The sequence below is a fragment of the Centrocercus urophasianus genome, unplaced genomic scaffold, assembly GCF_019232065.1.
Source record: "Centrocercus urophasianus isolate 14NV4802_14NV808 unplaced genomic scaffold, USGS_Curo_1.0 seq_16, whole genome shotgun sequence".
Classification (NCBI taxonomy): domain Eukaryota; kingdom Metazoa; phylum Chordata; class Aves; order Galliformes; family Phasianidae; genus Centrocercus; species Centrocercus urophasianus.
Window position 1 is genome coordinate 20,316,681 of NW_024884711.1, and position 72,089 is coordinate 20,388,769.

Sequence of the window (72,089 nt, forward strand, 5' to 3'; positions counted from 1 at the left end):
CTCTGAGTCTAGAGCTCATCACGCTGTAAATCACAGGCATATATACCTGCAGAGTAGGTGACATAATCCCAGCAGCTATTAAAACCTAGATACTGTGTAGATATTTATTTATGCTTGGTGCATTCATCTATGCATGTGTGTCTTTTTCTCATTTCAGAGCTGAGAAAATTAGAAGTGGCGAGGAATATACACTGCGAGCTACATTTTTCTCATTAATGTGCAAAAGAGGTGATGAAGATTAGGGACTTATCACGCTGCTACCATCCCCCAACAGCAGCAGAATTATGAAATATGCCCCCTGCTGCTGGTCCTAGAAGGGCCCAGGAATGTCAGCCAGGGATGATAAATAGCTCAGGTAATGACAGTTTTTTCTTCTCTACTTTGGTCTTTGTAAAGTAAACACTCTGTTTATTTGTTCGGTAAGCAGGATTAAGTCTTAGTGTGAAACATTTGATGCACAAACATCTGAGTCAGCTGCATTTTTTATTCTGGATGATCAAATATCATCAGCAAAATATTAACTGCACAGTATGAAATAAGCACTGGTAAAATTTAAAGGGTTTAAAATGCACTTAACCCTGTTTCCATCTGCATCTGTGTGTATTTTGATGGGGGATCCGGTGAAATGTCCTTTGTGTAGCTATCAAAATCCACAGTGCAAACTTCATTAAATAATGAAATGAACAATATGAAAAAAAACAAGCCTTTTTCCCTCTATGATTAGTAATTTTAATAGGAGAATTGACTGAGTATAGTGTCTAACTGTCAAGATCTGAAGAAAACAAAATGGAAAACATATTTTTCAGGCATCATTGGCTTGCCTGCACATGCGCTTCAAATACATTTCTAAATACAATTGAGAGATATGGATCATTAAAACACCCTACAAGGATTGAGATAACTGTTTTTTAGGTCAGAGTTCTTAAGCGGAGATAATACTGAAAAGAATTGAGCAGTTGGTAAGTTGCAATGTAACATGCAGATTGGGAAAGAAATGGCATTGTGCAAGATAGTTTAGTCTGCAAATGGATTATCTATTTAAGACGTACGAGCGCACACCATGGATTTGAAGAGAACTTGTTCTGGGGCTTTTGAGTATCTAATGCGGAATGCAGTTTCCCCATAGTTTAAGCTCTAAAAGCATTCCTGAAACATCATCGCTCAGGTGTGAAGCTTCAAGTACATTCACCATTTTAGTATTTCATCAGTTTATTTAAAATAAATAAGAAGCGTAAGATATTTTACTGGCTGGAGTGGGTTGGCAAATCACATAACTTTTAATGATGTAATGCAAAGTTGTAAATCATTTTCAGTGAGGGCCTCATAGTTCAGCACAACTTTTATGTAATATACTAAATTGCTGGCATAGCTTTAAAATTTGTAATACTTGGAGATCATGAAAATTAGAACAGAATCCATATGTATCCAGGAGAGGTAGCTGAAAATATGGATTCGGGCTTAACGTTTTTATAGGTATGATGTAGTCTTTAAACCAAAAATTGTGTCTGATAAGTGTTAAACCAATGCACATGTAAACGTTAAAAAGAGTGAACTGGAAGTACACCACAGAAATGCAGTGCTAAAGTTATGTGGTGCACTTTGTGGCAGTGGAATTTCTCAAAAAAGCACCCCTGATTTTCTGGTGAGTCACCAAGAAGACACCGATACACCATCGATTTATGAGTGGTAAATGCAGTTATCAGTGTCTTTAACTAGGCAGGGATTAGGCATTTCTGACAAATCAACCAACCAATTATTCATTCTCTGGGTGAGGATTTTCAGTTAAGGCAACCAAGCATCTCTGAAATGATGCATAATCCCCTGGCTTTATTGCTGCTTGTATCTGTAGGTTTCCATTGCAGCACAGGTATCAAGAGAAATAATTATATTGCCTCCATGGGACTTAAGCAGGGAAAAATTAGGAAAAAGGAAGACTGAAAATAAACATACATCTGTTGTGAATCTGGATTGACTCTAAGGTTAAATAATGATGCCTGCCTTCACCAAATTGCCATGGAAAAATACGAACTGATCATAATTACAGTACAATAAAATCTCGTCCTCTTGCTTTGGTAGGCTCTTGAGTACAATAAAATCTTTGGCTAAAATAAACTGAATTCATATTTGTTAGCTTTGTCTTTGACAGTAAGGAGAACGATCTCAAATGGCATAAATTGCCACCTTTTTGCTGACTTCAGCAAAGTTAGGGCAGTTTACCCCCATCGAAACAGTGGTCCCCAAGTAGGACCGTCTGATTTCCTTGTCCTATGCACACTGCAAATATTCGAACTGCACACCAGAAAGAAATGTTTGAGAATTTTACTTACATTCTGGCATTGCTTGAGAAGATGGTGCTTTTAGCCTTCAACGTAAAATACCCAACGAGGCTACAGAAGTCCTAAAGCAAAGGAATTGCGTGCTGGTTCATTCAGGTCAATTTTATATGATCTCTTATGCCATAAATCGTAAGTTAAAAAAGGAAACAACAACCGCAACCAAAAAACACAAAGCGAATGCAAATATTAGCCCTTATATGAAAATATAAATGATGTTCCAAACTGCGTTGGCTCCAGATGTTTTTATGAGTTAAACGGTTTACTGTTTTCATATTTAAAACATTCTATTTTTTCACTTGATGTTATAAGCTTTGGGCAAATTTGCTGGCATTGATTTAAATAATGCTTTTGTACCATATGTAGGTCAAATACACATTCTAAAAAGATACAGTATGAACAAGAATCCAACCATTTACATTGAGAGGTAATAGCTGCTTTACACTTTCTTCAGTAATTATTGCACTGAGAAGCTTTGCACTGGAGCTTTCTTTGAAAAAATCACAAATGTTTACAAAGTATGGCATCACGTAACCATAGTTATCCGATAGCTCCGTTCAGAAACTTTCTGGATTGCTCCAGTAAATGTCTGTTTATTTGCCTCATCATGAGTTGCCTGTGTTTGCATTCTCCTTACATCGTTTAAAATGAAAGCACAACGCTTCATTGAGGTTTGCATTTCCAGTTCTTCTGTGCTTCAAAGCGCTGATGGAAGAAGTGCTAAGAACACTTGGTGTGGGACTTGTGTATGTATTGGGGGTCACCAGCGCCAAAGGAAATGCAGCCTCACATATTCACGTCTGGTTATGAAGCTGATGGCAAAGACGTTGCCGTGCCATTATGGCTTTGTTACTGCATTCCTTTTATATTTTTTCTTTTTCTCTTTTATTTCTTCACCTTTTCAAGCCTCTCCTACCTCTCTCTAAAAAGCACGATTTGGCTCCATCTCTTACCTTCTCTTGGAAACCCAATCTTTCTCCCTTCCCCTCTCACCCTCTCGCTTTGCTTCACTTATTCCCCCTTTCTTATCCCGCGCGAGAAATCTTGTGCGGCCATCCCCTAGAATTTAAAAAAAAAAAAAAAAAGGGGAAAAAAAAAAAAAAAAAAAAAAAAGCACTTTCACAGCGCTTTGGGTCCGGGACTTCCCCGGCCCCTTCGCATCCGTGTCGGTGTCAGAGCTCCGGCAGCGGCCGCCCTTGCAGGACGGGTCCCTGCATTCCTTCCCCCCCCCCCCCCCCCCTCACCCCCGGCCCGCACGACGGCGTCTCGCCCCCTCGGCCGGGGCGGGCGGACTGACAGCAGCAGGTTGGAGAGCCGCGGAGCGCAGCGGGGCCGGGCGGCCGCTCCTCGCGCTCACCTGGGGCCGCCCGCGGCGGGGACATGAGATCGGGGCCGGCGGGGCCGGTGGCCCCGTGCTTTGGTGGCACACCCCGTTGCGGGGACAGCGGCATCACCGCGCCCGCGGCCCGGCGGGTTCGCGGAACCAAGAGCGCTTCAGCCACTGCGATTTCTTTGTACTCTTTTTTTTTTTTTTTTTTTTTTTTTTTTTTAATATTAGAGCACATATTGAAACGATAAACACAATGAAAAGCACAAAATATTTCATCAGTGTTGTAACTGTATATTTCCTTTATTCTGAAGAAATATCAAGTTTTGAACAGTGCACAGAGGCAGCGACTTCTGCTTTGGACGCCGCTCTCTTTTTAAAGACCGCATTGTTACAGTTAAATCTAGAGACAATTCTTAAAAAGCATTAGATGACAGAAAAGGGGGGAAAGTCTTACCGTCGAAAGACTGCTGCAGGTTCCAGCTCAGCCTGAAACTGCAGGGAAAAGTGGAGCAGCTGCTGAACAAAAGTTTTAGATTTTTTTTTTTTTTTTTTCAGAAAGTCTGCAAAACTAATTTCCCACAAAATAGGACTCAATTTCCGTTTAAGAAACCAGCTCTTGCAAATCTCATACAATTCCTGATTTTTTCCAATGGCAATTCAAATTCATTTTATCTTTCGCACATGGACCCAAGAGTTTAGACTGAAAAGGGAGTGCTCTGTGCTCTGTGCTTTCTTTTTTTTCTTTTTTTTTTTTTTTTTTTTTTTTCTTTTCACTTTAAGTTTGGTTTGCGGGGAGGAGGAGGAAGGTAGAGCGAGGAGAAAGGGCAAAGGAACTCAGCATTTCAGCAGTGGGCATCGCTTTGAGCAATGACCAATAAGCGCTTTATCCTAGTTTAAACCCACGTACAGCCTTCTTCGGGGCTGCTGCTAATCCCACGACACGCGCAGCCCAGGCTGTCCCTCTCCAGGTTGTCCCACGCTAAAGACTGCGACGCAGCAAGCGAAGAAGTTGAGCAAACTGCGCTTCTGGAGGGGCAGGGGGCAAGAAGCGACTTGTCTGTGTTCGAACACACGTGGCAGCTCGCTGAGCACCGGGTGTTTTATCGCAGACCCACACACATTGGGGTTCTCCTGTCTTTAAGGCCGAGGTGTGCGGGCAGCCTCGCGCAGCCAAGCCAGGCCATGCCCAGGTGCGCTGAGAGCTCAGGTGGGACTGCAGCCCCGCGCCCTCCAGGCGTATTTGATTTCGCCCATGTACTGCACCTCGCTCCTGCGCACACTCCGCGGGGTGTCCTTTATCGCTCTCCCTTCTTTCCAGGATGGGAAAGGGGTGGGGAGGGGTGCGGTGATGGCCCCGTGGGGCCCGGCCGCCCCCCGCCTTGCCCCGTATCCGTTCGGAGGGGGGAGCGCACAGCCCCGGCGGAGCGGCGAACGCGCTCCCCGCGTCGAGGGGGAGGAGAAGCGGCCGTTCCCCGCTGGGCCGCCCCCGGCCACCCCACCCCAACCCAACCCCCCCCCGTCGCCGCCGCCGCCGCCCGGGGCGCGCAGCGCTGCCGCCCGCTGCCGGAGCCGCTCGGCGCGGGGATGGCGCTGGCGTTTTGGAGGGAGTTTGCATGTGGTCAGTGCTGTGCCGCTAAGCCAGCCCCCAGCTCACATTACACACTACTGTATTTATAACCTCTCAGAGCCGTTTCCCCCTTCAAGCAGTTCTCTGGGACCACCTTCTATTGGCTTCAAGCTCTCCCACTTCTTGACATCTGAGCAGCTCTGAGAAAGGCTCATCTAGGTCCGAGTGTTTATGCAGCGGAGACTGGCCGCTAGGGCTAAAGACCTGGATTATTTGAGCTCAGTTGCTTGCTGCAAAGTCTGTCGTTGCCGTTTTGGAAAAAAAAAATCCCAGCCCCGATCTGTTTACAGTGAAAGTTGACAAAGGGTGGTGAAGTTGGATCCTTCCTAAGCTCTCCTGCCTGGAACCTGAGACTTGCATGCCATGGATCACACACTCTTTGGCTGCCTGCGCAGCCCCCATGCCACCGCGCAGAGCTTGCACCCTTTCTCCCAGTCTTCTCTTGCCCTGCATGGAAGATCCGACCACATGTCCTACCCCGATCTGTCTTCTTCTTCCTCTTGCATAATAACGGGATACCCCAATGAGGAGGGCATGTTTGCCAGCCAGCATCATAGGGGGCACCACCATCATCACCACCATCACCACCACCACCACCAGCAACAGCAGCACCAGGCTTTGCAGACGAACTGGCACATCCCTCAGATGTCGTCTCCTCCCGCCGCGGCCAGGCACAGCCTCTGCCTCCAGCCGGACTCAGGAGGACCCCCAGAGCTGGGCAGCAGCCCCCCCGTGCTGTGTTCGAACTCCTCCAGCCTGGGCACTACCACCCCTACGGGGGCAGCGTGTGCGCCGGGGGACTATGGCAGGCAGGCTCTGTCCCCGGTGGAAACGGAGAAGAGGTCCGGCAAGAGGAAAAGCGACAGCTCAGGTAACGACGGCTTTCCCTGAGGGGTGGGAACCCGGGCGGAGGGTACCGGGGAGCTGCGCTGCCGGGTCCCGGCTGTCCCAGCCCGGCCCGGCTCGGCCCGGCTCGGCTGCTTTCGCCGCGGGGCTGCCACGGGGCTGCCATCGGCCGCGTTCTCGGGATGTCCGTCATTAAGGGCAACTTTATTAGGGCCACGGGGGGGAGAAATAAAAAGGAAAAATCCAGCACGTGATAGCGCATGAAGTAGTGAAGGTGGCGGCGGGAGGAAAGTTTCCATCCGAGCGAGAGCTGTTCATAGTTTCGGTGAGGATTTTAGGATCTGGCTCCGCGTCCCCCTCCTCCTTGTCGATCCGCCACCTCTGCCCCAAAGTTGGGGACAGGACGCGCTCGGTGCCCCCGCCCTGCCCGCGGGCTGCGGCATTGCGGCACTGCGAAGGGAGATCGCAGCGTGGGGCTGCTCGGGCCGTTCCGAGCCTTTTGCACCCTGTGTGTAGGATCTGGATATGCGTGCCGCTCAGTCCTCGGGAAGGGGCAAAAGTTGGGGTCCGTCAGCCAAACGGGTGAATGAGAGCTTTAGAAAATTGCTGGTGCCGGGGGCAGAGGGAAGGAAGGAGCTGTCTGACTTTTCACAACACCACAACTCTTGCTTATAGATGAGCAGAAAAACGTACAGATCCGCGGTTATTTTAGAAGGGTGATTTGGGAGCTCTGGGCTCACAAAAGCCGACATAATTTCTGCTTAAACCGGCGGAGCCTAGCAAGGGCAGCTCTGACTAAAGGCATGTGGTGCAGGCGATGCAAAGGTGGCACACGCAAACCAAAGGGCCGTCAGGGATGCAGCGAGGGGGCAGTGGGCACTTGGAAAGGAGGACGCGGTGCTCCGAGAGCTCCAGAGCAGGCGTCGTAAATTGTTTGTTATCAAGGAAGAGAAAGTGAAAGGCTTTTCCACATAGCTGTGGAGTTCCCAATTGAAACCGTGACCTCTTGCAGTCAGAATGTTGTTGGCTCGGTAGAGTAGTGAGCGATTGGAACCATTTAGGAAAATGACCCTGAAGGATACCATCATTACATTAGTAAATTATTTTTATTTGTCATTCAGGATAGGCTTAGTTGAGTTTTATCTTATGTAGCCGGGCTGAAAAGTCTTCCAAGAATGAAAGCTGTACTTTGTCAAACAGCGGTGGTGAATTCCATTGATGCATCTTCCTTGTGCTTTATGAAACAAAAGGATTTGTCAGATTTTTGTGAGGTAGAAGTGCTACAATTTGAGTCCCTGTTACTACTGAAAAATAATTGGATGCCTGTCCTGTTGGTGTAAGGATTTCTTGTATTTGTCAGCGTACTTAAAGCTGAAGCGAAAAAAGGAAATGGGTCCCTTTCACTGTCAGGGAAGTATCTGTATTGCTTTCTGTTTATTTAATTTTGCGATGCAAACCAAAAAAAAAAAAAAAAAAAAAAAACCACTGAGGAATGTCAGAGATTGTATCCTGAAGGGACTGGAGCCTTCCGTTGGATTTAGTGGACACGGGTGGGAGCCTCGAGTTGCGACTGTGCTTACACTGATCGCGCTGTGATCCACACATCACTTTCTGAGACTTTCAAAAGACCAAAGCAGGTAACTGCTGGTTGCCCCCTCCTCTCTCTGAGGAAGAAAGCATTTTGTCCATTCACTCAATGAGGAACTTCTAGAACTGAAAATAGGCACCTTCTGACAGCAGCTGGGTAGCTGCAATGTCTTTGGTCTTTCCTCAGGAAAAGCCAGAATTTTGGACAACCATTTAACCCCACCCCTTTATTAATCCTAAACTCTGATGCTGCTTAATGCCATCCTAACGTATGGCAGAAGGAACTGTTGTTAACTTGCTGCATTTCTATATCTGTAATCCATAATTGCCTCTCATTAAATTAAAAATCACTCCCTTTATTTCTCATCAATCTGCTTTTTTAAACAAATGGCTATGCTTTAAAGCATTTTATCCCCCCCTCCCCAATTTTTGGTGACAGATTCATCACACTTGGAACCACTTCAATAGGCGTTTGTATAAAATCCTTATAGTAAATAACTAAGAAGAGAGACTGTTTAAGTTTCACTGCCAGTATTCTGAGACAATTATTAATGCTCCTGCTTATTTACAGATATATTTCCTGCTCTGAAGCATATCGCATAAAGCCACAGAATGTTCCGTGTTTTCTTGAGCACTGAAGCTGTTTTGTACGTCAGATGTGCATTAACCTTAGGCCACCCCTTCCTTGCACTGCACTGCTTTCATCCCTGCGTTACCAGATCAGTAATGATGATTCATAAAACCGAGTTTATAGATAGTTACAAGAAAGTGAAACGTCAGTGGTACTTGTGTCATTTATCTCCCAAACTAGTAATTGTTGCTTAGCCGTGTAGATACTCCAAAGAAGTATCTTTACCAGAAGCAGTGCCCATTTTTGCTTACTTGTTATAATGGCAGGAGGGTAATTCTTTCAATTAAGAAGGAACTCCAGAAGGCAGGCAAAATATTGGGCAGTGGGCCGTGTGCTTGTTCCTGTGCTTGCTCTTTTTCTCTGAAATTCACATCTTGCAGAGGAATGGAAGGAGAGAGCCACTGTTTGCGCTACGCTTTGTTACACTTTTGTTTGGAAGCAGAAAGCCAGGTGAAATGTGCTTTGATAGTATTTCCATGTAATCTGCCTGATTTAAAGTTCTCTTCTGCCTAACGCAGGTTTTAGAAATACCCTTAGAAGCTATTGACTCGGCTGCTAAAGGACACGGTGACACTGCCAACTGTTCTTGTTATAGAGGTCTGGGAAACACTGCTTGCTTAGCCATCGACTCATGCACAGTACAGTTGTCAGTGTCTCTGTGTTCTGCAGTCACTCTCACTAGCTGAGGACATTCCTTTCAACCTGCATAGGCCCAGCAGTGACTCAGTAGATGTGCAGGCAAGCTGGAGGGATGCCCTCAGGTCTATAGACACAAGATTTCTGCAGTGAGTATTGCCATCTGCAGCCCTCCTAGCTCAGCTCTGCTTATGGTGAGGATGGTGGAGGAAAGTGGCGATAATAAAACTGAGGATAGGTTGCAAGTAAATTCACTTATTTTAAAGCGCACTAACGGTCAGGATTATCTGTGTGCTAATGAGGTGCAGATGAAAACCATGTTGAGTGTATGAAAAACATATTTTTGGAGCTCTTTCTTGCTTTGTGTTGTGAGTTGTTCTGTATGGTATATTTTGATTTATTATTATTATTTTAATTTCTCCCCTTCTCATTAGCTGCTTGTGACTTTTAAGGCCATTTTCTTTCTGTTTTTTTTGTTGAGTAGGTTTTGTTTCTGAGATGATACAGTGCATATCAGATAAAAAATTACTACTGTGATTGTGTCAGTTGGCTTAGTTCAGTCCCAGATTTGTTAAAACTTTGCTCAGGAGAAAAACCTACGTAGAAGTGAAAACTGACTTTACTGAGAAATGCAAAAAGAAAGTGAACGTATCTTAAGAAAACCTAAAATTCAGTACTGAGCTGTAAAGTTTAGGGGAGCGTGAGTCCTACTAAAGAAGCTCTTCTAGGCATTGCTACTGCTCAAACATGGAATTATGATAGATATATAGATATATATGTTAATAGGAAATTCGATTCTAGTGAATGAAAGTTTAACGTAATTAAACACACCTCCAGATATGAGAAGTCTTTTTTTTAAGTATTTTTTATTTTTTTATTCTTAATTTGACGTGGAAAAATGTTTCTATATGGCATAATTTTCCAGTGGAAGGCTAGCAGGTAATAATGTCCATTCACATTTTTACTGCATTTACAATAATGTCATATAGAAACACTACTGTTAAACCTACAAAAACATCTCAGGAATCCAGCGTTTCAGTGGCTGTTCTGCTGGGTTTTGTTCATTGAGAAATCATGCAAAAAGAAAACAGTACTCTTTTCTCCAGTGCCTTAACATCTTTTATAACCTACCTATTCTCAACAAGCATGCAGTAAAAGTAACATCTCCAGAGAATTTATTTTAAACACAACTAAATACCATAAATCATATGCACTTGTTTGAAAGCAGGTCATTTTGATAAATGATTGTAAATACTGTGAAATCATTGGTTTTGAGGACTTCTGATTGGTTTCTGAAACACATCAGTAAGAAAAATGAGCTAAACACTTGTAGTCAAAAAGAACTATGTAACTGATTCATCAATGTGTCTGTGCTTTTCAACATGGTTGTAAACGGAAGCAGGAAAAATATGTAATAAAGCACAGTTTTTCTGAAAAGAGTTAATTTGTTTGGTATCCATTATCAAAGCGTTGCTTACCATTGTACAGGAAAACAACAACAACCAAAAAGACATTGTAGATTTCACAAATGAAGCAAGTTCCAAATGTGGTGGACAATAATAATGATCTTAGGAGAAAAAGGGTAAGACTAATTAATTAGCAAACATCGGGTTATGCTATGGGGTACTTGCTCTATCATTTACCTTACAAAAATTACTGTACATTCACGTTCTTCTCGAGAAATACAATCTTCAAATTTTTAGATCTGTAAACATTTCAAACACTATTTTACTGGTAAATTTGAAAAAAAAAAAACCAACCCTTTTTCCCATTGCCTAAAACTAATTGTGTCAGGACAGCAATAAGTATGTATTTCTGGCTATTTACTTATATTATTCAGTACGATTTACACTTCCCCCACCCATATAAGCATTGAGGTCTCAATGTAGCTGTTCTCTGGAGCACAAATGTTTTTGTGAGAAGGTCTGTTGACTCCAGTGCAACTCTTTAAGCTCTGGAGGTTTTTTAAGCCATTGGAGGTTGACTGTTACTCCGGTCTGAAACTTTTGGCACAGAAATGTAACTTCATGTTATTCTTTTATTATTTGGTATTAAGCACTATCAAGGATCCAGTCTTCAAAGCGAAGTCGCAAGGGGTCTGGATGAGTTAGAAACGTGGTGCTAGAATCAAATTGCAGAAAGAGATATGGACACGTGTGGATTAAAGATCGGAGCAGCCTGGCAGGAGAACTGCAAATTTCAGTAAAACTTACTCAAGAATTGTGACTGTAGTTGTCCTTTATTTTTTAAACTAATGTAGTATGATAGGGAAAAAGCAATGCATTACAATTCTTCCAAATATTGATTGATGAAATACTAGGATAGTTTGAGCATTGCTAATCCTGCTTTATATACATAAGGTGAATTTTAATTTCATTGGTTTTAGCACCCTTGGGCAAAATTTAACCTGACATATTTAGCGTAGCTTCTCTAGTACTTTGCACAGTAAGTGATCAGATTCCGGACTTTTGTTTTTGTTTGCTCTCAGACTTATTGCCTTCTCAGATATGCTGGTTATTTAATAAGTAGTTTTTAATTGAGCCTTTTAATCTGCGTAGAGTTTGCCATTCGTAAATGTTCATTCTCCGGTGATAGGATGACTCGATGTGCTGTACCTTTGAAATTCTCAAGAGTAGGACTGGGTTCTGTGCCTTGAAATTTAAGGGAAGGTGACATTATCTTTGCTGCTGTCTGCTAATAATCTGATATTGCTCATAGTGTTATTGCTTCCAGCAAAGACAATGTTACATCACAGTATAGCGGCCACTGTAGCATGTTTCTTTCAATATTGGAATGAACTTTATCCAACCAGTTTTGCTAGTCTCCAGAAGGGAAGTGAAATAAGTCTGCTTTCATCTACCAGAAAGAGCAAAGTTGAAATCCAGCGATAAAATGCAGTTTTAGTGTAGTTGGGTTCAGTCTTTTTTTTTTTCTTTTTCATGCTATTGTGTGTCCTTGTTCTAATACTCTTAAGAATGCAACTTGAAAGGACGTGAAGGGAAAATCATATTTTTAAAATATAAATACTTGCATATGTCGCTAATAAGGGTCGTAACTAAAATAGTGTGGTGTTAGAGAAGTTTGATAAACAGTGCTCAAGGCTACTTCATTACATCAGAGCACAGCTGGACACCGAACCCAGCCTTAGGATCTGTTTTGAGCCTGTGCCCCACTCATTTATTTTATGCCTGTGTTCCTAGTCCGTACAATGGCAGTGCCAGTACCCTCCTTCCATTTGCAAAATGCTATAAGCTCTTATTAAATGAAAAGCTTTGTATGAGTGTGCGCGTACTTTTTTAGGAGACTTTAAAGACTTCCAGATCTGCATCACCATTTCTCAAGCACTACTGGTGGCAGGGTATGAGCTATGAGCAGCATGGGGCATAGCCACATCACAGAAAATCTTTTGCCCACTACTCAGCAGGCACTGATATCACCTTTGCTTCTGGCTGCATAGGCGCATGCAACAAGAAGTCATTTAGACCTCTAAGCTTTATGCCTGGGGTCTCCGGTGACTTGATGGCTGCTTTTGAATTGGATTTGATGAAAGTTTGAATTCAAAAATAGCCAAATGCGACGGTGGTACATGCGTGTAGTGGACACTTGTATGTATTTGAAGCATTTGAATCACCAAAAAATGTTATTAAAATAAATGATTTATAAACATATGTGTTCAGTGAAATTTCACCTGGAAGAAACTGATGACAGAACTCCCACTGATTTTTGATAGGGCCAGATTTTAAGACGTGTGTTCTTACTGTGAATGTAGCTTAGCTTGGGCAAAGGAGGCAGACCAGATAGCCATGGTTGTGCTTATGCTTTTTGTGATCTGCTGTGCTTCCATGGACAACAAAGAGCGCAGTGAAGGAACATTCATTTGAAGAAGGACTGTTCCCTTGGGTCTTAGAGGTGGAAAAAACGTGTGCTGTCATTATTTAGTAATATATATAAAAAATCTGTATCCTGTGAGATGTTCACCTAGCCCATATCCATTTGAAATGACATTTTAGTAGATCAAAAGTTAAACTTAAATCACAGCAACATTGGTCAGTCTGGAATTAAATATATGTATGGAATATCGCTAACACAGTTACACTGTTATATCTTCACATTCACTGAGTTATGCAAAGTGGAAAAAAATCATTTATATAATGTGTTAAAACAGTAGACAGTTTGGTGCCATTACATGAGGATCTGCTTCTTAAGTGTTCTAATAAACATTGTAAATAGACAATTTAGACCGTCAAAATTCTACTAATGTTAAAACGTGAATATTAAATGTGCAGTATTCATTGTAGATGAGAGAGGATTTCCTTCATTTTGAGATCTTGGACCTACAGGAGACAATAGCATGAGTTTATTTTCCATATAGATTCCTGGATTTTATAGATTCCTGTATTTTACAAATACTTTTAGAGGTAGGTTACTCAACTGGAAGTTATGCATATTACTAAATAGGCGCACAATTTATACATTAAAGGAACAATCAGAAATCACATTTAGTAGTTAGCATTTTGTTGTATAACGATTTATGTAATCATTCAATACTATGCTGTCTGCAGTTACTTGAGCCTCCTGCTAATTACCTAGATAAAACAACAGCTGAACTTTACATTTAAAATTACCTACGCCAGACAAGCCTTGCAGCAGTAGAGCAAAGGGTAATTACAATGCGTGAACAGAAGAAAACATACACAAAAACTTAACATTCTTTTGAAAGAGAAGTTATTTTGTACTTGAACCTATGTTTCCTTTTATCTTTCTTTTCAACAAATGGAAAAAACAAAATAATTGACCAAACAACAGAAGAAACAAGTCTCAAAGGAATGAGGCAAATCTTTCATGTATTATGGAAGAGCATAGTTTTACTAAACCAATAAAATCTAGTGCATTGTGAAACCTTAACTGGAAGCCAAGTAATCTTTCTCTTTCTTTCTCTCTCTTTCTCTTCTCTCTCTCTTTCTCTCTCTCTTTCTCTCTCTCTCTCTCTCTTTCTTTTGCTGCCTTCTTTTTCTCTTTAGTTTTTTCTTTTTTTAATTTCTTCCTTGAACTTGAGAAAAATTGGTTGACTGAGCATTATTTTATAGCAAATGGGATATGAAAAACCAAAACTGAAACAGATTACTGCAAGCTTTTAAAAGAAGTCCTTCTTCCTTTTGCATTCTCTCAGATCTATAATAGCTTAATTTTTTAATTTTTAATTTTTATTTTTTAGTGAGAAAGTTCAAACAAACGCTGCTTTACATAAATTGTGTTAGATGCACTTCAGAGTCCTTTGCCACCATTGTGAGTTTTAATTTGACTGTGATCCTACAGTGATGCCAGTATGTGTAATTTTGGATGTTAGGAGATGAATGGAAACCTGGGTGTGCTGAAATGGAAGTTAACTCCTGACTGGAGCCACGGCTTCATATCAAGCATCAATAGTTGCATTACTTTGATATGAGCACACCTGGAGTTAAGTGGATGTTTATACATTTTGTTGAATTGGGGGCATAAGTAGCTTAAATTTACCAAGTGGAAAAAAGACCCCACAACAGTTTCCTACTTTGGCCCTTCTAAAAATAGATACTAAAAATCTGTTGGACATATGTGAAGCAACAGCGTAGCCTTGAAGGGAATGGAGAGAACTGTGGGGTTTTCTACCTGCCATGGGAAAAGTGGCATATCCTAGAAGTCTGCAAAGTATGGAGAGTATGTGCAGTGACTTCGTTGGAATGGGGGGTTCTGAAACACAAGTGTGGCTCCTTGGGCATGTGGGTGTCTTGGTTGCTCTTCAAGCCTTTCATTTTCTTTGGAAGTGCTACAGACCCCATCCTTTTACTTGTGGACAAAAAAATCCTATTGTTAATTTTTTTTTTTTTTTTTTTTTTTTTTTTTTAAACTATGAACAGAATGATAGAAACAGTGACTAAATAGCTCCTAAAATCACAGAAATATCAGCTGTTTTAATGAAAAGAACTGGAGTCAGATGCTTTAATAAACTGTAAGATGACAGATATTTTGAGGCCTCGGTACACTGAGCTGGTAACAATGATGTGAATGGAAACCCGTGTGGTTGCGGTGATGTCGACTACTCGAAGATGCAGTGTAAATCCTTTTGCTTACAACAGCTGACAGTATTTTCTGTCAGAAGAAAAGAGCAGTCTAAGGCAGAATAAGGCTTGTTCACTCCTTTCAAATTGGTATTTTGTGAAGTACAGTTTAAAATCTAGTACTAGTCTGCAAGGTGATCAGCATGCTCACCTTGTGTGGGATTTAGGAAGAACCAAGAACACTGCAAGCCTTTTGCACTTTGAAATTACTGTGATTCACTTAGAAATGACAGAGTACTGTAAGCTTTTTTTTTTTTTTTTCCCCAATTCTTTTCTTATACTCTTGTTTTGAGAGTACCACAATGACCTCAAGCACCAGCTGTGTGCAAAGCTTTCTGCGTTCCTGAGGACATTGCAACAATGCATACTGACGGCCTCAGCCTCGGCACTCTCCTTGCCCTCTCTTCCCTCCTGCTCTTTTCTTTTTTTTTAACAGATCTGTTTTCTGAATGAGTGTATTCCTGTATGTCTTTTCAGTTTCCATTTATTCTTGCAGAAAGAATGCCTGTTTTATTGCAAAACAAAAAATACCACTCTTTTTCCAGATTTCCATTAGATATTAATCTAAAGTAACTTGAAGAACTGCAGTGATCAGCTAAATACAACTGTACTGTTAGGTAATGTTACTTTGTTAGGCAGTGCAGAATGATCAGCAGAGCAGTCAGATGAAAATAGGAGACCTCATTAGCAGCCGTCCTTGAGGTGACTTGAAACTGTAACATTATCTTTTCTTGTATTATTACTGCTTAAATTTACATTATTTACATGATATTCAGTTATCGCGCCAATAAGGCGAGTATCTGTCTATACTGTTAGTATATCTATTTGTTATCTTTGAAGTAATATATTATTATTAAAAGTAGAAAATGGAACTACTTCAAATTTAAAAAAATAATACAGACAAACACAGGAGAAAAATCTAAAGATTGGGGCAGAAATGTTTTGGATTGGTTTAAATTATGAGGAAAAGAGCAGTCAAACTTCCCTGTAGGTTTGGTTCAGCTTTGTATTTTAATTTTTTCCTCCACTTGTTCTGACCTCCTTGTTTCTTACACTTTATACATTGCTGCAACTTTATGAGGCTAACGTCTTTATTACTTTGATACAGAAATCTAACGGTATTTGAACCCTATAAAGCTATCTTTATTTGACTGGTTCCAAACTGAAATTTAGCCATGTAGAGAAGGCGTCAGTAGAGTTTGCAGTCTGCTGGCATGTGAAATATCAGCAATTTAATGATTTTGTATTTGCAAACATATCAGGAGAGCTTTGCCAGACATGACACCCAAACAAACACTTTTGTTTTTGGATAGAGATTGCGTGTTTCAAGCACAGTAGCTAAATGTGTCCAGGCATTCTGAAGTACGTTTCATGAGCTGTAACTTACAGAACGGCCCAGTCTTTCACAGTTCCCATGAATGCCATTTCCTCCCCTCCCACACAAGTTCCCCAACACTTTACCAGGCTGAGTCCCTTATGATAAATGTATAAATATGCGTAGTGATACTCTAAGCTTAATTTACTGTATGTAGTTATGTTGGAATTAACAGTATAATATTAAAAAACTTAAGCACCGGCATATTGATTGCTTCTAAGTCATTGACTCCATCAGCTCGATGATGTCAGGCTAAGACATGTTTGTAGTTACAAAACACATGGGTAGATACCATAAAAATATTATTTATGGAGACTGTCTTGCTTTGTGTTTTTCAGGCGTGTTTCCACAGCTAATTGGTAGTCTTAATTCACACACACACAGATTAAAGCTGCATCCACGTTTACCTTGAAACATATGGTGACTTGATTATGTAGATGAGTGGAAAGCTTGATGCTACCCGTATAGTGGAGTCTGGCTGTATGTTGTTGCTGGCCTATTAAGTAAAAGGACCTTGTTAACGTAACAGCAGACTTCCTGCAAAAGGCAAAGTTGAGATCCACACTGAACTAGAAATGCAAGAAATGCTCTTAACTGAGGCATTCATGTGAATGTGCATGGAGCCTTGTTTGTTCGTGGTTTATTTGGGGGGACACGGTCCCTGAATACCTCTGCAAGTGCGTTTTTGCAACTTTGGGAAAAGGTGGACTGCATCAGTGCCAAGAAATGCTTGTAGTGTACTGCACAACAAGCAGGAAAAAAGAGGTTTCGCTAGTCTTCCCTTGTACTCTCACTGCCATTACATTTAATGCCTTCTGATCTCCACAAAAGCTGGGAGGTAGCTTTGTGCAAATAAAGCTGGTTTCTTTGTAAAGGAGGACAGCATTTCTTCTCCTTCGAGAGCAAGAATGCACAGATGTAGGAAAAATGCTCACAAACCAGACCTGGGGACCATCACAAAGTACTTTTTTACAGGAGCAAGACAGCACTGTTCTTGATTTCCTCAGTACAGGATGGAACCACATTCTCCTTCTTGTTTTGAGTAGGGTAAGAGCTATGGATAATTTGCGCCTTGAGTTTGATAGTTTTTTTTTGGTTTTTGTTTTTTTAATCCTCTCTTTTTCCTACTTATTTTCAGATTTTTTTTTTTTTTTTGCAAATGACTATTAGACCACTCAGCAGAAATCAAATCCAGTTTTTCTGCCACAGTGGTCTTCTGATTCCTGCTCTGTCCCCACCAAAAATATCCCAAAGTAATCAAATGATCCTACCTTTTATTCATACCCCTCTCAAATTCCTTTCCTAGAATCCTTCTTCTGATACCAGTTTATCCACTTAGAACTAAACTGTTATTTCTCCAAAAACCTTTGCACAACTCCAGTTCAGACAGCGCATCTGTTCTCTTCTCCTGTCCAGGGTTATCTGCTTAAATCTTTTCTTTGTACTGTCCTAAGCATGTTCTTCCCCTGTCTATTCACACTCCTCTCTTTTGCTGGTACAGCTTACATTCATGAAAAAAATGTCCAGAAGTAACATTCTGTCATTATATCCTTGGTCCCCAATCATCTTTTTTTTTTAGTAGGAACATACTTTGATTAACTGAGAGCTAACAACAATAAATAGAAGAGATGCTTCATGTTCTCCCTTTTTTTCTTGAGATTTTAACTTCATAAGGGTGCACAGAGCAGATTCTGTAAATGACTGTAGCAGAAATCAGATGTGACCCAGGGACTGCAATGCCAGTGGTTAATATTTCATGCCAGTGATGTACCCAGTATTAAAAAAAAAAATAAAAAAATCCTTGTATAAGAGGGAGAACTAAACTAACTGGGTGAAAAAGAAAAAGAAAAGAAGGAAAGAGTTTGGCTTCCTTAAAAGGCAATATTTAATTCCAAAATTTTAGGTAATGATTACTTTTGCCAGAAGGAACATGCTTCAAAGTAAAGTCTCATTTTGATGTGGCCTGTAAACTCTTTAAATAGCACTGGCAATTTGTCTTTTCACTCTAGTTTCCTGTAAGAAAAATCCTAGAAGTGGTAAAACAGTAAAACATTTTTATTCAATTTCATTGGTATAATAGACATATATATACGTTTGTTATGTGTGTGCACGCATGTGTGTGTATTGAATCTAAAATAACAGGAAATGAGGACCTGGGATACACCACTGGATTTGATTGGACCAGCACTTGGTTCTGGTGTGCTGCTTTATTCCTAAATGTGTTTCTAAAACAGTTTGGGGAGGTTGGAGGCTCTGTAAGCAGGGAAAGAAAAGAGAAGGTACAAAAATGTTGCTGATAGCTTTTGGATTCTTGGGGTTAGCAATTTTGCTGTTACTTTGAATATCTAGAATTTTTCAGTGTATTATCTGCAAATAGAATGCAAGGTAAAATTACAGAAGATATTAAATCTGAACTCTGGAGGCATAAATTCACATGAGGACCAGATCACAAGATTGGCTGCTTTCCGGCTAATTTCCAGTGAGCATTTACCCATATCACAAATATCACCATAAAGTTTGGCACAACCATTCAGCTCAGTGAAGAGGATTCAGTTCCAGGACTGAAATAGCCAAAAGCACGAAATGCCAGAACTGAGGTGCATTTGCAGTGTAGTATGGAGACAGTTTTACAGCTTCTGTCTCAACTTTTCTTTCCCCTTGCGAGGGATAAAACTCTTTGATTTTTTGTAAGAATTCTATCAAATCTATAGAAGGGGGGGAGGGGGGAGGAATGAGACACCAGCCTTAACATTCGTGACTTTAATGCAATCCTATTAGGCTATTGTGTAGCAACTCACATTTCTGTAGCGCACATCAGAATCTAATAGATGGTATGAAAGTACTTTGAAAAATTGGTAAACAGATACTTGTCTGGTCAAAATTAGAAAAATTTTAAACAAGAAAGTTGCAGACTTTGGAAAGTGATGGAGTCCTGCTCCCTTCCCCCACCACCCATCAGCAAGCTGATGTTTCCAGCAACTTCAAAAACAGAAGACTTCTCTGTAATCCTAAATGTACATAAGGAACAGATTAAAGTCCTGATTTGTGAAAAAATTTGAGCATATGCTTAGGAACCATTGACTTCAGTGGGAGTTAAACATGTCCTCGCACACGCTTCTTGAACTGGAGACTAATAAGGATATTAAAAAGGATCAAGAGGCTGCCCCCCTCCAGGAAATGGTGCAAAACTGTCATAGCTGAAAGCTTTTTTTTGTCATAATCATACTGACTTTCATCACTACTCTCCTCACTTCACTTCCAGCCTCCTTAGAGAGGAGAAAACAACCTTTTTCTCCCCTCTCTTCCCCTCCCTTTGCTTGTGTCTCTCTATACCATACTAAGGTTTCTCTGGTCCAAGAAATAAAGGAACTACAGTTCCTTTAAGGATGCAGTGTCTATTAAGGATGCCCTTATTTATAGTGAAATGAATGCAAAAGACAGTAGAATGGTACAGTGGATGGGATCTGAACTCCAGAGAATTAATCACAAGAACTTTGCTGTTTAGCTATGAGGACCTAACAGTGATTAGAAAAACAGAGAACACAGTATGAAAAGAAGGAAAAAAAGTCTTAAAAAAAAAAAAAAATTGCATATAATCTACCTACAGCAATCCTGTCAGTACTCCCACCCCCCAAACAGAAATCCATATTTATATTCTTTTACTGATGAGTGACAGATGGAGTGAAGTAGTGGTGACTAAAAGGGTTGAGTGTGGGTTGATTTCTTTCGAGTCAGCATGACAATGCGGGTTATGTATATGGTTCGTGAGTGTGGTACTAATTTATCAAATGCTCATTTGGACTTTAAAAAATAGCTTGCCTTCATTAGCAGTCTCAGGAAACAGACTCCATGGTGTAATAAATCTCACTTGCAGGAATTTTGGCCTGATACTCATCTAAAAATACTCCAAACTTTCTTTTCCTGAGTCTTGTCTCTCGCTCTAAGACAATCTTAAGTAATTCCTCCTTGCTTTTCATCCTCTAGCATTAGGAGACAGTTCTCACGCATCCTTCTACACAGGATTAGTTAGTCTGCAAGTCTTTGTGCTTATCTTTGTGTTACTCATTCTAAACTGTTTGGTTTCTTTTCTTAATGAGCATTTCTTCTGCAAATTAAGATCGGGGGAACTTCAGCATGATGGCTACTTAGCACAATATCACAAAAAATATTTAAGAATCAGAAAGCAGTGGAAGCATTAAATCTGAATATAGTCTAGAAAAGAACAACTGAGGAAAATATTCATTACATATAAGAAAAGCTGAAAATTGACTTTATGCTTTTTTCTTCCCCCAAATTTTATTAAATTAGCTTATATAAATTAGTAAAGATGCTTCTTGCCAACTTTGTTTACAAGCTTCTTGAAGCAGCTTTCGTACTAGACAACAAAAAAAAAAGACAAAATTTCCATCTGTGGTTTTGTTTTCACTGGTCGCAGTTTCCTTTACTGCTTTGTGTGTTGTAAAATTGAAATGAGATATCCAGTTGTTCTTTGCTTTTTTGTCCAGCTGTGTGCCTATTCACGAAACTTCCTGAAGGTGTTGAAGGGTTCAATATTCTGTGATAGGCCAGAAAAATATCTTTGTTTAACAGAATCTTTCCCAAAATGTTTGGATTTACTCATTTCTGTAAGTTTTCCCATGGTGGGAAGGCGACTGGGAATGGCCCTTTGTTCTCCCAAGTTTAGTGTTAGGTAATGGTGGGCATTTCCTATGTCATTTGTTGGATCCGCAGACCCTCTAGTTATATTTGCCTGTCTGTTAGAGTTGTCCTCAAACACTTAACGCAGTTACTAGGTAGTTTAATTACATAGCATAACTTTCATCCATCTTAGGATGTATCAGGGTCCAGGCACAGTGATGCATCCCAGGCTCTTGCAGAGCATTGCAGCTCTTGTATTAACCACTGAGGCACTGTAGGATGGACATGGTTGCCCTGAGCGTTAGGAATTGTCAAGTCTTAAAACTTCTCTTAGCATATGTGGTGCATCACACATCAGCTTATGTTCTACTTCCACATCGTGATGTGATCTCTCTTTTGTTTTCTTACATAATTAGTTGGTAATTTTCTAACCGTTTCTGCCACTGTGTTTTGTTTTAAGCTGATTTTCAATCTGTACTGTCTTCAAACCTACGAGCCAATCCAACCACTTATTGCTAGCCAAGTATTATGGATTTATTTTTTTTAAACATATTAAAACAAAAATCTTGATCCAAAAGATATTGTTTTGAAAGATACATTTATACAGTGACTTTATAAAAACTTTGTCTGCTACTAATAAAAAAAAAAATAATATTGCAAATAGTCCCTAACTGGGCAGTTTGCTAAGCTGGTGTTTTATTCCTTTTTATGATGCGAAGGAATTTAAAAGCTAGAAAAGCTGGCATTAAACTGAAAGGGCAATGGAAAGTTGGTAGCCTAAACATTTGTTTTGATTCATATGGAAGAAAAAATTTGGACCAGATGCTTGAAAGAGCTCAGAACCCAGCAGCCCCCATTGTTCTTCATTTAGGTGCCTAAATGGTAACAGTTGGGTGTGCAGCTTTCTTGAAAACTGATCCTTTTGTGTTGAGGCAGCTTTTAGGCTTCAGTGTATCTCTTCCTGGCTATAGAATTTAACTGTAAACATTTTACTCCAGAATTGTCCCTCATCTGTATCCTTCAAGCATTTGCTTGTAGTTAAGAGATCTATTCTTAAAATTGCAGGACCGTAACCCCTTCAGATTGTTCTGAGTTTTAAAAATAAGTCCCACTCATATTATTTTCATGCTGGAAATCTACTGCTCTGCATCTAATATTTTGGTAATACATTTTCGAGGAGTTCAACCAAGCTGTGGACTCTTAGAAACGTAGTGTGGTCATACGCTCAGATGCTTCAGGCTTAAAATTGTGGAAAATACAGAATACTTGAAAAAAAAAAGGGCTGTACGCTTTCTACCATGCAGTATGCTCTCAGTCATGGAAAGTTTACCATGAGGTTAGTATGTAGGTCGCTCTAAAAATAATACTCCTATTTGTATCCATGGAAACTACAATAGATACAAAGAGTACCATAACAATATTTGATTAAGAAAGTTCTCAGCTACAAAACATTATTTTTCAATATACTCACCACCATTAGCTATGCGTTTTCACTAGTGAAGAACAAGAGTTCTCACACCTCGCATGTAAAAATCTGCATAGCCCTCTGGATTTTTATTTTTTTTTTTCATGTTGCTGTCACCACTGCTAAAACACACTACTCACTGACTCACTGTGCTCACATCCACTGTTTGGTCTCCATAAATGTCCAGCTAGAGTCAGTGAATGTCAGTAGGTGCCATTTTTTCCACATGGAGGAATTCCTTGGTGCAGCTCTGCTTCACATGCACTTCTATGACAGATGCCATTTTGTCAGACCACCCCTCTGCTGCCATCTGTTGCATGGCAACAGAATGTATTATTGTCGAGAAGGTTCAGTCTCTACTGCCATACCACAACATCTGCCTCTGACATCATACTAAAATAGGAGGCATTACTTTCAGAGCAGCCATCATCTATAGGATGATTTTATGCTTACACTGCAAAGTTCATAGCACATGGATTATCATGACATACATAACTGCAAGACCTGGTTAATCATTATCAAACATAGCATCTAGTATGCTTTCTTATAATGAAAATTATTCACTCTTGATAAGTTTATGTAACTTCTTTAGAAACGTTTTGTGTGCAAACAGTTAAAGCACCATTTGAACTTCCATTTTGTTATGGCTGTATTATACTTCATTCAAAAGGTCCTTTGGACTTCATTCTTATATTACAAGTTCCTTAAATTTAGAAATAATAACTAAAATGAGAGGACTGCAAATGGTCCTCAAAGACACTTTTAATAAACAATCCACTGTGCTACCCTGCTCTTCAATGCAGAGAAGGTAGGTGGCTTTGAAATAAGGTGTTAGAAAGAAATCAAAATGTTGAATTTCCAACTCTGCCGTAGACTTTGTATACAAATTTGAAAGAATTTTGCATGGAAGCACCCAAGCAGTCCACTGTGCTGAAAGTTAGCACATACAGGCCACCACAATGCTCTTGTCATGTAAACTATCCCTTTTGAGAAGCAAATACATTATTTTGCACACATCACCCCAACTATACACCTTACAGCAGTCCCTGTGTGGATCCACTTGTTTCATTACCTTCAGAGTCCCCTCAGAGTGGTTACTAATTGCTGGGTGAAAGAGCAATCAAGTTATTTTTGAGCAGGTTTGGGACCTAGAACAATGAAAAGCACTTTTTATTTTATCATTTTAAGTAGGGACATTTTTATCATTTTGTTGTTTTTTTTTTTTTTTTGAGCCAATTATTGGCAGATGTGCTTTAGCAAACCATATGTATAGAGGTGATGTACAGATATATTTCTCAGCCTCAAAAAATATTCCAGCTTCTTTCCAAATGCTGTGTTTGTTTGGCTGATGCACGACCTCAGCCAGACATTTTTATGAAATTGAATCCAGATCAAATGGAATTGCCTGCTAACTGATTGGATCTCAATGCCTGCCTTGATCGATGTTCCTCACCCTGATAGAAAATGAGTAGTTGTCAGGTTATCTGGGATTTTCTACATAGGTTCCTAAATAATATCCATAAATCTATTTTACCTTCTTTGACAGATGCAAATACCACATCCTGCTAGCATTTGAAGACTATAGAAACATAAGTTTAGTAGCATCTTGTTCTAGAATATTTTATTTATTTATTTTTCACGTTGAGACTGTGCAGTTCTCTGAGTAAGTCTTCATGCATTGCCAATGAACCAGCTGCTGAAAACCCTATGCCTTCCCTTCTTGTTGGACTGAGTTTGATCAGTCATATTGTCCAATTTATCTTGGCTCCCATCAAAGTTTCATATCAATTTTCCTTTTTTATTGCTCCAGTGTAAAATTCTCCACCGTCTCATTCCATAACACTAGGAGCTATTATGAATTGCCATATTGTGAATTGTCTCTCCAAGATCTAGGAACTTATACCCTGAGACTGAACTGGAAGAGATCGGACGCCCAAGTTTTTTCTTGCATGTTGCTGAATGACTCATTGCCAGGAGATATTGAAGTCTGGCTTCTTTTGCTGTATTTTTCAAGTCTAAATGTAAGCCATTAATATACCTGGATATTTTTCAGTACAGTTGTTATTACATTTCTGTACAGAGCTCTAGGAAATTGGGTGAAGGGTGCTATATAAAAGTACAGATTAGAGTGGAGTGGATTAAATAGGACTGGATTTCTGGAATGCACATCATCCCTTTACTATGAGTTCTCATAGTGGTTAGAGCCAGCCTGTACTGCATGAAAATTTTTTTGTGATGTCCATTTAACCAATAAATCTGTCATCACTGACTGGTCTCCATTTCCTCTGAAATAAACAAATCACTATTAGGTTCTTTGAAGCAGCAGACTGCCAGGAAACACAAAAGTCACTTTTGCTTCATCCACGGAGATAAAGTAGTTAGTAAGTGGAAATGAGCTGCAACTGAAGGAGCCTCAGTGTTCTCACACCTGCTAGAGAGTACAGTAGATTTCCACACAGCAGGAATTCAAACAAATCTCAGATCACAGTTTTCAGTGAAAGTGAGCTTACTTAGCCAAGAAATGAATTGCAGGCCCTTGGAAACTACTTAAAGAAAGCCAGTTTCACAGGGACGTAGGAAACTTGAAAACAGAGTCCAGGATGTTTGTGACATCCATGGAGTCAGCTGCTGGTTGCCCTGTGCCATGCTTCTGACCTCCACACTTCTCCAAGTCCCATTTTAAATCAGATACTCCTCTCCCTGCTGCTCCTGGTGTTCCATGCCGTGGAGTACTTCTCTGTGCCTTAACTTCCTTTACCACCGAGTGTTTTCACATGTTACTTTGCATCTGCTTTTTCTTTATACTTGAGGCGGTTTTTATTTCATCATATTTATTACATCTCTGTTTCCCAACGATCTGTGCCCTAAGTCTTCTCTTTTACCTTTTCTTCAGTGTGAAAAATTAGTCTTGAGGAAGTAGAAAGTCTTTAATTCATTTTTGTTGATCTCTGTTGAAGTATTTCCACTGCTCTAGCAGTTTTTGGAAGTTAAGTTTGTGACAGGCTATCATGGTTGTTGGGAAGACAAAAAAAATCTTGTTGCTAGGTTATGTGAGTCATTTTTAGGTTCTTAACAAGGATATTTAAGTTCTTCATAAAAATGAGGGAAAATATTCAAGTTAAAGTTTGCAGCTATTTTCAGCAAAGTAACATTAAGCTTTTTTCCTTATAAAAGCTGACTTTTGACTTGTACAGATGCCTGTGAATATGAAAAATACTAGAATCTGTTAAAGGTAGCAGATCTCATGAGAGAAACAATCAATAACAGAAGAAAAGTTATTTTCTTTTTCGGGAGGGGGAGGGGGGAAATTTAATGATTCTTCATTAAAAATGGAGCCCTGGCACAGCAAAATCTAATAATAATTTTTAAATAGGGCAGTATTACAGCATTGTTTATAAGAAATTGTTGAAAAAAACCTTTCAAATCACTTTATCCATTCCCTTATTTATGCTTGTTTCTAAATCATTTGATGCTTTTTACGAGTTTAACATTAGTAATTTGTTCTTTTTGGAAAGCAGTGTTGTTACAGTCTCACTGAAAATTCTATCTCAGATGTGGATCCCCAGCAAGTAATATTTTTGCCTTATAGTCATATAAATAAAATATTTATTCTGTTCCTATATGCATTCTTTTAAGTGACTTATTTTCAGACCTGTGCTGAGATTCCACTGTACTTTTGATAGCAAATTTAATATTTTCATTTTGAACACATGATAAGGTAGAAACTACTCCTGTAATTACTGCAGGCATAAACATAGGCTGTATCCTGTCCTTATTCTATTCTGACCTCTGTTTTCGGATTACCATCTGATACTTTGTGTATATAATAGGTTTTATAAGTTAAGATGGACATTATTTAAAAAAGAAAAACGAAATAACAGAAGTTGTTTTTACTAGTAGTGACTTAAAGAGACATTCCTATATCTGTCCCATTTCTGCCATGGACTTGGCAATTGTACACTCCCAGTGCAGTGCTGAAATGTCTTGATCTTCCTTGATGGGAAAATACAGGAAGGGAAGTGGAGGGAAATGGACAGAAAGACAGTCTTGTTGAAACCATAGCAATGTACTTTGCCACATACAGTCCTGAGCCAGGAGCTTACCCCACCACGTTTCCTGTGAGAGAGGGCTGGAGATGTCCTTCTTCCTTTCTTATTTTCTGCATTAGTAATTGATTGCACCATTGATGGTGAGGTAAAAAAAAAAAATCCCATTGTAAGATGGCATAAAACCAAACCAGAAGGAGTATGGCACTTGTTGTGGCGCCAAGTGCCAGATCTGATTTGGAAAACTTCTAGAATAACTTCAGTTGACTGCCAGTATTTACTGACTTTCATTTAATCCCACATGCTTCTGTCAATAATAGAATGAGAAGAAAGGCCTGTAGCTGCCTGCCATACATGTGACAGTTCAATTCCTACAAAATATATTATTTGTTTATAAAACTGAGGTTAGTTTCCAAATTACATTTGCCAAAATAGCCTGAACTGAATCCATACATTCTCTCAAATAGTGCTTAGAGATTATTTTGCAAATGTGATTTTAGCAGCTTCAAGTTGTTAAAAGGACCATTTGTTGAAATGGTTCAACTGTTTAGCTCCTGATATATCACAGACATAATCTCATCATTAGGAATAAATAACAAAATGGTCAGAGGAATCAGAGACAATAGGACAGACTATGAAAGCTGAATTTGCTGAGAATACTGTATTACAAATCTATCTGGTGGGAATTAAAGAAATATGAAGCACGAGATAGAAAATCTATTCATGCCTTATCTTCTCTTTCATATTATTACTTTTCTCCAATTATAATCTTGTTTCCCAGAGACTTATGATCCATCACTAATGAGAAAAGATGATGTTATTCAGTTATGTCCACATGAAGAAGCATCTTCACATATGTTATCAGATTATATATAGTTTATTGAATAGCCAGAAATTCTGCTTTTGCCATTCTAGAGCTGATCTCTACAAGAATACAGGAAAAAACGTGAAGATTAATAAAGAACAGGAAATTGTGAAAACTACTTAACACTTAGCTTTACATTACATGAACTTCAAGGAATGTTAGTTATATGACAACTATAAAGGATGTTTTTACATTTTACTGAGCATATACGGGATCCCTTTCCCTGTTCTCACATGTGGTATCTCCAGAACTGTAAAGAATGCAGCGAAGACACGGATTTATTTTCCAGATAAAAAAATAATAGGGACATATTTGGACAATTTTATATAATCCTGAGACTCAAAGCATTGCCTCTGCCTCTGACTTAATAGCTTGTTTTGTAAAAGTCAAATGCTTTGATTTCCTGTTTGCAGTATAAATCTGATCAGCAAGATATTCTTTTCTGCGAATGAATTCACAAACATGAGTTTGGAATGATGCAGGCAAGCTCCAGGTTAGCATTATGAAATTTCAGGGGCTGTTCAGAGCAAAGGCTGTAGCCAGTTTTTCAACGCTGCTTTGCTATTTTTAGTTATCTGTGTTGAGTATTTTTTGTATGTGCTGAACTAAAATAGTAAATAGTATTTGTTATGATTTTTGAGCTGCCTTACAAATACCTGAATTCATGAATTCATGAATTGTGTATATTCATTTTGCATAAGAGAATGAATTTCTTCCTGTATGCACTGCACAGCTTTTGTTTATGCTTATGTAATCAAAGTACTCTGAATCTCTTCTTGTAAGCCATGAATGCTGGAGCCATGTATTTCTTATGCGGTCTTGATAGGAAAAAATGTTCTGGCTCCTCATTTGCTAGCCTCTCACAATCTTCTGTTTTGTAATTGTTTCAGTGGAACACAACTGTGTTAGAAAAGTAGAGTCTTGGAGGGGAAAAGTTGCCAGGTTTCTAAAGCTATTACTGTGGAGGGCTGGAAACAGCTGTAGAGACCTTGAGGTGGACTCTTTCCTTCAAGGGAGAACCAGTGCACAGAGCAGAGAGGGAAAGTAATATGTCATGTGAATCTTCATGCTAAGCAGACTCCTTGTGTGTTTATATATCAGCTCAAACTTTTTTTCGGGACGTGTGACTTAGTAAGTGCATATGCATTACATCAGTTAGCAAATTCTGCTCATCGCTGCCTGCTTTGTTTCGGGTAAGACAGGGCATAATCTTCATCATCTGGAGTGAGAGTTAGAAACAGTGAGAATCAAGGCAAGTGAATACACAGAGGCTAGTCAGTGACAAGGGCATCTGCCTTCACGTCTTAACATCAGGAGTTGGGGGGGTGAAGCGGAAGGCATTTAGAAAGAAGGAAGCATTTCAGACAAGTACTTTGGTCCTGTCTAGAGTCAGCTATGCTTTGTCCAAGTGATGATTTGTACCGGATATAATATTACCATCTCTACATTTTTCTTCATATTGATTTAAAGTAAATGAGGAGCTGAACATCATTTTTGGCATCTCAACATTATTGCCTTTCAGGTTCCTAAACTACTTTTGTAGAAATATTGAAAGCTTTGAGTAAGGACAGGTAGAGATATCCCAGGATATCGTTTTCAAAATGATTCACAAGGTTTTGGGTCTAAGAGGAGGATCTCTGTGTAATAACCAGTTAAAAATGGGATAGATAAATTTGATGGTCAATATTAGCACAAGCTGCAGAGAAATAGCTAATCCAGAACAGCCTTTTATGTCACTGAAGTTCATTTTTCTTAGGAAAAAAAATGGGTACAAAGGCAGTAGGACTTTCTACCACTTCTTTATTTTTACATACACATTATACACATAAGCTGAGTGTTGCAAGACAACTTATTGTTCATATCCCGTGTGAGTGCTCCATGGGATTATTATTTGTAAACAGGTTTTCAGAACTGGATTTCAGTCAACGGCTTTGTGTACTTTTTTACCAGGTTTAAAAACTGGATATGGCTGCCCTAAACATCTTATGTGCGGAAAGGATATTTCAAAACATCTAAGTATGCTTAGGAAGATGGCAATCTAAATACTGATAAGTGATTTTGTGGTTGGGTAACCTGATGTAAGTGCCACAAAAATAAATGTCTGTTTTTATCAGCTCTCTTAAGATAAATTGTTGCTTGTGCAATGATGCTTCTGTAATTCCAGAAATTGCTTCCAGTCTGAAACTAGTTTTTGGGTGACTGTGGCTTGTATTCATACTTTGTAAATGTAATTCTGGGTGCTCAGGTGAGATGTCTATGAGTAAGGATGTCTTCATCTGATTAAATCATTCAGTTATAAATTGAATAGCTCATACCCACTTCGCAATTTGTCATGTAGCTGATTTATACCCACTGAAACTCGTGTTTTCAGATATTGAAGCATCTGAAGGCTTATGAAGTTGAAGAACTCTATATATTATTGTTTGATGTTGTTTTTGTCCTTTTCTTCTTTATTTAGACACTAGCACTTTTCTTCCTCAGCCTTTGGCTAAAAATGACTCTGAGGACAGTTCACAGTTTGTTTTTTTCTTATCATTCTTTCAATTACCACAGCCTTTGAGACAAATTATACTCATGGGTTTTTTATTTGTTTGTTTTTGCATAAGCATACTCTGAGGAATTTCGGAATTGTTCCAGTTAAAAAAACTACTTTGAATGAGAGAAACAAGCTGCACTGTCATGTTGTACCTTACTGAGAAGAGACCTGAACGTTGTCCTATCACTCTGTCTGCATACCTTTAGCTGGATCATATACAATCTGACTCCTTATCCTCAAATTTTTGTCCAGATCTGTTATTTAAAATGCAAAAATTTGAGGATACTGTTTATATGCAAAGCAATATGCAATCTATGTAAATTTGGCTAGCTCCTATCACACCTTATTTGAATAGGGATTGAAGTCTTGTTCAAGAAAAGAACTGCTGTTTACAGTTAAATAAATTGGGAGACTAGGTTGAAGGTTATAGCAACAGTGAGTTTTTTGCTCAGTCTTGCCTTAAAACCTGCTTTGGTGTAATAGCAATGATAGTGATTGCTGATAGGCAGTGAACAATGCTATTTTTTTTCCAATGTCACAACGAAGTGAGGTGCAGTGTATTTGATGCATTATTAGCTCTTGGGGGCATGGGCTTTCATTTGAAAGAATGCAGAGTCTTCTAGAATAAGAAGGGCCCTTCAAGTAACATAACTACACTAAAACTGAAGAATTAGTGTGTTGGAAGCTTCTCTGATAATATGCATTTTGCATACATGTTTTCATTCAAGGAAAAAGCTCCTAGGCTCTCCAAATTGTTTGCAGCAAGCATCATCTTAGGGAATTAGCCTACCTGCCCAAGACTGGTATTGTTCAGTGGTTGATTAGAGTTTAGGCTTTTCCAAGTAGTATTATAAAAATGTATGTATTTATTGATTACCTTTGAAAATTTAGTAAGGTCAAGTATTAGTGCCCTGATAGTGTTCCTTTTCTGAGAACAAAGAATTTAGGCAGGAGTAAACAGACAGAAAAAGGCTTCAATTATCTCAATTCAAGTTAAAGCAAAATAAATGAAAACAAATTGGAATTAGTTCTTATCTGATTAAAAGGCCATCTACACAAGTAGTCCTGTTTGCCTTGCATGTTACTATACTATATACTATACATGTGAATTAGTGCTCATTAATATGTTAAAGGATAGTGGGTAATCTGAATTTCTTATCTGATCACCATTGATGCAATCCAAAAAGGAAAGGCCAGTGATTATTTTTATGTTTGCAGCTTTGCTGTAACTACTCATTTTGCCAACAAAACAGAAGGCTGAATTGTGTGAGAATTAACTGCAAAACAAGTTTTATCCTTTGAAGGGCTTGAAGGGCTTATGTCGTGGAAACGAATGAAGAGAGAAGGGGCTGGTATTGAGACTTTCTATAGAGACGAGGTCAGCTTGAAAGAAGTGAAATCTGTGGAACCGGAAGTAGAAGCCACCATTAAAAAAAATGGTTTATGTGTATATTTTTATTGATGTGACTTAAAAGCTAAGGGAACTGAAATGAGAACATCCTGTTATAATTTCTTGACTGTGACATTTTCTTCTTTAGCTTTGGTCTGGATAAGCAGCTGAGTGCCAGAACACCAAATAAGCAAAAGATTTAAATCCCAAAATAGAATAATTAGATGAGGTAAACAGTGATGTCTTTTTTGATGATGGTAGACCAAAGTCTGCTTTGGAAATAAGGTAAAAAAATAAGTTGAAGAGAAACTTTAAAGGGAAATCACAACAGGAGTGATATGCTGAGATACTCTGGTGAGTTAGGTAAAACAAATGATAAGCTTTCTCCACCCCTCTATTCTTTTTTTGTTTCTGTTCTGCATTTTAAGGCATGAGAAGATACAGATTTCCTGCTTTTAAAAAGAAAGTGAAAATATATGGGAGTAGGAAGGCACTAAATTGTGTTTAGATAAAGCTTAGTGTTCAGCTAAATGCACAGATGCATAAACACTTTTTATGCCTAAACCACTGTTTATACAGCAATGAGGATTTTCCATCAGTTTCTTCAATTAAACAGTAGCTGTCTCTTTGCTTTTTAATGGAAACAAGGCAGTACTGCATAAAAACATCACATACATCAAAATGTTATGCTTTTTTATCTTTTATATGAGCTTAGCATAGTCGTAATTCTAATAGACCAACATTTTAAAGTCTCTCCTTTTGAATTCTGCCTCTCATTTGTGAATTGATTCCAATTTTGTTTAAGAAAGCTAGCATTTTGGGTGATGGCACAAGTCAATATCCAGTTTTTGTTTTTGTTTAGAAAGTTGGAGAAAGCTTGTTTATGACCAGGAACATCTGCCAAGTGCTGTGACACCACCATAAATTAACTATTTACTCAGATCCATGTTTACATCTGCAGAAGAAACTGTTGCTCCATGTCTCAGTGCCCCAAAGGCCTATAAATTCCCTGGAAAACATTGCAACAATGTAAAAAAATACAACAGTGCAGTTACTCAGCAAGTACCATTTTTATAGGACTGTGCTGTAGCAGAGCATGCTTAGTCCAGCATCTAAATTAAGTGCAAGCCTCTGGTGACATTTGTTCTACTTACAGGAGTCGCTAGGGACCACAGAAAGGAAAGGAGATGCAAGGCATCCTAGTTGGATGCTGTAAGCAATCAGGCAGCAAGCAGACAAGTCCTAAAATTGCTTTGTTACTGAGTAGCTTCCACCAGAATAGCAGGTAGTAGAGGAAATGAGGTTATTCATCACTTAACTTTCCAACCTCTTCATGACACTTTGTCACACTATGGACAATAGAGACTGGAAGTTCAGTTTTTGTTTCATATCAGTAGAAATTCTAAGCTGATCACAAGGATGGCTGTGCTGTCCCTCAGTCATAGGCTTCCCCTTCGTCTCAAAATCCTGTGCAGGAATGTGAGAGGCCCGTATTCTGGAGGCTATCAATGGATGAAAGACTCTGGAAAATCTCCTTTCTTAGCACTAAGCTGTGCAATTTTAAAGTAAGATACCTTAGATAAAAATAATATAATGACCAATTATCTTATTTAATTGAGCGGAAACTCAGTGACTGAGTAGTTTAAAATTAGATGGAATGAAGTTTTATGTTGAGTAGAATAACACCCCAGAACTCATGTTGAACTGCTATAACTCATTTTGTTGGAAAGCTGCAGGCCTTTATTCCACTTCTTAATATATCCTTTGAATTTGTGCCATTTCAGAGCTGCTTCATACTCTTGTTCCAAGCTGCCAAAACAGAATTCAGGAGGCTTTTTTTTGAGGTTCAGAGGAGGGTTTTTTTTTACCTTTCCTTCTTCACCCCATTAGCAGTGGCAAATGCAACACATGCTGTTGCATAAAGCCCAGACATCTAGTTGCTGCTAACTGGGATATCTGCTCGAATGTCAAAAACCCAGAATGAGGGGGCTGGTGTAGCTTGTTTTACTGAAGAATTAAATAACTTTTGTATTTCGTTTTACAAGTTAAAGGACTGAGGAAGAAGTTGTACTTACTCAGCCAGTATCTTCAATTATAATGAATGTTTCTTAACTTACCCCAATAGAGATAGGTATTTAAAATGAATTTTGTTTAAAAGAATAAAACAAACACTATATAGGATTGTAAAACTTACATAGGATTTACTATGCTTTGACATGCACTGTCAGACTATTTCACTAGCACATTACCAAAAGAGCCTTTCCTCTCCAGCTTAGATGCAGTAAGTTGTATGAGATGAATGATGAAAGAGTCAGGACATACTATTTAACATTTGTGTGCCAAATGGCCTCTCTTATTTTGGAAAATAATAGTTTCTACTTTTGTGTTAGTATAATGACCACAGAAAACTTTCCATTATTGAAAAGGAGTTGGAATTGAAGCTAGAGACAAAATGACCTTTTGATTTGATTAACACGCTATAAACTTGTGGTCTTTAAAGGATTCTTCCCCTTCCCCTTCCCTTTCTTCCTCCCCTTCCCCTTCCTCTTCTCTCCTCTCTCGCTAGCTAGGAAAACTTGTAAGACAAAAACAGCTGATAATCAGGACTTTAAAAATAGTCATTGGAAGGTTTTCTGCCTAACACTAATGGACAGTAATATGTGAGAAATGAAAAATGTCATGGTTGGCCTGAAAGTCGGTAGTATAATTTAATTTATTTTTTATTTTTTTATTTTGTAACCCTTATTATTTTAGTTTCCCCTGAAAGACAGGTAATTCAATTTAATTGCATGTGGGAAAGTACTTTCCACTGTTTTTCCATTTTTATAGTTAGTGTTATACTTCAGAACAGTGTTGTAAAGTAAGCTATGAATGAAATAGTAGAATACACCCATAACAGTATCCTTAGTTGGTATAAGAGTGTATGTGCTTTTCTCTCCTTAAAAATGTCTGGATATCTACTAAGGTATGTTATAGGCACAGCTGGGACTGTTGACTTCATTTTAATGCTTTCTGAGGGATTTACAAAACGTGTCACTAAAACATATGTGGGCATATGCATTTACACAGAAATCTCTGATATTTCTTAAATAACCAGGCAGGGGTTACATTTGTTCCTCATACTGGATGCTCTTATGCTACATAAACTGAGCCCTGTCCACTAGCAACATCCAGTAACTCAGAAAATGACTGCATGCAGTGCCTTGTGAGGACTAGGACATTTACCCAGACTGAGATGGATTGCGATTTGTGATCCTGCAGTTCTGTGAAGTGTTGTAGATACTGCAGTGTCTGGTTAAGTGTGTTCCGGAAGGACAGTGTTTTAAAAGGGAAAAAAACACTTGAGGCAGAAAGAAAAAGGAGAAAAATCGTGCTAACATAGGATTAAGTAGAAATATTGGATATTAGATTTGCTCCAGACACTGTTTCTTTCTGTCACATGCTCAACATATATAAATTTTTCATTACATCATTAAGGAGTCCTTGAGAAATCTGTTCCATGAATGGAAACAAAAGTACAGCCAGTGTCACACACATGGAAGGACTGCACTGAAAAATACCACTGTGAAATGGCTTCCTTTTTCATATAGCAGTAAAATAACTCTTGGAAAGAGTTAAAGTAGAATTGTTGTTATCCATTTACAGTTTTGTAGAATCATAGAATCATTAAGGTTGGAAAAGACCTCGAAGATGATCTAGTACAACTGTCTGCCTACCACCAATATCATCCAAAATATTTTTCTTTATGTGACTGTATCCTGAAGATCTACTTTGGAATGGGTGGGTGAAGCAATACAGAGCCTTAAAGAAACTCCCACTGTATTAAAATTCTGTACGTTTTTCTACTATTATTACTAAATGTAGGAAACTAAAAGCCTGAATTCTTTGGCTTATGTGCAAGATTTTTTATTTTTGTTGCTATTCAGGAACTCATACGTTCACAATGAAATTTTCAAAAAAAGCAAACTTATCTCAATACGATTTTGACTTTAAGTTCTGCATATGTATTTTGAGAAAATCTGTACATATGAGCCTAGGAAAATAACTTTATATAATCAACTTAAGACTTCTCATACACCAAGCAAGCTGGGACATATAATGGGTTCAAAATCAGCTCTGACATCATGGCGATAGAGAACCACTTCCACTGAAATTCTTGATCTTGCACCAGCCTGTATCCCATTGTAACCTGGGGAGGAACTTGTTCTATACTTACAAGTTGTTCTAGATGACACACTCAGTTCTGTATCATTTATTCCAGTGAAGGTACATGTTGCATCACAGTGTGGTCTATTACAAAACTACCAGTATTACTATAGATATCTAATTTGCGAGAAGTGGAGGTAGTGATATTATTTCTATATAACATCTATATACCTAAGGAGGAAAGGGCATCAGACTTTATGCTCAATGAAGTCTGGAAATTACACCTTGATTTCAGCAAAGTTTGGATAAGGTGACTGTAGTCACTGCATGTAGAAAAGTCTCTTTGCCTATGGATAAAACACAACAGTGATTTTTAATTGGATGATACTTGGAAATTCATAGTGGAGATTTATTGTAGTGATATCTGGAAAGTGAATAACTGAAATCTTTATAAGGAATAACTAAGTTTACACCATCTCAGTGAAAGTGTTACAGATGTCAAGAATAGTATCTTGAATGTCCAAATTTCTAAGCAACAGAATCAATAGCAAAAGCCAACTGCCATTTGGGAAGCAGACATTCTTGCAATGGTCTTGCAATGGAATTTCCTGCTTTAAATGCAGAAGACTGTCAAGGTAAATTTGAAAACATGTAAAACTAATGACCATTTATATAAAGAAATTAATTTAGAAACCAGATTTCTAAAATGCATTGCTCAACATATGTTTCGTTTTCAAATATACTTTGGATTTTTAATAGTAAGAGTGTGTGCCTATCTTTGTAGAGAATAAATATATTATAACTATTTGCATGATATTTCAATTCCAAACAGTACATACAGGACATATACTACTGTAATTTTCGTGTATATGTCTTAACGGCTGGTCACTGCAGCATATTTTTCCATTCACTAGCCTTGCCTCCACTATTGCTGCTGTCAGTGTCTTGAAGCTAAATTTTTTTTTTTCTTTTTTTTTTCATTCTCACAATGAAATTCATGCACTGTGGGACAACTTGAACTATATTTTAACAAAGACTGTGTTATACACATACTTGTAAGAGAACAACTCTGCAAAAAGCTCACCAGTTGTATTATCTTATTATCTGATTATATTATCTGATTATATTATATATATTATATATTACATATTATATTACTATCTGATCATATTCTTTATTGTTTAAGTATTTTAATGATTTTTGTTTTGTTTTGTTTTTCCAGACAGAAATTACAGATGTTTCTTTGTTAAACATGAATCCAAGAATATTGTTAGCTCCTCCAGCATTTTTAGGGGCATAAAGCTTTCCCTGCTTTGTAAAGCTAAAATGAAAACTCAGTGTTTTTGGCAGATAAGATCTGCTGAGAGGTGATTATCTGAATAAGTTCTTCGTGTTATGTATTCTTTTGTCTTAAGTAAGCACTTCCCTCACTTTGTAGTGCTTTAGATATTTCATGTATTTCATTTGCAGGAAAAAATCTGTTTTCCTAAGAATTTTTATACAATAAAGTAGGGCCCAGAGGAGTATTATAATGCTTACTTTACAAGAGATACAGCTGCTTGTCAAGGGAAAGGCTTTGATCAGGCCAGTGCTGATGACTGAGGTATGCACAGTGTTTGGGGTGGGCTTAATCTCCCTTCACTTTTATTCTGCCTCCTTTGAGTAGTAAAGAACCTCAGTGGGAGATATCTAGGAAGTGAGACACAAGAGAAGGAAGATTACATGAGCTGCTATCTTAACTATAATTTTTCCACTTAGATGTCTTTCTTAAAGAAAGCTGTGTGAAAAATTTCCTGTTTTATTTTTATAAATCAATTCTTACTCAAGAAGTCTCACTGCTATTCTGTGATTAGATGATGGTGGCACCTCCCACCTTCATTAATGAAACTCTTCTACGTGAAAGCTAATTAAAGAAATGATTCTGTAAATAGATAAACAGTCTCCATGTGTATCCAGTGCTGAAAGTAAGAGATGTGTCTATGGAACTCTTAATGGGACTTGAAGTCCCACTAGATAAAATTCAATTTAAATGCATACTGAAAGCTTTCTGAAAGGGAATTATTGTGATGAATTTCTAAACAGGTTTTTAGGTTTTCTTGTTTCTTAAAAGATCTTTCAACTCTCTCACACTAACATAAGCTGTAATTATACAACTTATATTGTTTTCCATATGAAGAGCTACAATGGCTTCTATTTTTGCAAAGTTTTACTAATAAATGATTACTATATCTATATAGTGATATAGATCAGATGACCTGGCAGAAGCACATGCTTTCCAGCATAGGTATCTTCAAAAGTTACAGCATTAGCTATCACAGTATTATGAATCTGTGTTTCCAGTACTGTAGTATAATTCCTGGACTTGTAGTTTCAGGAGGCTGAAATAACAAAATAAAATAAAATAAAATAAAATAAAATACAATACAATACAATACAATACAATAAAATAAAATAAAATAAAATAAAATAAAATAAAATAAAATGGCAGCACTACTGAATATGTAATGGTTTAGGATGGTATATAGTGTGTTTCAGAATATTCACAGGTCTTGCTACACCACTTCAATTTATTTTTTCTGGGGAGTGGATATAAGGGTGTTTTAAATTGAAAGTTGTTACATATTGGGTTAGAACAAATTAACTCAATAAGCAAACAAAAATGTGCTTTCATTAGAAGGAAAAGATTTCATGTCACTTTGACATCAGACTTGTGCTACTGGGCCATTTGTACAGGCAGTACTGTGAATTATGGAATTGAAGGTGCTGTTTGTTCCAATTTTCAGAGGTGATTCTTTAAACACATTTAGTGAATTGTAGCCACAGATTGACCAACTGACAATGTTTAGTGATTTGGAATTGCATTTTTAACTGAACAAAAATTTCAAGGGATCCTGGAAAGCAATGAGCAGTGTTTTAAACACTGAGTAAGTTTAGATATGAAGTCTAAGGAACTTTGAGTTGAAAATTTAGAAAAATAAATGTAATGGAAAAACTGCCTAGCATTTTCTATGAAATGTAAAAAAAACGTTTGAAATTGACCATTTCTGGGTAAATCTTGTTCTCACATGTCGCTGCAGGGAAAAGAATAGGAACCATATGGAGGACTTTATGCCAGCTCTTGTATCTGTGAACTATTTAATTTTGCCAGAAAATGCAGTTAACTATAAAGTATCAGAAACAATCAGGTCAAGCAATTCAGCTATATACCAGCATGTACTTCATACCCATTAAAAACATTTATATATTTTCCCTGTTTCTTAATGTCCCTTTGCAAATGTAGCAAAATTGCTTCTTCATCAGTGTATCTCAGATAAGTGATATTATTCTAGATTATTGCCTAGACACTGAAGCAGTTTTTCCTGACCTCATACTGCAGATATCTTGAAGGTTATGAAAGAAAGCTTTGGCATTGAGTCACATGCCTTTGTTGTATCTTGTTGATGTTTAGGATCTCTCGTTTGTTTACATTAGTGATTTAAACAAATGCAGAGGACTTAAGTTTCAGATAAATGCTTTTAGTAGTGTTGATCTACTCAGAAGTGAGAAGTTTTTCACATTGATTTATTTGTATAGATTATTTCATTTTAAATTAAAATATCACCTAGTACTTGTTTGTGACAAATGCTTGAATATCATTTTTAGGAAGGTATGCAATGAATAACATTTAATTTATCCATCTTCTCTATACGTTTATAGTGACATAAATTTAGAAATAGGTTATTCACGGTAGGAACATTCTGTGAAAATTGCTGGAAAATGTGAGGAAAAGTTGAGAAGCTGGTCATTGAAAGACAATGCTAGAGGTGAAATTCTGATGGCCTGTGTCACAAATTGTTTATGTTTGTTGTCACTTCTCTTTGAAAATTCTTATCTGAGGTCCTACGTTGCAGGTCTTGACAGAAAGTTAATTTCTGTATAAGGACAGAACGTTTTTGAACTATTATAAGAAAGAATAGCAGACACGTTTTGTATCTGATTCTGAGAATGCTCAGTAGCAGATCTCTGTATCACTGATGTTTTATTGGTTGGTATTTTTTTTCCTATTCCGTGAGCAGGCCTTTCTTTAAAATTATTTTTATTTTCTATTTTTTTTTTTTTTTTTTTCTAAGCACATATCAAAAGCAAAATTGTCAAAATGATCTATTCCACACTGAGATGGTGTACTTGCTTGGTATGCTTTATCTCTCAGTGATGTACAACAAAGGAAAAAGGAGCTCTGACAATACAGATGTTGGAATTAACACCAATCATTTCTTAAGAGTACTGTAAGATTAACTTTGGAGGATGGAGACTAGCACAATTAGTAATTTATTTTTTTTAATAATTTTTGAACGAATATTAAGCTTAATAAAAATCTAAGCTTCTGAAATCCTTTTGTCTTTTATACAGTCATTTTTAACTTCTAATGCCTTTTTAGATGGTACTTTCTGCATCAGCTATCAACAAGCATTTTTAATTACCAGGAGACATTAAAGAGATGTTGGAAAATAGTAAGAACAATTATGAGAAAATGGTATGACCTGCCCTCCTTGAAGCAGCATTTAACTGCCTACATTACGTGACATCCAAAGAACAAAGGTTTGCAAAAAGAGACTGATAAGGTACTAATACCTACATGTTAGTTGTGTCTTCTGAGATTGCCAGAATTCATCTGGGAGAAGGTAGAAGACAGACAACATAGATTGATATATTTTTCATCATGTGGTTTTTACCATCTGCATTTATTTTATGTTTTCCTTTTGAGAGGCAAGGACTGTAACTTAGATCCCCGTAGGCTTTGTTCTCAGACTCTACACCTACCATTTGGCATAAGATTTAGCCAGTAGAAGAAAACTAAGATTTTTGGGACATTTTTCTTTGCTTTAGTTGCAACAGCTGCAAAACAGATGTAAGCTGACATTAGTTCTGCCAAAAATCTCTTCCAAGTCTCCCACCCATTTTCCACCAAAGAAACTAGTCAGGTGATGTGAGCAGAGACCCAAATGTCAGGAAGAAATGGGAGCTCCCAGTCCTGGTTCAACAGAGACTTAAAAAGGTGCAATCAAAAAAGCTCTATTTAGGGCTCTGAAAGGTGGAGCAACAACTTAAGGTGATAACATTTCTAAAAATTAGTGTTCCTTGTAGCATGATATCAGTGGAAAATAAAATTAACTACAGTAGCACTATAGCAAAGAAAATGAAATGATGGCAAGAGTTCAAAACTGGCGTTCACCCAACTGACACCCACCTAAGTCTCTTTTTAGATAATTTTTTTACTATCTCTAGTGCATTAAGCAAAATACCATTGTCTTACTAGCCAGAACTTTGCTAAAAGAGATTCTCAAAAATGACAGTGCTACTGTTGCATGGACCTCAGTACTGAGAAAGAGGAAGTGATCTTTGTTTCAGGTTTCTGCGTACCTCTCCAACTTTGAATATAATGTGTTTATTTTAGAGTATCTTGACTATTGCAAGTTTCTCTACAAAGTACGGATTTCTTACAAAAGTATGATTCAGTAAAGGTATTGTCAATTATGTAGTTGACAAGACTCGTTTCTAAATGTGAGTTGAATTATAAAAATATTCTAAATTCTTCGCATTTATGGTATATCAAGGAGGGTAAATATGAACACTGAAGAACAGAAAAAGTGTATTGACTCATGACTGAGCTCTTCCATGTATTTTACGATGTTTCAACATGAACTTGAAGAGCTAAACTTGCAGTTCTGTCTCCTGAAGACAATTATGTGGGCATCCAAAGCTATGAAGGCTGTTAGTAGCTGTAGTGGCCTTGACACTGAGTTTGTCTGTCAGGGTTTAAGGATACTACAGAGCAACACACTAGAAATAATACAGATATGAAAATTCTGTTGTTACAGGAAAGGCAAGCAGGTGTATTCTCTAGTCAAAATACAAATGTGTTGTTTAACCTGCCTTTCACATGAAGAATAAGGAACATTAGTAGGCCATGGCAACCCAGACAGGTGTGTGTGACAAAATGAGACATTGTTTAGAGATTTGTGTACAGAAGAAATTTCCAGCATGTAGGCTAGGGTCTGCCTAGCAAGAAGCAAGACAAATGCATTCAGTGGCATGGATCAAAAAGAAAAAAAGTGACTGAAACTTTGCCACTGTGTCAGTCTACTGATGAAATCACAGTGCTGACAGAACTGCAGCTGCCAAGTATTTTCAACCTGGCATTTACTTAAAGGTAGCATCCAGCAATGGCTGGAATGTCTGAATAATCAGATGTCCATGCGTGCTTATATTCACACAGGGTCTGTGTGGGCTGTTGTTGCTAGCAGTGCTGAATTCTCTGTGTTGGCAAACATGAAGGATGAATGTTATTGTTGCAGTTACATTTCCTTACATCAGTATCCCAGGAACCTGAAATTTAGATTCTGATGCCATTTATAAATTGAGAACACAGAACTGTGATCTTTGGGTATTAGCCCAAAGGATGACTTGGTTTATTAGGGTATTACTGGCTGAATATTAATTCTGGTTTCCTCTCAGAACCCTTCACTGACAGAAAAAGTGTTTCAGTCACTTACAGAGATTACTGTCCTCCTGAGAGATGCTTGAATGAGTACTTGCCTTAAACTATTAACCACAGCACAAGTTAATAGCCACTTAAAAACAAGTTCTGTTGGTTTTTGCGGCTTTTGTCTTTATTTGCAATAATGAAATTCCAGTGTTGACGTTGTCATCTGTAAATGTATCACCTTTATTTAAGGTCACAACTTTTAATGTGGAAAATAGTAATCCATGAATCTTTGTTACAATTACTGACATGGGAATACTGCATGGCTCGTGGCCTTACATGGGCACAGGTTTACCCAGGATGCTAAGAGGATTTTAGCAGTGACTTGAATGAAATATATTCCTGTGTCATTCTGTAGGTAAGCAACATGCACTTCTGCCTGCTTTCAAACATATGAAACTGTTGGTATAAGTAACAGCAGGTCAGAATGCTAAATAAAATAATTCAGAGGTCTCTTTTCAGTGGAAAGCTAAAATAGGAGCGTAAGTATCTATGGTCAGGTCATCTATATGGTATTTGGACCTACATAGGCCCATGATGAGGTGGCAGAAGAGGGAATTTTGGGGAATTAAAGCTATGTGCATATTGTTACAAGTGAAAAATCAAGTTACAGTGACAGTATAACTAACTAGTAAAAGGGAAAAATGACGATCTTGGTTTGATCTGTCAAGTTTTCTGTGCCAAGTCTGGATATTAGACCTTTGTTCCATGCTGCACCCAATGGGTGTACCTTGTAGTGCAGTCTTTCCTAGAGAAGCCCAGCTGCTGCTAGACCTGAGCAGCTCCCATACTCACTCAGCCACTTTGGTATATGCTCTCAGTACACACACCAACAGTGCACCATGTTTGAAACAAAGTTCTGTGTCTTGTCAGCACAAACTAAGAGGTTCAGTGATTTGAAGCTATCAGCTTTAAAATATAAATTAATAACTCTAGCACTGAGTCAAGTATCAACCACTTCCCTGACTGAAAAAAAATTCAATTCTCTTCTACACAACAGAGTAATGGATAAAAACTAAAGCCTTTACAAAATACCTTTGTACCTTTACAAAATGTAGGTAGTTGCCTGTAGTTTTGAAATTGGACTCGCTGGCCAGTTGGACTATCTCAGGCATGTTGATGATTCATTTGACACAGAGTTCCAGGGAGTGATTTCTTATGGGCCTTTTCATTTGGATGTTGATGCAGGTTTCTATTTAAATAAGCAGCTGAAGTGTGAATTTATCTGTGACATTTTTAAGATGGTTCATGAAGCCAGAATTTGACTAATGATACTCCTACTGTTCTCTTGCTAATTTTGGATTTATATGTGTTGTATCATTCCCAAACATGTAAATGTCTGATCCTCCTCTGTTTTTTTTCTTCACTCTCTCTCTTTTCTTTTTTCTTTTCTTTTTTCTTTTCTCTTCTTTCATTCGTTCGTTTGTTCTTTCTTTCTTTCTTTCTGTCTGTCTGTCTGTCTGTGTGTCTATCTATTTCTCCTCCCACTGTTAGATCTTTTTTTATTTAAGCATTCCTTACTAATAGCCATAGAATTGCTATCACTGAGTCCAGTAGTTTGGCTCAGTGTGTACTGAACGTACCTCCTTCTGAGGAACCTGGAGACTGGTTACTAAACTTTGAATAAAGTTCTTCTGTCCCCAGTTGTACTCCTTAGGTGATCAGCTGTAGCAGTAAGAAATTTTCTATACTGATACTAGCTTACTAGCTATGTCGTAGCCTTCTTACCTACACGTTGGCTTGAGTAGGAGAGGGTTCCCATTATCACATGGGACATGCTTGCTGTTTTCTTTCTGATGTTTGTTGAATTTCTTACGAATTGTCTGTTTCTTTTCACTGAAAACATAAACCTTAAAGTGTATTCTTTAAAATACTTGAGCTCAAGTGAAGTAATAGGAGAGAACAGTTCTTGAAGTATTGCTCATTAAAACAATAATCAAAAGATATACATCCTGCAATGTTTGGATGCACTGAGAGTTGCCAAAAATGTAAAGAGTTGAAACTCTGCAGAAATTCTACAGAGAACCATTACGGAAATGAAACACTGCAAGGTTTTAGAGCAAATGTTTGACATGCATGAATGGAAGTAGCAGCTCATATCTGCCACAGTTTCTGCTGTTTTCCTGATTTACAGGGAAGGATCCATGGGTATGAAGACAAGCGTGTGTTTCTGAAAAAAGAAAGTTTGAAGAATTTAACTTATGCAGAAGGCAGTGTTGTTAAATTTGAGGTTGTTTACTATTTAGCTGTACAATTCCAACACTTCAATGTGTCATTTTTTTTTTTGTTTGTTTTTTGTTTGTTTGTTTGTTTTTCCAGATTCCCAAGAAGGAAACTATAAGTCAGAGGTCAACAGTAAACCCAGGAAGGAAAGGACAGCTTTCACCAAGGAGCAAATCAGAGAGCTGGAAGCAGAATTTGCTCATCATAACTATTTGACTAGGCTGAGGCGATACGAGATAGCAGTAAACCTTGACCTCACTGAAAGACAGGTACTGATGCAAAACAATGAACTTCAAATGCTTTCTCATTATTTGTTATGCTTAGTGGTTAGTAACTCTTCAAAGCAGAACTCTTGCTTACGTTATTTACAAATATCTAAATATATCAGATTTAGTGTTTGTATCAAAGAGATATACATCTATTATCTGTTATGCAAGTAATCTTTATTTTTACATGTGCCACCTACAGATTAGATTATCTTGGAGGCAGAGATGGGAAATGAAGACAAAAGTAATATGTATATTAAACTGGTGCATATCTTTTCTAGTCTGTCCACGCTGATGTGGCTGAGAGTGGTAGGACCCAAGTACTGTATGCACAAGCAGTCAGTTTGCCTGCATGCAACAAATATGAGCATCTTGTTTTAGTCTATTAAATGTATGCAGTTGCTATTTGTCCAGAATTTCTGAACATCCTGTTTCCAGATGGCAGCAAGAATGGGAACACTAGCAAAACTGGAATACAGGCATTTTTAGCCACTTTATCTTACCCAGTGCTGTGAAAGCAGAGGAGATGATGGAATTTCTTATCACTGTTATTGGTTTCCTGCTCACCAAGCTCTGGTCCGGGAAACACTTCTGCACATGCTCAAGTTTCATTGTGCATGTTGTCACATCGATTTCTAATGGAAATATTCATGTTAAATACGTACAGAAGTGTTCCAGGATCTCATCCCAACACACTAAATGGTGGTCAAGTTATCTTTCAAATAGTAATTACACTAACATATGTGTTTTAAAGATCTGTTTTATTAAAGGCATTTAGAATAATGGACCTAAGAACATCAAATCTGATGAAATGTTATTTACTGTTTTATCATTGAAGTTGAAAGCATTTTGCACACCCATAAGTCGTCATTCTTTCTTCAGGAATGATTGAGAGATTGCTTTAGTTACAGTCGGTAAGATGATGATGAATTCATGAGACAGCATTAAAATAACACTGAGTAGAGATAAATATATGTGTGTAGAGTCATCAGATCACACTATTGTTACATTAATAACATTTGAAAAATATGTGGAGAAATACTGTGTGTGCACATACTTTCACTGACCAAGTTTGATGGTAAGAATAATACCACAAGCACTATGTATGACAAATTATCAAATCAGTTGCTTTGAGCTTCATTAACATGAGCTTCTGTAACTAGACATCTCATCTAGACAACTAGTCATCTTTGAATACGTGAACACTCATTCACTCACACATGTGAATGAAACACAATTTTCTTCGAACGTTTCTAGAGAATTTTTTTTTCTTCCAGCTTGGCAAGCAGAAACCAATGCTTTTTTGTTTGACCTGAAGATGTTACTGGGTTCCATTGGGTCATTTTCCTTTACTGAAATATGTCGGTTTATAAAGCATACAATTTTGTATCAAACAACTGATAACTTTCTGCCTTTTCATTCATACTCATGTAAGCCTAGACAATTAGAATATCTTCCACACCTCATTTTGACAGCTAAGAGAAGGAATGAATTCTTGCCTCAGTAACAAGTTAAAGTTTGTGTAAAACTGAGCAGCAACAGCAAAATTTTTTAACTATTTGCTGTGCAACTTTACGGGAAGTAATCTGCTGACTTTGGAAAATATATTCCCATTTTCAATAGTAGTTAATTTGATCTGGAATTTAGCTATTGTCCCTGATAAAATGTTTTATTCTTTCCTTTAAGGATTGAAGTAGATAGATTAAAAGGATTTAAGATACTGTAAGGGTAAATACTGAATAGTGTCTCTGGAGGAGAAAAGGCATCCTATGCAAGACTAGTGCTGAGAAATTATTTAAGTTACAGGTATATTTGTTTTCTGATTGTCATATAATGTCAGTTCTGTTCATTGTCCTGGTAACTTTCATAATTTCTATAGAATTATAATTAGCCAACCTAATTATCCAAAATAATTCTTCTGTCCTTCCCCAGATTGTCAAAGAGTGATAACTGAGCTGTTATGGACACCTCCCTTCCTTCCTTCCTTCCTGTTTCCTTGCTTTCCTTCCTGTCTTCCTTTTTAAAGCCACTATTATTTAGAAAACAAAAAATATTCATCTCCATAGAATCCAGTTCAATATCTTGTTGAAATAAGGTAGTATGAGAGAAAAAATAAAGGTATAGTGTAAAATCTATATCGTTAATCCAAAAGAAAAGGAAAATTGAAAGGAAAATCTAGGCATAGTTTTTGGATTCTGGATCACACTGAGCCAGGTAATGGTGTCATTTCTAATGTTATCAGTTAGAAGTGTCTTTTTTTGAAATCAGATATTTTGCTTTAATGCAAAAATAGTCAAGGAACTGGGCATGGGTTTCCATGGTATATGGCAGTCTTCAGAAACTGAAAGCAGTAAATCAAAAGGCTTGAATCTTCTTACATATTTGTTATACAGTAGTATTTCAGTGATTAAAAAAGTATCCAGAAAAAACTCTAGCACAGGTCTGCTGTGAGACTAATTGTTCTTTCTTTTTCAATGAATAAACTGAATTCATATTCAGGACCTGTCTTTTCATCATTAGTGGAGTGAATTATTATTCATGAATGGGATAATTGCACCTATTTGTTTACATGCTGCTGTTATTCCTTTTTTTTACTAGCTGTTCCAGATGAGGAGGTCAGATTTGATGCTTATTTTAAACATATACAAGAAAAAATGCCTTTCTCTAAAAATCATTGTTACTAAATAAGAACACAGTAGTGGGGTTCCCCAGATCACTCTCTCCAGAGATGCAGAAATGATATTTCTGAAGTAGTTTCCATATCCTGTATTAACACAAAGGCTGCAGTGTAAAAAAATGGTAGCTGGTTGGCAGTAATTCCTTTATTTGAAATCTTCAAACATGCGAGTAGTTATAATCTCTGTTTCATCACAGACTGTATAACTGTGTAAATATATATGATGCAAGCTCCTGAAAGACTGAATTTGCCCAAAGAAAATTGAGATTTGCTTCAGCTGATGACAAAAAACAGCAGTGGATATCTTATGAACTAATGTATCCCCTCAGAAACAAGATTTCAGGCCTAATTATTTAGCATATTTGTTTTCAGAATTCTTTCTTTCTTCTTCTATATTGTTTTCTCTTCCTTCCTTTCCTTCCTTACCTTCCTTCTCTTCCTTCTCCCCTTCTTTCTCTTTCTCTTTTTTGCTTGATTTCTTCTTTCTTTCTCACTTTTTCTCTCTCTTTCTTGCTTTCTTCTCTTTTTCTCTTTTTTTTTCTTTTTTTCCTCTTTCATAACATTGTATTATTCAGAGGGAAGAAGAGCAAAAAATAATTTGAGAAAAGTATTGTTGTGTTACCACTTTCAGTTTATTTCCCAAGATGTGAGATAAATCATAGTCTATTATCTCAAGAAAGCTCTATCTTCCTCTTGACTGTGGTGGTAATTTCAACCATACGTTGCAGCTTAAACGAGGCACTGACCAACTAACACTTCATAATTACCTTTCTGGCATTTAATCAAGCTGTAGAAAAAACATATGTCTGACCATATTAAATGCTACATAAGGGTATTAACATTTTCTGCAGTCATCAAAGTAAGTCTCCATTTGACTTTTTAAAAAATTTACAAAATTAGTTCAAATATAAATGACCCATGGAAGGCCATCTCACAAAAATAATAATGAAAAAACCCACACAGCATATGGACCAGGAGAAGGAATTAATCTTATCACTCCCTGAAAAGGAAACCTGAGTTACAAGACAGGAGAAAGAAATGAAATAAGTACCTCAAATGCCTAGATATTAAGAATGCACTTTTAGAGCATTATAAGCACATCTGGTGGTAGGATGGCTCTATTATGATATTGTAAGGATTCCAGAAGTATAGGTACATATAATTCCTGCTCCATGTCCTATGGAGTGCACTCACAATCCCTGCTCAGTCAGCAGTTAATAATTTTCAGCTGGCAGGCCTCTATTATATTTTGAAGAGCCAGTTAGACTAAAAAATATCTTCACTCCCTAGATATTTGTAACCTTGACAAGCGCATTCTTGGCTTTTTTGTACATCCAGATAAACTTGGAGAAGGTTCCATTCAGGCTTTTTAATATCTCACTGTGGGATGAGGAGAGGAAGCAGCTGCAGTGGGGTATCAGAGGCGTGGTAAAATGGACATTTTTATGGAATTGATCTTGCCAAATATAGAAAGAGTAGGAGATCTTTCCACCTCACAAGATCTTTTTGCATGGAGCTAATCAAAAGAGCAATGTTACAGTTCTGCAGGCTAGATAAGGTTACCGGAATAAACAGTCAAAATACGTAATGCTTCTGTTTGCCAACATAAACAGAAAATCCCACCTAGTCAGATCAAATTCTGCTGATGGCAACGAGAATGTTTATTTCTTCTTAGCTCTAATTTCCAATATCCACCCAGAAGCCACCAGTCATTTATAAAATGCCTGAAACCTTTGATTGTGTGTTGACAAGGGGTGCATTTTGTTCTAAATGAAGAGTACTTTTGCGTTTCTTTTTGGCTTTCCTATATGTAGTACCAACTTGGGAAGAGTGACAACTTTTTTAATGCTCCTTTCTATCAGAAAAAGAAGGAGGCAACATCATAAGTTAAATGCTTTTAGGTAATGTTGATATAGTACCTTGGGCACTGAGGCCATAAACCACACTGGAACATTAAATTGTTTTGGTTATAAAAATATTAAAGAAGTTTTCCAAAAGAAAGTTTTCTCCCATGCAAATGGTACCTCAGCCCTAGATCACAAGTGACTTGATTAAAATCCCTTTCAGCATCAGTGTGCTCAGGGGGATTTAATCACAGAATTTTTTAGGTACTGAATTTGACTGATAAGGTTACAGCCAATGCAAAGAGAAAGACTCCACCTGAGAGTTCATAAATTGATCATACATAGTTGAACATATCTGTCTGATTGATTATGCTGTCAAATCTTCTCTGAAAGGCGGCTGCTCATTCTAAGCTTCCACGTGCTAAACACTCTCTATGCACAATATAATAATGAGCCTGCATGGTTTAAAATCATTTGGATTGTTTGTTTTATTTGAAGTAACATCGTTAATAAAATAAAATTCTATAATACTTCTATGTTTGTCTTGAGCAATATAAATACCAGCCTTAAGAGTCACTGTGCTAACTCAATTCATTCTCTTAGGAAAGAATGCCGCTAGCAAACTTAATTATAACTAGTGCATAAGTTTCATTTGCAAGAAAAAGAATGTACATGGCAGAACTTCAAATAGTATATTTGCTTTTGCAACATTGACTGAATTCAAACAAGCAATTCCATGAGCAAAGATCCAAGTACTTCAAGCTGTTACTTGTGAATGGACTTTACACCTGCAGAGAAACCCCATGGAGTTCTGGGTGGGGAGAAATATGATAAGCAACATAAAGCAGTGCATGTAATAATAGATAGAAATATTAGCTCCTCACATGGCTACTTTTACAAAGACTATAAAGCTCTGCTATTCCCTACCCTTTCCTAAGCACAAATCTAAAGAAGATATGGCTTGTTTTGTAACCCCTTCAAGGAGATAAAAACTTTTCAAGTTTCTGACTTATGGTTACGTGAAGAAAATAAATAAATCAGAATAAATGGTATTGGAAAAGTACAAATGAATCGTTTTTACTCTTTTTAAATGTAGAATCTCTTTCTAGTTTCACTAGCTCTTTCTTAGGGAGGCCCTGCTGAACATAGCTTCAGCTTCTTGAGGCTTACTAGCTTTAAAACCAGATGTCAATTTTGAGTTAGTTTGCCATGAAAAGGCTTAAGATTGGCTTATTTTGGAAAGTAACTGTAGAACTGCTTTAAATGAATACAAGTGATGGTGCTTCTTTCCTGTATAAGGATAATGACTTCTCTAGCCACAGAGTCCTGTAGGGCTATCATAGGTTACTTTGTGCTGTGAAGAAGCATTTTGTCTCAAGCAGACGTTCCTCACAAGTTAGTTTTCCACCTTGTGTTTCTTTTGTAAGTTTCTTTTATATATGCAAAGGAATTTATTAAAGACAAATCCCCCAAAAGATGTGTTATAGGAGGGTAAGGTAGATAGGAGTTCTAGGAGTAACCTCACAAGCTGCCTGTCTGCCTTTAGACAAAGAAGAGAGACTCAAAAATACACTCTTAGCAAGTCAGGAGGAGGAAACAACCTGAAATGCATTGTGTCCAATTCTGTTTAAAGTGCATTAGTCCTGAAACCTATTGCAGAAAAGCTTTGAGTCGTTAACTGATTCACAGTGATCGTGGAAGTAATTTCAAAGAGCACTGGTGGAGAAGCTGGAACTTCTTTGGAGGGAGCAGAGGGAGTTAATTGACTGCTGTCAAAGATTTCTGAAAGGAGAACAAAATACTTTTATCACTGCTCTCTTCTGAAATATAATGTCTATTCCATCCTTGTCGAAATGTGGGAGGTATAAAGCAGAATGTATCACCTAAGCAGTAACCAAACCTCAACTGACTTTTATGTAATGAAAATCCAGAACTCCCTCCTACACCTTCCTGGGTGCCAAAAGTTACAGCTGTCCTTTGTGCACCTGCCAAACTCCCCTTTTTCTCAACAGCTGCTGCAAAGTACTTGTGAGTACTTGGTGCAAAGCTCTGTAATGTAACACTGAGTAGATTATGTTAGATCATTGAGAAGGTGACTAAAGCAATTTTAATCAGAAGGTTTTGGTACCACTTAATAATTTAGAAAAGTTAAATTTCTCTAACTGATATGTTTTGATACAGTTTTATAATAAATTAGAAGACATTTAATATCCACACATTTATTTAAATTGGTTTTAAGCTTAAAATATATTTTAAAATTGCGAGTGATCTTTTTTTAAATTAAAAACGTGAATTCTATCCAATTATATAAGGGAAAAAAATTAAGTTCAACTGAATAAAACTACTCATGTATCAAACTGATTAAAATCTCATCTTATTTGTTTCTGAAAATATTTTAAGTTGATAGTTTCAATTGTAAAAATAATTTTAAGTTAATGGTTTTGATTCTTGCAACCTGATCTAGTGGAAGGTCTCCCTGCCCATGACAGAAGGTTGAACTAACGATCTTTGAGGGTCTGTTCCAGCTCAAACCATTCTATGATTCTCTGATGCTGACCTTATTTTTTTTCATAGACAAGATGAGGAAAAGAAAAATGCCTGTTTTTTCCTTTCCTATTTGCTTTTGTAAGTGTTTTGAGTAAGTTGTTATGAAAATGCTATCTCTATGTATGTGAAGAAGGTAAGTTTCAGCTGTAGAACATCAGTGATTTCTGTAAAGTCCAGGAGTTTGACTTTCTTTAAAATTTGGCAAGATAAATGTACTATCTAAAAATAACAGGAACATTTTCAAAGCCAAAGAAAATCAAGAAGTAAACCTTCTTTTCCTTTTTAATTTAGAAAAATCAGGATTATTTTTTGTTTTCCATATTTTTACTTGCATTAGAAGAAATTCAATTGATAGGCTTAAAAAAACAACAATCCAAGCAAAAGGACAGTGGCTGACCTGGAAGAAAATGTTTAAAAGGCTTAGTGATATGCTCTTCCTGACACATTGTTTAGGCATAGAGTTTGGGATACTGACTTCTAAGGCTTGTACTTAAAAATATGGATTTCTTATAGCTAAACAACAGCCTGAAGTGGCACAGCCCTCTTGTTTCCAGTACTTAAGGCTTGTGAGGTATCAGTGCCTTATATTTTAATCTTGTATGGGACTTATGCCTGTAAAATCTGGAACAGAAAACTTAATTTTAGATAAGATTTCAGAAAAGAGCTTTTTGAAAGAGAAATATCTATTTTCTTGATAGAAAAAGTCTCACTATTGTACTTGCTCATTTTGAATTCAATCACACTTAATTTTTCAGAGAAGAATGTCTTTATTAAGGAATAATCATTAATTGTAGAAAATACCTATAAATCTTTGCTCTATATCTGCAGAATGCTAAAGTCCTTTGTCAAAAGGAAATATCTATAGAGCATGGTATAAGTTAACTATTCTTAACTTCCATGTGACTGAAGGGCTCCACTGAAGAAGGATTGTTAAATTAGCAGTTTAGGTGATGTGCTTGTTTGGAACCAAAATTATGTGCTAATATCCAGAAAATGAAGTTGTACTGAAACTATATGTAAAAGACAGAACAGTGTGGTTCCTAATCTTACTAAGGACTTTTATATGTAAGGATATACTGATAACTGAAGTAGTGTAGACTAACCATATCAGTTCCCTTGTTTTGAATCTTGTTCTGTGATTCTTCCAAAGTACTCCTTAAAATAAATTGGTCACAGCAAAAACATTTCTCTGGTACATCAGGAGACACAGAACGTGATATCATTTACTCAAATCTTAAGTAACAGCCTAATCATCAGATGTGGAGATGCAGATGCTAAACAACTTGTTGACTAAGGGAAAAGAGGCTGTGCTTTCGTGCCAGTAAGCAGATGTGCTCAATAGACTGGCTCCTAAGTGCTGATGTAGAAACAGCTGTTAATACTACCATCATCTTTAATATCATTCATTTCCCTCCACTTCCTTTGTTTTCCAGATATACATATGCTTGCTCTATATACTTACTCTGTGCTAGTCAGAGGGAGGAGAAGAGGGAGTGCATTTTAATAAATAATAGGCAATCAGACCCTGATTCTGGGAGGTGGTGAGCACATTCAGCTCCTGCTGAAGCTAACTAAAGCAGTGCAAAAGGACTCCTACACTGTCAAGTTTGTCATAGCTTTAGCTTAAGTTGTAAATGGAACAAACTTGTTCTTCCACTGGGAAAAAACTGCAAGGTTTTCAAATTCATGTCTTTAGACCATCTTTTTTTCTCTTTCTAAAGTTTCTTTAATTTTTTTTTCATTCATATTCTCCTCTCCTCATATTCTCCTCTCTTCCCTCCCCTCCCACTTTATTTCTCACCTCGCACTGCCTGGTGTGTGTTTCAAAGTTTCAAATAATCTGTGCAACTGAAAGGCAGTTTTCCATGAATTGAAACAAATGATACTCTGAAGCACTTCACATAGTTTGTTTCACCTCCTTCCTGTTACAAAAATATGGATGGATCACATATCAGAAACTACTACACCTGCCATAACTGACTTTTTCAGCTCCAAAGGAAGTTCAGAATTCCTATATCTGAATTTGATCTTCAGAGGAAATAACAAGTGAAGGACTTGTCACATATTATTAGCACTTGAGCATAAGAGGTCTCATATAGAGTTCACTGGACTTGATGGAAACACTCCCCCCTGATATTAGTGTGCTTTGAATTGGGTTAAAAGTGGATTTCAGTGTTTTAAAATGAAGGAAATAAGGATATATACATATAGAGAAAGAGACAGAATACCTAAACTATTGGGTTCTCTTATATGAGCACCCCAGTACATTAACACAGCAAATGATGTAAAAATAATCTCACACTATTTTTAATAACAAATTTCACTGAAATTAATTATATTTTATGTATATATGTAAACTATATAATATTACATTATATTATATTATAATAAAAAATCATTGCCATACCAATAATGAAATTTCTTATTTAATATTCTTTAACTGAGATGTGAATTGTTTGAAATCATTAGCTAAAAAATCCCGAAGACTTTTTTTAAAAAAAAAACTTTTTCTTTCTTTTTTTTAAATGATCACCAGTTAGATAGGTGATCTGAATGAAGAGGAACTCCCTAGAATGATGACCTCTTCTGATCATTACCTGGAAGCTGGAAAGAATCATAGAATATCCTAAGGTGGAAGGGACACACAAGGATCATTGAGACAAACCCCTGGCTCCACACAGGACTACACAAAATTCAAGCAATATTTATGAGTGTGTTGTGCAAACATTTCTTAAACTCAGGCAGTTTGGGGCTGTGACCACTGCCCTGAGGAGCATGTCCCAGTGCCCATCCCACTGGTGCAGAACCTGTCCCTAGCCCCTACCTGTCCCTCCCCTGATGCAGCTCCATGCTGTTCCCTCAGGCCCTGCTGCTGTCAGCAGATAGCAGAGCTCAGCACAACTCCTCTGCTTCCTGTGAAAGCTGCAGTCACCATGAGGCCGCCCCTCAGCTCCTCTGCTGTGGGCTGAACCAACCTAGGGACCTCAACTGCTCCTCACCCATCTTGCCCTCTAGACCCTTAACTATCTTCATAGCCCTCCTTTGGATTCTAATAGTTTTATGTGTTTCCTTCTATTTTTCTTGAAGCCACTCATTGTATACACTATTATTTTGTTTTTCTTCAAGAACATAAAAACATTCTGAGAAATTGCTTAGATTTTTAAAACTTCTCGCTAGCACTGTTATTTCTTCTTATGAAACAAAATTTTATGGGCCACTATTTCAGAAGTAGGATGAGAATATTCTGTTGTACCAGGGTGAACCCAAAGCCTATTGATTTTTGGTGTTTGGATTGTGCCTGTGGTCGCATTTACGATACTTCCCTTCACCACTGTAGTCATGGCTTTTGCGAGAAAAAATTCATTGTCTTAAAAAAAAACAAAAAACAAACAAAAAAAAAACACAACACAAAATAAACAAACTGACATTTTAACTTCCCCCACATTGCTATAAGTGGTGCACCAATACTGCCACTTTTTGAAGAATGTTTGCTTGGACACATCTGATATGTGATCTTAGTATGATAATTCCTAATATCACAGCAGCCACCAACAAATACCTTCCCCTTTACGCTCATTTCACCGTACATACCAGATGCTTTGCTTCTAATGAGTTGACTAGAAGAAAGGATGTTCTGGGCTTTAAGGCTCTTAACTAACCTGGAATCATTTTGCTCTTTCCCAAGTGACCAGCTTTAACAGCTCACATTGGCTTTAACTGGAGCATAGAGTATAAAAAAATAGCTATACCTTTCTTCCTTCCCACACACATAGATACAAATCACGATGCCAGCTATCAATTCAGTTGCAGTAAAGTTTTAATATAAAATTCTGAGTGATAGTAAAGGTTAAACACGACAGTGTTTCCTGGATGTATAAGACAGATTCAGCAAGACAGCATTCTTGTGGCTCTACTATTCATGTTGTACAATGTGTCCTGCTGTGACAGTTTCTTGCTGTTTCTTTTAAAACTCTAAAACACATTCTGCTAAGCACAGATGAGAATACACCGGCATTGAAAGCCTTCTTGCATTTTTTTCCGAGGGAAACGTTGTGGATATTGTTTATTTTTCTGTGGAACCCTCATATTATGTGTTGCACAGACACACATGTATCAGATTTTTTAGTAACATTAACTCTAAATGGATCAAATCCAACAATCTTCCCTTCATTCACAAATAGTGTTTTCAGTGACAGTATTATAAGCTGATTTGAAATCAGCCTTTAATCTAGTCGAATATATTTGACAGATGCTATGCACATCCTTTTTATTTTTTTCTTCTGGCTATTGAAAAAGAGTGCTTGTGGCTTGCAGAGCTGGTACTTTAGAACTGTGCAAATAATTTAGCTTTACTTTTTTCTTTTTTCTTTTTTTCTTTTTTCTTTTTTTCTTTTTTTCCGTATATTTCTATATAGAGAATGGGAGGAGGGGAAATGAGTTTCAGCTGGAGTAAAATCTTGGGGTATAATGTAACTTCAAGTGTACAGATACATTTTTAATCTTTCATGCCATTGATTTATTTTCCATTCTTATCTGAAATTATTTGATTAACTGCTGATTTTGATTCAAATTTATAACTGCTTTGTTGTCTGCCTTTGTGGGTGTTTATTTGTGTGAAAAATGTGAATAAATGGAATAGAATTAAGGATTTATCAACCAGGTTCATTTAAAGGCATTTGTAACACAGACAGGGAAGTAATAAGTTTTGACTGTAAGAAATGCTCTTTCAGGCATTTCAGCAAATTAAGAGGAAAAGAACTTTTACAGTGCTCTGCTCAAAACCCACCAGTTGACAGAAACAAACAGGCTGAAAACACTGAAAATTTTTCAGTGGAAGTTCCTCTCCAAAGTGATTAGCTTCCTTTAAAATGTAATTAGAAAATAAGCAGCACTGTGGATACCACACTGGACTACTCAACAGCTGGGATCTCCTGTCCAGTCCCTTGTGGGTTCATTTGTGTCTCTGTTTCTTTATCTGTGGAATGGCATTAATGCATTTTTCAAGAGCATGTTGAATTTCCAGTGTTTTCTAAAGGGCTTTGAGGTCTTCCCATTGAGGGCATGACAGCAGTGATGCATATTGCAGCTGGGCCCGCAGCCTTCTTGCTGTAACTTTTTTCCATCCCCTGCAGTCATTCTCCTCACATCCCCAGGGCTCTCATCCCCTCCCAGACTTGATCTCTTGCAGTTCAGGGAGTCCTTGAGGCACTTTTAACCAAAAAGACAGGGCTATTCTATAGCTAGGAAAATGATTATCAAACTTCAATGACTCCATCTCTATTTTCTTGTTTTTCTTTCTTTCTTCCACAAAGGTGAAAGTTTGGTTCCAGAACAGACGGATGAAGTGGAAGCGGGTAAAAGGAGGCCAGCAAGGGGCAGCAGCCCGGGAAAAGGAACTGGTGAATGTGAAAAAAGGCACGCTGCTCCCCTCCGAGCTCTCTGGCATTGGGGCAGCTGGTCTCCAGCACACAGGGGACTCACTAGCGAATGATGACAGCCATGACAGCGATCACAGCTCTGAGCACGCACACTTATGATACACAGAGAGTGTCCCAGCTCCGTTCTCAGGAAAGATGCTTTGCTGGCAAGCCTTACACAGGCATCGTTTACGTATGCAAGTGACTCTGGCAATGATTTTTAAAGTTGTTATGGAAGATTCAGGCTTATTGTGTCTGTTTTTCTTGATTTTTAGATGGTTTACAGTAAGTGCCATGTCTTAAAGGTGCCTCAAGAGTGGAGAAGTGGAACTTTGAACATTCCAGATTTGTTTGTCATGTTTATGACAGCGGGCAGGTATTTTTGCTTTAGCTTGCACTGAAAATTACATTGCTCTCAACAGACTTTCAGTTATATTCTGAAAACCACAGTGCCACAAAATCACTATCTAGTGGATAAGAAATGTATTTTAACTCTGTATATATTTACCTTACAGCATTTTCCTGTCTTCACTAATTTTAGCAATGCATTCATATTAGCTGATGGCAATAGTCACTCATGACAATAAATGGCTTTTTGTCTCTTTATTTTTGTTTTGTTTCGCCAAAGACATACAATACATGCAGATACTTTTGTTCAAGTAGAGAAAGTATCTGCTAGGACAAGTCCTTGTATGACAGACAAAACAAACGTTATGTTGCATTTACTATCAACTGCTGCTAATAGGGTATTATTAAACTTACCTAGCTCCTCAATTCTTCTTATCTTATAACTGCAAAAAATGATTTTTAGGATCATAAGGATAGTCCAGTAACCTGCCAGAAAATTTTCATGCTCAGTGGAAACCCCAGAAAGGATTATTCATTTCTACTTTGTCATCACTGAGTACATTGATTAATACTGACTCTGCGGAAATGTTGCTTCATCTTCAGTTTAAAAAACAGCAGTAAGCTGAAAGTTATTATCAACTGTTTATGTTGGTAGGAATCAAAATATGAAGGTAACTCAGTATTGTGTCCCGTATGTAAAATCAAGACACATTTTCTGTTATAAGCTTTTGTGTACATACAGGCAAACACCAAAACTCAAAATTTAATGCAAACCATTGATTGTACTTTGTAAAGAAAAATGTTTAATAAATAATCCTTTTTAAATAATTCTCGTCTCTCTACAGTGATTTCACAGGAAACTTAAAAGAGTTGTTTTGTTAAAGTCCTAAGGAACTCTGACTTTTTTGGGTCTTTTAGAACTTCATCTGTGAACAAAACAAAGCTACATTTTCAAATTTAGGCTTTTAATCTTGGGTAAACTTTCTACCTTCATCCATTTGGGAAACTCTTTCCTTCAGCAGGAAAAAGGCATCTAGAGGCTACTGATGTCTTTGGCCAAAAACAACAAGAGTCTGTTCAACCATTTTTCCAGATCTAGAGTGAATATAAAGGGTTATTTTGTTGGACATTGTTGGAATGGATTAAAATGAATAAACATCAGGAAAGGGATGCACACTTACGACATAATTTTTATGATAGTGCTGTTCAAGAGAAAGATAATAAAATACCTCCAAAAATGTAAGGGATTAATTCAAGTGTGTTCAGCAAAGAAGATGCAGAGTGAAAGAAGGAGCAAGTGGGAAATATGCATGTCTTTGAGAGTATTCACTGACGCTCTGCTATGTGGAGTAATAGGGCATCATATAAGTTAAATGCAATCAAGAGATCTGAGTCTGTTTTCTAAATCCTTTCCGCTGTAGATTTGATCTTTCTTGCAGGTTAATTGTTGTCATGATCCCTTTAGTTTAAAATATCCAAACAGTAGATAATTCATGTCTTTAAAGACTTTAAAGAGTACTTTATTGATTCCAGGAGTTGAAGGGTTTTGCTATTTGTTTCTCAGTTCTTTTTCAAATGCCTTTTTCATACAAAATTACTAAGTGTGCAAGGAGGATAGAGAAGTAACCCAACAGCTTGCAAATACTTGATATTTTTCATTTTGATGACTAAAAGGGAAAGTTTTTGAGTGGTGATGGTGATTATCAAAATAGGAAATAAAAAGTGACCTGGACTAATACTTCTTATTGTAGGCTAGTTTTGCTCCCTGCTAAAAGAAATATACCTGAATTTTAGAATGAAAAAAACTTAATTAAAAAATTCAAACAAACCACCTTGAATTTTCAGATACTACCTTCTTACAAAAACAAAGACTTTTAGTCAAATTTTAGGTGACCCATTTTACTACCTAGAGTATTATTATCTTTCAAATACTGTCATTGTCAAAATGCCTTTTTGAGCACACGGAATTGATTACTGCCTTTTATACACTTTAAGACTGAACTTGAAAAGGGTTCTGCCAAGTTTGAGATGACACTTCACAGTACAAATGGAAATAGCTTATTTACATTACTTGAAATGCACCAGCAATGTCTTCCTAGCCCAAGGCATTTTGAGAGATGTATTATTGTGTGATTTGATTGCAATACTTGCCAATATGTGTGATGGTGGCAATCATGAGCTGTAATAATCTCACTACAAGGTAGAATATTTTCCATGTGAGGATTGTCTTTTTCCATTTTCCTTGTTTAGCTGAATCTCTACAGATATGAGGGACAAGGAGAGAAACATGCAGATGAATGTAAATTGCTTGGAGAATTTTTATATAATTTTATTTAAGTAAATCTTCAAACAAAGCACCAAATCATGTAACTTTACACTGGAGTACGAGTGTGGGAAGATTAGCAAAATTGATTGTCTTCCATATTTTAAAAGGAGATAAGACTTTGAATGTGGACAAAAAACACTGACTGGATGTAGCAACATTTGCTGGCTTCAAACAACTGTTTTGTGGTTAGACCACTGCAAAGCAAAATATGGTGCAGAGATCCCACATTGGCAGAAGTTGAAGCTACAAATTCTAAGCACAGTGAGCTTCCTACTATGATCTTGAATGAATTTACTTACAAGCACAGCCCCATGGAAATCCAGACGCATCTTCCACTAGCTCATGCTCAAGCCTTGTACAGCAGCAGTGAACCCTCTGCTCATTAACAGTGCTTTTTGGGTGAGCAATTCTACTCAAAACTCATCAGTGCAGATGGTATTATGGCTTCTTCTGAACATATGAATTACTCAAAAACTAGCTTATGGAATCAACAAACTGATGCAGCATATTATGAATTGTATCAAAGTTTTAGTATAAGTTGTTCCTGAAAACAACTTTGATGGCTTCTGAACTATAACTTAAAGTTTTGTTTTATACTCTGGGTTTTTTATCTGCTTGCTAATTAACAAAGGATTCTTTCACCAATCCAGCCATACAGTACGGCTAAGAGTATACCACTTGACAGATGGGCACAGACAATCCCTGATATTGTGATTCGCAATTTGCAGGCACTTGATAGAATGAAGTTTGATGAAACTTCATTTGGTTTACTTATTTTCATTAGTTTCTGTTATTAAATAGTGACTGATCTGTTTTATGTCTAATCATTGATGAACTCTTCTTCTAATGACTTGTAACATATTTTATCTGCCCAGAGATCATCTTTCTTTGACGATCAAAATATCGTTGAATCAGAGATAGAATCTGAATACACGGATAATCTAACTGACTGTAGGACAGGAGTGATCTCTGACAGTTTTTCAACATGATAAATGATTGGAATTAATTTCTTTCTACTGTCTTTGAGGTACAAGACTACGTAGTATTTGCAGGGTTTCCTTTTCTTCCCTTATGGCTGTCGACTTTTTATTTTGTCTTGTTAATTGTGCCTTCATGTTTCTCAGATTTATTTTGGCAATGGTTGTTCAAGAGGTGTGGTTAAAACAATACCATTGCAAACTAACTGGACTTATTTAATTACTTATTCAAAGCAGTTTGAATATATTTTCTAAACTTCTTTCCATTGGATCAAAATTAGCAAAAATGGAATGTGAGGAGAGGCTCTATATGTCTTTCCACCAAATGCAAGATTTGAAGCTAGTTCCCTGGTTTCTTAAATGAAGACTGCTGCAATGTTATTTGCACAACTGAAAGAAAATAAAATAGCATTAGGACATGTGCTCTTAGTTGGTATGAGAAAACAAAGTTATATAAGTTAGGGACAAAAAGTCAGCTTGAGCCTTTGTTTAAAATTTCCTGGCTTCAGTTAGTTTGTGTCTCTTGGGTGAGCCTGTATTTAATAGGGTACATGCAGTATTTAAGATTCAAGAAATTTTAGAGCAATGTTTAACCAATAATGTGCTATAATTTAATATCACTCAGTGTGTGTGTACTGAAAGGAAGAATTCTGCACACAACCTGATGTCTATATTCATTCAAAAAAGGTAGTGTACCTGATATAGCCTGTATTAACTGGCATATGGCCTCACTGTTGTTGCACACTATTACCTCATATTAATAAGAATTTACTAGACCTCATGTGCTTTTATGTATTTCTATCCATTTTAATTTAGGTCGCATAGTTTTTTGACATCATTTACAGCTGAAAGGTACAGTATGTGGATCAATTTCCATATAGTTTAAGGTCTATAGCTGTTATTCAGGGCCTCCATGTGGTGTAATAAGATATACAAATATATCTACATATATACTACAAATACAGTCATTTGTATAAAATGCAAATGTATTAGAGGTTTCTGATTTCACAGTTTTTTCTTACTTCTTCCCAAGTGCTTGAAGACTTATTAATCTTTGTTGTCTTTCTCTTGGCATCTGAACTGTCACAACGCCTGTCTGCAGAACTTGGTTGATACATTGATTACATTCAGTTGATAAAAACTTATCTCAGCAGTAAACTTGCTTTGTATCAATAACTAGAAAAGAACCCAAGAAGAACTGTGAATGAAGAGCTCATTAAATAATAATCATAGTTGGGAAAAATCATAGTTCCTTTATTTTTCAGTGCTTTTATGTAGACAGACTCTGTCTACATAAAGAGTTTTTAAAGAAAGGTATGTTTTAAAGTACTTTTATTGAGTAAATGATGGTGAACTCAAGAAATTTGTACTGGTCACTTGTGTCATGGACCCAGCAAACCTTTTGATTTATTACCACTTTGGTTTGCACTGTGGACACTTTTCTGCTCTTTTTTTGGTCTTATTTGATCCTTGAGTGATTACTATAATAATCTCTTCCAACCCTCAAGACCCTGAGTCCTTTTGTCAACAAATGATTCACAATAAAGAGTAAATACATGGTTCTTCAAACCACAAATAAAAAGTATGATTGCGATAGGATATAAGAATATGAATAAGAACATTAAACAATAGTAAAAATAGTATTCTATTCAGACCATTAATTGAGTTCTGTTGTTTCCATAAATGGTTTTGGTTTTTTGTACAGAAATATCATTATTTTATTCATTTTTATTTACTGTGTTTATTTCTATTAAGGTTATATATTTGAATTTAATTATTTAGTTGTTATATCAAACAAAATAACAAAAAAAAATTGTTTTCTCTCAAAAGAAAGACAAAATACTTTATTGCTGATTGGATTTTATCTGCAAATTTTGAAAATTTATCATCCAATATAAGAAACTTTGAAAAAGATTATTTTATATTAACGAACAACAAATTTCAGATTTGCTCATCCTTCAAGTAAACATCACAATAATTGATTTCCTTAAGAATTTTCTTGTCATATATGAAAATATTATGGCTTCATGTTGTTAATGTCCCCTTGTTTGAATTATCTCATCTGTAAAACTATCTGAAGGAATGAAAATGGTAAATATGTATATAAGTGATATAGTACTTAGGGACATATTCTCATCTTTAGCGTTACAATGACAATATAGCCACTGTGTATGTTTCTTACGTCTGCAGGGTTTTTAGAAATATGCTTGTTCTGAATGCTTACTAAATTATTTGCTAAGAAAGTCACATGCACAGCTGAGAAAATACTGAAATGGGCATTTTCCCAAATTAAAAATGTATCTTGAAAAGTACCCTTAGAATATTTTATGCAACCACCACAGAAATGCATTTAGGAGAGTAAAAAGTACTGGGGGCAAAAAAGTTTGGAAGTAAGACACATTATAAATAATTTTAGATATGCATTTCTATAATTCTCATGTCCATAATTATTCATTGGAATTGTATAAAAACTGCACAATTTTTAGTTCGTAAATTTTACTAAATATAACATATGCCAGGTCCTTTTCTAAAACTAGTATTTATGCATAAGCTATTTGATTCTGACAACTGATTGTTATGAAAAGATCTCAGGATTCCATTTATATAGAATATTTTTGCTAAAAAGAAGTATAACTATTCCAAGGAAGCAAAGGACTTCATCTAAGCCCTATAGATGGCAATGGAAAGATTACGATGGATTTCACAGATATTTGGATTTAGCCCAAGGTATACACAAAAGTTCATACAAATCAGAGAGCAGTCCAGGATTAAGACATTAGCCAATAATTTCCAAAGTGACTGTTGACTTTGTGCCTCCGTTATGACACACAGTATCCTGATTTCAACAAAGTTTTGAGTGAAAATTAAGTCCACTTTATAGAAATGTGAGTTGAGAACTTCATATTACTAGCCAGTTAAGAAAATTTTGTTCCTGGTTCTGACAGGAGTTGTATAATATTGGATTTCTATAGCTGGCAAGTCATCACATTACATTATTAAATCATAGTTTTCATAACCAATATAAAAGAAACTTGCAATGCTGCTTTCCTTTCACTATAATTTGTAGCATTAGTAGATAAGAAAAATAAAGCACATTATACAGAGGTAGGTTTGAACAGATGTTTCTAAATGGTTGTGGGGGGGGAAAGGAGGTAGGGGTGTTGAGGAAGGTAAAACTTTCCTTCCACTCAGATGTCTGTCTTGAATTTCTCACAGTTTTTGCAGACAGTTTGGCTCATTTCCAACATACATCGTTGCCTGTCTGGTATGAAAAATGCCATCTGTGGTGTATGGAAGTTCTTTCTTTAAAAGTGGCCTGCTAATTATTGTTCAGGCAGGTGTTACTAAAGTGAAGTCAGGTGTCAAGCATGATATAACCTTCGAATTGCCTAGAATTGCCCTGTTCTCATGTGTTGCTCCTTCTCAAAAGAGTACAGCAGAACATTTGCAGAGAATTGAAAAGTTGGTTGATACAGGACTGAGATGACTCATGCAGTGGTATACACTGTGGTGATGTTCAAAAAATGAAAGTTAATAGATATAGGTTGGATGAAGTTGCTGCTCCTTCATATTTACAATGCAGTCTTGAAAAATGTTAAAAATCCTGATGCTCTCAGAAATTTCAGATAGGGTAAAAGGTGGTGGAAAGAATTTCCTTTTGTGCTTCGTAATAGACTGGGAGGACTGTTTGTTGAAAGGAGAAGAGAAAGATGGCTGTATTTTGTGAATGACACCTGCAAATTCTCACCTATATTCACTCTCCCATACACTCGCACTTTTAAGCTTTTTGAAGATTAACAGGATGATTAATGGGCCAGAATCAACACATGGGAGCTGCCGGCAGGCATGCAATTGATCCAGGAGTCCCAGTTCCCAGGATAAGCACTGCTGCTGCCTCTCATTTACAATAGTTAGTATGCTCCCCTGACTTTCTTACATGACATCAGCCCTCCCAACAGAAGATGAAAACTCACCGCACTGAGCCAGATGTCTCTAGCAGATGAGTGTTTTTAGGAGGTAAGGGATTGCCACTACAAATGCAAGGCTTCCTCTTTCCTATGGAGTTTTCAGAAAGTCTTTTGAATAAACAGCCTTTTTACTCTGTAATCTGGGTGTTCAGAATGAATAACAGTGTTAGCAGTTTAAAAAATGAGGATGAGGAAAATACAGGCACATTTACTCCTTTTGACAGTAAGGCTTTGCACTGTTTGCTCTACCAGTGATGAAAGTAATCAAAATTTTTCTGCAGCCTTACGCAAAACCCTTGACAAAATATTTACAATGAATTGATATGACATTGAGATAAAGTGCAGTCTTTTAAGTAACTGTGTATCTAGCACTGTTGTATTTTTTATCAACCCTGAGACATCTGGATGATTTTGAACTACTAGTTTTCTATCACAAAGAGCAGTTCTACTTTGATAAAGACTTCCTCTTGTGTTTTCAATATAATGCTTAGCCTCTGACTGACTTAGCATACTGCGATTATGAGATGTACACAAAGAACTGGCATGCAGCACTATTGAGATGATTTCCTTTCTGGCTCAGCCAGATTCCTGTTAAAAGTTATACTGACTCTTATGAGACTAAGAAAAGAAGAATTAAAGATTCAGCCACAGTGCAAAGATAAGCCTGATGAAGCTGGAGTTAGGATCTACCGAAATTAAAAGCAGACCTTGTACAAATACATTTATTGAAACATACCAAAGACATTTCATTAAACAAATAAAACAATACAAAAACAACAATAAAAAAAACTACCTAGCCCAAATTGAATATCAATCAAAATCTAACTCATTAGATTGAGTTCTTCATGGAATCTGTGGAACAGAAGCTTTCAGGTTTCCATTAGAAAGGAAGGAAAACAAAGCCAAAAACTGCACAGAAATTGTTCCTGTGCTATAACATGTCAAAGGCTAAAATCCATTAAATACCTCATCATATAATGGATTAAATATGGATGAAGACACTAGTTTGTGACTGAGTCCATCCTACAATGGCCTTTCTGAAAGACTTTGTGAATACACTATTTGATTCTCCAATATAGAGAATTTTTTCTGTTCTGGCAGGAGACTAAATTCTTGTAACAAACATATACAAGAATATTCCACTGCCTCAGACTATCAGAAAATTAGTCCAGTATAGCAAAAGGCTTTCTCACTTTAACAGTCCTTTTTTTTTTTTCTGGAGATCTGATAGAGCTCTGAGGGTCAAGGTGGATGTAAGCTGCTCACAGATTTTAATAGATAAAGGCTCTATTATCATTCAGACATTTAAATCTGCTTCTAAAGAATCATTTTGAAAGTTATAGGCAGCTTTATGAAAACCACAAAACCCCACTGTCTCTACTTTTGCCTATCACTGCTGTGCAGCTCTCTGAGGTGAAGATTTGCAGCTGCTTAACAATTCAAAGAATAACAGAATAAGTAAATGTGAATAATGATGTATCTAACCACAGCCTACAGCTGCACTTTGTGCAATATAACCATGAATGTTATATGAGATATATGAGATATGACGTTGCACATATTAGTAAAGCAATAGTAAATTACTCAGACTAGCAAAAAAAAAATAATGCATAGGCATTATATCTATCTTGCCTGAAAAGAAAAAAAATTTCTCAGTTCCCACTCTTACATTCTCCAAGATGAAGAAGCATATCTGAAACTGGCATAAAGCATGAGATTCCCTTTTAGAAGTGATACTGTGATGCGTAAGACAAAACAGGCTTTTTATTTTTAAGGACGTTTAAGATCCTTTTGTGCATGTGTGCATTTGTGAGTTATAAAATCAGGTGAAGGCTTAATGATGTATCTGAGAAATAATTTCCCTGAATTTAATTAACCTTACTCACCAGCACTCTTCGTGGCTCATATCTACTACATCTCTGTCAAACCTATGATCATAAAGTACTCAATCTGTGAGCTTTTAAAAAAATACATGTTTCTTGTACTGTGGAGAATTCTGATATTTGAAATGATTTCTCATTGTAAATCAGGTTGCAAAGTCATCATAAAAAAAACCAACAACAACAACAAAAAAAAAACAACCAAAGCCTTTTACAAAGCAAAATTGAGACTTGTGGACATATATTAAGAATTTGGAGATGTTTCCACCCTATAGCAGTAGCTTTGGTATTTCTCATAGGTGTGAAACAGAAAAACAGCATTAGACTAAGTATTAATGTGAGCAGTGGAACAACTGGGAGAATTGTTGCTTAGAATAGTCAAGGAAAATAATGTAACAAGTATTCTTCTCTTCATCTGTCCAAACAAGAGGAAATCTTGCAGCTTCTGAAATGCCAGTTTCTGAAATTGACGTAAGGCTCAAAATGTTTTTATTATGATAATGTCAATTAATTCAAGATGTCTGTGGAGGGAATTCAGGTAGGAATTTGCTTTACTGGAGCTGAACTATTCGATGTGGCAGATATCAACATTTTACACCCTAATTGCATACTTGCTGGTTCAGAATACATACCAAATGTTTCAGTCCAGATTCTAATTCTAGTTACAGTAATGTAACACTGAAACAAACACAGATCTGCATGTGATCACTGTGTCTAGTTTCTAGCAGAGGGAATCAAAACAAAACAAGCAATAATAGCAACTACAACTAACTAAATAAAAAAAATAATCTTCTTAGAAGCATTTTATTGAAAATTTTTCTTGCTCACTACATGATAGTGTTTGCTCAAGTTTAACTGTAAAAAAAACTTAAAAAAATATATAAAGGTGAAAAACCATTGAGAGCTCAGCTGGAGACACAGGGCAACAAATTCAAATTCCTTTAGCTTTGTGACAGTGCCTACATGCCAAAGGTACTCCTGTATTCTATAAGACATGTCAGAGAGCCTAACTTTTATATTAATATTTTTCTCCGAATTCTGCAGAGTTGGCAGAGAAAAGCCTGTGTTTATTCTTGGTTTCCTACTTCCCATCTTTCCTCTCACTGTGTTCCATATCCAAAGGTTTTCCTCTCTGTGGTCTGAAACAAAGGATTAACATCACAGAAATGGCTCAAACATGTCAACAGCAGCTTTGCTGACTGAGAACTGTGGTTTTAAACATGACCAATCTGCACCAAACTAGAGAGATTTGTGAGGTCAACATATATTTTTTTAATAGATAAATACAAAATAACTTACTTTAAGTATAATTGCTTTATTCAGATGGACTATGCAGATTGTACTGGATTTCATAATCTTTTAAGAATGAGCATGCATTCTCCAGGTAGCTCATGAATCCCTTAAAAATTAGAGGATGATTCATGTAAAAATTATGGGGTTGATACTTTGCAAACCTATTTTAGTAGACAAAACTGACCCAGACAGCTGCATGTGAAATCAAGAAAATCTTATTGTTTTTAAATCAATTTTCCACTATTTTATCTCCCAGCATCTTGGAAAAATGCCACAAAACACCCATAAGCACTCACCACCCCAAAACACTACACGTACAAATTTTACTATTTTGATTAGGCTTTGGCTCAGATATTAAATCAGTACGAGTTTCATGACAGGTAAACAACTCAGAAAAGAAAACCTTATAGACATCTTGACCACAGCTGCTGTATGAATTACTCTGTACACTGGAAGGATTCTCCAAAACTAAATATCAGGGAATACATTCCATACTTATGACATACAAATTTGAAGACTATTTCATTCCCTGAACATAAAAAGAGATTAGAAACATTTATGAATATATGGAGACCTGAATTTTGGAACTGGAATGAAAGAGAAAGAATTGGCATTTCATAAGTGGATTTTGTAGCAGATAGTCTTTTTTTTTTCCCCTAAAGTAATGTGCATGAATAAATGAAATTTCTATTTCTATATTGATCTGTACTGATGATACAAAAAACTGATAGAAACAAAAGAAAAAAAAAGTTTTTGCTGTGGTGAATTGTGATATATGTATTATTTGTAATTTGACTGACAGTATTCTAATACTTCATTTTAACTGAATGACTTTGAGTTTTTCTTGCATTTTGTAATACATTAAAAAGTCTCAGGCATAAAATGAGCTTTAAATCTGCAAACTGAAAAGCACTCAAGGATTGAAACACTTTGTCTTTAAGCTTAACGTATAGTTCCAGAGCTTATGAATTATGGTGGCATTTAATTGCCTCACCATATGATACCCTATCCTGAGATCTTTAGCTACGTATCTGCTCTAGATTTCCAATAGCCTAAAAGCATGGTAATTCTATACAGTTTGGCCTTCCTTTACTTTCCTTAGTTTTGGTGGGTTTTTTTGGTTTGTTTATTTTTTGACAGTACTATTTTTACTGTAGTAGTAATTTGCTGATATTGTTTTATTGTCTTGACCTGGTTTTAACACTTCTTCAGTTTGAATTTCAGATTTACTTGCTTCTACAAAATTCTAGGACCTTTTGGAGCTAACATCCTCAGCTCTCATCTGAGAGGGAGATTTAATTAAAAATGACTTGCAACACCTGTCTTGATTGCTGATTAGGAAAGAACCTGTTTATTTTAGTAGAGGTGCAACTATCAGTTCTTTTGGTAACTGAGAGGCAGCTGGAGTATAAAGAATATACTGCAAATGTTTCAGGTACTACAAGATTGAGTGGTACTGTATGGCATTCCCAATGAATGATAAGTGATTTACCTGCAGTGCATTAGAAGAATTGGAGCAGGTGGGTGCTCTCTGCTTGTAGGTTTTGGCTGTGGAGAGCATCTGGTGTTTCTTGAAGGTGAGAGATGTGTTTTGCTTGAGGCCCTCAGGCACTGAGTAAAGGAACAGTGGGAGGAAGTGTTGAGGAAGAAGTGTTAAGGGTGACATGAAGCAATGGATAGGTCTTCCTACAGACCCTGGAGCAGTGTGAGAACCAGCTGTGGGTTGTAAGGTTGATAGGAGATGAATTCCATGGATGGGGGAGGTTACTACCTTGTGACTTTAGGCAACAGGAGGGAGGTTCCTTTTTGCTGTCATGTCTGAATTCATTGCATGGATTCAGTGTCTAAAAGGCAAGGAAAGGGAGTAACCTCTCCTAAGGGAGAGTATGGAGAAAGGTGAGCCAGAGCTGAGAACTAGCCCCTGAGTGGTAGGGGACAGTGGCAGCAGGCTTCCTTCTGTGGGACAGTGGGGTGTCCGTCTCCCACCAGATTTCCTGGCACTGGAGGACTGTTGTCTGCCAGAAGAAATTTTACAAGAAAATAAAAGGGGGTTTTCATTTTTAAGTAAGTCGTTTTATTAAAACTTTTTCATTGCACTCAGCGCTTGTAATTCATCATAGCTTATTTAAGGGAGTTACTCACCGAAAAGAATCTCTCTCTTGAGCAAGAACTAAGGGATTTGCATGATAGGTAGGAACAGAAACTGTTTGATTTTCCTAAGGGAAGTAACTGATGCCCTGTTTCCAATGATAAAGAAAAATAGTTATTTAATGCCACATGGTGCTTGAACAACTCAAACTTTAAAATTTCACCCAGTTAATTTCTTAAGTACATCTTCTGCTGACAACTCTCCTGTTTTTGTTCAAAGATATATGTGCATAATCTTTATGATTCTTTAGGACTGTTCTTTACGCTAAAAATGTCAGTGCTTTTACTAGTCTTGCTTGAAAGGTGGTATTTCCCACACTTCAACTCAGAAATAATCCGAATGGCTTGTGCCTGCGCACGTGAAGTGTTAGTGTGTGCCATAATTCCTGTGTTGAGATGTTTCATAATTTGAGATCTACCTGGTGTTGACACTCATGCACCTAATTTAAAAACATGAAAGAGATAGCTCTGGTTATACCAAATAATCAGTTATAATCAATTGTCAGGTAATACAAAGACCTACTAAAAATGTTACTATGTGTCTGATCAAATAGTTTTGATGTGGATGATATCTACTCTGGATCTAAGGTTGTGTGCTACATAATGCTGATATACCACGTAGGTTACAGCATGCAGCAACTTGACTCTTGGTGTTCCTAATAAACTAAACTAAAAAGATTTTTGAGGAATAAAAGCGTGGGAAATTTCATAGCAGAGCATGCCAAATAAAATCTGGAAACACCCGCAACAGGTGGGCAGGCTGTTCTTCTAAAGTTATTTGATAGGCTTGCCTTGAAGATGGAATTTATTTTTCCAGCAACTCCCATCCCATCCTCTCTCCCACCAAAAAAAAACAAAACATATTTCTTCACAGAGGGAACAAAAGGTTAAAGTATTTCAAGAGAAGAAAATGCTGGAAAAATATAATAAGGAAAAAAACCTTAAAAGTTAGCTCCTGCATTGTTCCTCAGGCTTTGGACCCTGATGACTGCTTCTTGACTCATGAGGCAGCTGTGTCTGTATCAGAACTGGCCATGAATTAATCAGATGGTGTGAAGCTGTGCATGGTTTAAAAGTAACTTGTTAGAGGCTGCACAGAGATAAGCAGCACAAGAAGCCAGCTTTGGGCAATACTGGTTCTGACCTAATTGAGAGTTCACCAGTTACTTACATTTGTAGCTGAACACCTGATGGGTAGGACAGATTAAGAGGCAACCCATGGACAGCTGTGCTGCTCAGCAGCCAGGAAATGAGCCATGTGGATGAACAATCATTTTAGTTAGAACACATGCCTTGAAACATCTTTTTACAGAGTTTGGGTATGAGATACTGAGATATATTTGACGTTCTCAAGTTCCCAAGCTTTCCTCAGCAGGGCAGAGTCCAGACTACCGTGTCTTCCTGATCATCCTTTCCATGTGAATGTCTCCTGACTTCAGTTCATAATAACTGAAGCCAGTTTTGGCTTTTTGTTTTATTGGGCTAATTTTTCTGCTGATTAAGCATTTTGAAATGGCTCAGTTCAGTGTAAGTGTCTAGCTTACACAAGGGAAGCAGTGAGAGTATACAGCATGCAGCTGGAAGTGGGGGAGAGCTGAAACCACTTAGGCTCCCTTGGGAAACTCTTGCTGCTCAAGAAGGTTAACATGCAAATAGATTTGAGTATTTTCTGCTTCTTACTGGCTCCTAAAAATCTACAGTTTCAGGATGAACTTCGTCTTCTTCCTTGAAGTCAGCACAGCATCTTCACTAAAGAGTTTTCTACCTCTGTTTCCTTATTATTTTGGTTGCTTTTGTTTTTTTTTTTTTGGTGGCAATGAGTTTCTGTTGTTGTTAGTAGTTTTTATTGGTGGAGTTTTTTTTTTTTTTTTTTTTTTTTTAAACTAAAAGTTTAAAACTTTTGAATTAGAGAAAACGGAGGTTTTGCTGATAGAAGTGTAATACAAATATAAGCCTAAATGTCAATTTTTCTGATACTCACTTTATCTTAATAGGGTGGGCCGTGATCTTCAAACTCTGTATTTCTCATTGTTCAGCCTTGTCTAGCTTTCTGTGTTAAAACAAGTTCTATGGAGTCTCCTGGAGAGCCATCCTCCTGCATTTCTG

General features: G+C 37.1%; 1 protein-coding gene across 1 annotated transcript; it reads left to right on the top strand.

The window, feature by feature from the left end:
* Nucleotides 1-5,390: 5,390 nt before the first annotated feature.
* Nucleotides 5,391-58,205, top strand: MEOX2 (mesenchyme homeobox 2). Its single transcript, XM_042817052.1, has 3 exons — nucleotides 5,391-6,161; nucleotides 44,389-44,561; nucleotides 56,939-58,205. Exons 1-3 carry the CDS (start codon nucleotides 5,654-5,656, stop codon nucleotides 57,161-57,163), a joined length of 906 nt encoding a protein of 301 aa, XP_042672986.1. The 5' UTR covers nucleotides 5,391-5,653; the 3' UTR covers nucleotides 57,164-58,205.
* The last annotated feature ends 13,884 nt before the right edge of the window (nucleotides 58,206-72,089 follow it).

What these genes read in the sequence shown, in the direction of transcription:
- MEOX2 (XM_042817052.1), top strand. Translation starts at nt 5,654, where the DNA reads ATGGATCACACACTCTTTGGCTGCCTGCGCAGCCCCCATGCCACCGCG. An exon ending in GAGGAAAAGCGACAGCTCAG is followed by an intron (nt 6,162 to 44,388) that starts GTAACGACGGCT and finishes TTGTTTTTCCAG; the next exon opens with ATTCCCAAGAAGGAAACTAT. An exon ending in TTGACCTCACTGAAAGACAG is followed by an intron (nt 44,562 to 56,938) that starts GTACTGATGCAA and finishes TCTTCCACAAAG; the next exon opens with GTGAAAGTTTGGTTCCAGAA.